General features: G+C 41.0%; 1 protein-coding gene across 1 annotated transcript; it reads left to right on the top strand.

Moving 5' to 3' along the window:
• Positions 1 to 32,878: 32,878 nt before the first annotated feature.
• LOC126474904 (uncharacterized) lies at positions 32,879 to 59,559 on the top strand. Its single transcript, XM_050102401.1, has 3 exons — positions 32,879 to 33,031; positions 55,005 to 55,191; positions 58,851 to 59,559. The coding sequence occupies exons 2-3, from the start codon at positions 55,008 to 55,010 to the stop codon at positions 59,387 to 59,389; spliced, it is 723 nt and encodes a 240-aa protein (XP_049958358.1). The 5' UTR covers positions 32,879 to 33,031; positions 55,005 to 55,007; the 3' UTR covers positions 59,390 to 59,559.
• Positions 59,560 to 72,089: the final 12,530 nt, after the last annotated feature.

Below are 72,089 nucleotides of genomic sequence, written 5' to 3'. Positions count from 1 at the left end.
AGCAATAAACAAGATAAGATCTTATAACCTGTATTGACTAACGATATTCCTGTATAGTTTCTGAGATCTTTCCTGTCTCCTTTTTTATGTATACGGACTATTAATGATTCTCTCCACTCTGTTGGAATGTTCTCTGTTTTCCAGATTATCTGTATAAGATGAAATAAACGTCTGTGCAATGCTTCTCCTCCATATTTTAGTATCTCAGCTGGGATGCTGTCACTGCCAGTTGCTTTATTAGTTTTTAGGCGTTTGATACACTACCACCTCCTCATATGTGGGTTTTGGAATTTCCTCACAGTTGTGACTATTGCTGGAACTAGTAATTGGTGCTACTGGATCAGAAGAATTCAGTAGGTCATCAAAATACTCCTTGCTTGTCGCTAAAATTTTTCTTGGTTCAATCATTATATTGCCATTTAAATCCTTCATCACTTTGGTTTTGTAATTAAAACCTTTTCCAATTTTCAGACTGAGCGACCGTAGTGGTCGCACGGTTCCAGACTGAAGCGCCTAGAACCGCTCGGCCACAACGGCCGGCTGTTTCAAAGTGCTTTGAGGCCTCAAGTAATATGGAAGAAAGCCTTGATATGACCAGTGATGAATACTGGAAGGGTGTAAAAGAAGTCATCCTCACAGCTGCAAATAATAACCTGCAGAGAGCTAAGAAAGGCAGAAAGAAATGGATTCATGAAGAGTGTGAAGAAGCTGAAGACAAGTTTATGAAACTATGGAAAAAATTGTTGCAAACAAATAAGAATCCTGAAATAGAACTTGCTTATCAGCAGGCTCAAAAGTAGGCAAACAAAATTAACCGGAAGAAAAGGAAACAGTTCCTAAAACAACGGAAGTCTCATGAGACAGAACAAATTGGTTTGATGTAGATGCCAGAAGGTATGACCCCAAAAGTATTCCATTGAAATATAACTGGATTATTCTGGGTGTAACAATTAGTAAAAAATACTCGTCTTCATTTTTTTGTGTAGTCCGATGTTGCGGTAATTGTAAAAGAATTCTGAGGATCTGCTCCAGCAAATTTGCTGTAACTTCCTCAGCTCTTCACAGTGTAGCTAATGATTTAGTACACCAAGAGAAATTTAAATAAGCAGGTTGACACAAAGTTTTCACTTCCACAGTTACATGTTTATTGCACTAAATCTTCAACAAAACTGGCTCACTCACATCTGATTCGCCAGTGCTTGTATGTTGTTTCAGTGATAACAGGTAACGTCATCCATGATTGCAAATAGAACATTTGAGAATTACAATCAACCACTTGTTGGTATACAAAATGACAATGTGTTTTACAAAGTCACTTATATCATGAGAGTTATTAACCGTAAAATGTTGCTAACATGTACACGTCCTTTACATAAATATGACAAAAAGCTGGTTTTACTTATTGTGAAAAGTTTTCTGGAATTACAAAACAATAATTGTTTCTTATTTATATTCAAGTATTGATTAGTAACAGTTGAACCAGAACAGATATGTTTTTGCTCTTGATAAAACTGAAATAAAAATTAATGACAGAATATGCAATTGATTTTTAAAATGATCAGATAAATGAAATAATAATGTTATAAGAATTATATAAGCCTGTAAATGTGGCAGCCTGACACATGAGGCAAACACTTCACATCATACTTATCCTAATTATGATGTATTGGTACGTTTCACCCTTCCCTGGCTACACCTTTGGAGGAGAGTAAAATCAAAGAAACATGGCTAGAAACACTCTTCTCAGCAACTAGTTTGTTCCTGTACTGATGGTGAGTGCTTTGTAAGTACAGAACCATTGTTCTTCATTGAATATACTGAAGAAAAATTTGGGAAGTAGTATTCATTAGCAAAATGGGAAGCAGTTATATCGTCTTTAAAAGTGCTTGGTGATGTTGCTGTAACTGTCACACTCCACAAGAGCTTAAGCATGATCCAGGGTGTAATTTTTTCATTGTGGTCTCACATTACAGACAGTTGAAAAACTGTGTGTGAACTTGGAAAGTAGTGTGACCATTTTGTTTGCTGTATCCAGTGGGACTATATACTGGACCCTTTGTTGTGGCCTTTGAAGAGGATATGTTACCTGAAAAGAACAAAGTAGTGATTCACTGATGTGATATAAATCCATAACGTCAACTCCTCGTACAGTGTTTTTCACCTTTGAGCTTTGGGCACATGGCATCGTGACAATGTGCTAAAATCTCCGTAAATGGAGACTGTTAACAGCTCCAGCATGAGGGTACACTGTATTTCCTACTGCCATTATGTATTTTCATGACTGTAGAATATTTTTAATCATCAGTCATACTATCGAGGCAACAAGATGTAGCCAAAACATTCAGGCAGGCTTGTCTGTATACTGTACTTAATGACAATCAGATGCACAGAACATTTGGAGGAAATGTGATGTGTTGTAATAGCAGCAGAGATCTGTGACCTCCCTAGCTCCTCATAGAAAAATTTTGACAAGGAACTCAGCATACCAGGATGAGGCCAACATGCTTATGCAGGGAGAAAATATTATGGTAGTCCCAAAAAATAAGTTAGTAATGTAGGAAAAGCAAAAGTGAATCACCATACCCAAGTGAGAAAGACCTTCGCTAGGCATACAGAAGAGCAGCATTAGCAGTAACAGTCAGTCTTCATCAACAGGCAAAGTGAAATTACACTCAGATGGAAGCAGTTGTTACGTAACCCTAGTAGCAACTGATGGAGCAGTAGAACATCATCCATGACATGACAGTAATAATTAGGAGAAAGAGACACTACCGATAGATACGTAGCAAATGTGTTACATTGAAAATAATAAATTTTTACCAATATAATGTAATTCTACTCTACACCAGGCTCTTTTATAGTTTCAAATACAGCAATGTCTTGCACTTACCTGGCTTATCTGTGATCTATGTGCTTCATCTGCCAATTTCCACGCCACCAGACTTTTTTCCTTCTACAAAATCCTGCAGCTATCTGCCCATCATGTTTCCTTGGATGGTATTATCTGCCAAGCCAACTTCAAACTGCAACATGCCAGACTTTACCTGAAAAAGCTATACTGCCTTCTCCTAAACTACCTCTACACTGGTGTTTTCCTTCCTGCCCCTCTGCAGCTTCCTAAACAGCCACACCATCAGCCATCACTCCTCTCCTACAAACTGAGCTTGGCCAACCTCCTTAACATCCCACAGTCCTCACCACAGCCCCCCAGACCACTAATAGTGCATAATCACAAGAACCAGTCATAACAGTACAGTGTTCTCAGCCTCTCATCTAAAGCGCACACCCCTCCTGAGTTATCTGTATTATCCAAGGATCTAACTTTCAGCCCTAAACCTGCATTTAATCTTGCTGCTCTGCTGAAGGACCCACTTTCCTTCATTCATAATGTCACTTAGAAATATCACTTGGCAACCCAAACCCAAAACCTTTTCAACAGCAAACCTGACATTGTGAACTGTGCAGTGAACAGTTTCGACCATGATCCCAACTTGATCCAGCATTACTACCTCAAATCATCCCTTAAAAGCCTTCCAAGAATTCCTCATATCCAGCATGTCTTCACAACCTTTCCTTAGCTGTCCAACATGACCCTAACCTGTCCTCTGCTGAACTCCAGGCTCCGCTTTCTGTAAAATCTGATGACTCCATCATTATCCTGCCAGCAGAAAGAGGAGTACATTAGTGAAGGTCTGTGCCAGCTCTACATACAGCATGTGCCCTCAAGATCCCATCCCTATGATTCAAACTGACACATGGTCTCTCCTCAAAACCTCAGGCCCCTCACAAGGACTAAACATCAATTCATAGAGCTCCTTACCCCACCCAAACCATGCACCCTGCCTTTTACTTTCTTCCTGAGATCCATAAACCCAATCATCCTGGTCATCCTACAGTTGCTGGCTTCACAGCACCCACTGAACGTATATCTGCCTTGATCAACACCTGCAATCCATAGTACATAGACTTTCCTCCTGTATTGAAGACACCAGCCATTCCCTAGATTGTCTGAAATATTTAGGTATCCCATTCCTGCCACACACTTTGCTTCTCACCATTGATGCCACCTCCCTGTATACCAACATCTCTCACATACATGGTCTGTCTGCTGCTGAACATTTCCTCAGTCAGCAGCCACCTGATTGAAAACCTATGACATTCTTCCTGCTCAACTTTATAGTTACCAACAACTACTTCATCTTTGAGGGGCAGACATACTAACATATCAGGGGTACAGCCATGGGAACCAGAATGGCTTCTTCTATGCCAATCTTTTCATAGGTCACTTGGAAGGGGCTTTCTTGGGATCCATATGCTTTCAGCCCCTGGTTTGGTTTAGATACATTGATGACACCTTTGCCATATGGGTTCATGGTGAGGCTGACATGTTAAAATTCCTGGAATCTCTAAATACCTTCTTCTAATTAAATTTCACATGGTCGTGTTCCAGATCCCATGCCACTTTGATGTTGATCTCATCCCCACCAAAGGCCAGCTACACACTTCTGTCCACATTAGACCTACCGACGAACAATAATACTTACATTCTACCGGTTGTCATCCTTTCCGTTACAAATGTTCCCTCCCATACAGCCTTGGCATTCGAGGCAGATACATTTGTTCGGATGCAGACTCTTTACAGCAGCACACCACCATTCTCACGTCAGCCTTCACTGGACATAATTACCTCACCAGCCTGGTTCAAAAGAAGATTTCCCAGGCCATCATATCCAATCTTGATGCTACTGATCCCTCCAAAAAAACAACTTTAGAGCACACCGCTTGTCACTCAGTATTATCCTGGTCTTGAAAGTATTAATAACTTCTTAAAGTCATGCCCTGAAATGAGATCCAATCTGTCTGTGATTTTGCCCACCACACCTGGAATAGCTTTTCGTTTTTCTCCCAGTCTCCACAATATCCTTGTCAGTCCCTATGCTCCTTCTGCACCCATCTCCCTGCACTATAGCTCCCACCCCTGTGACTGTCCCCACTACAAAACTTGTCGTGTGCACCCTCCTACCACCACCTATAGGAGCTCTGTAACTAGTAAAATGTATACTATCAAAGGGAAAGACACCTGTGAAATGGCATGTCATGTACCAGTTGTTATGTAAACACTGTCCGGTCTTTTACATTGGTCTGGCTACCACCATGTTGTCAGTTAGGATGAATGGGCATAGGGAGAGGGTGTATACTGGCAACACACAATATCCTGTTGCAGAGTCATGATCTCGGTGCCTATTTCACCATATATGCCATCTGGATTCTTCCCCCTGACACCAGTTTCTCAGAACTCTGCAGATGGGAACTAGTGCTACAACATGTCCTTGGTTCTTGCCACCCACCTGGCTTTAATTTATGTTAATTTCTTCTGTCTTAGTATTCCTTCACAACAGCTAATACTTTCTTCACTCCATTTTAGTTTTCTGCATCTTTATTTTTCTGACCTTTCTATTTTTTGCTGTCCTCCTGCCACCTCTGTCACATAAAGTGCACTTAGCTTTTCACTCTTATCAACCTGTGCACATTGTTTTAGCAGTAAACTCTGTGTTGCATATTAGCCTGTCTCCCACCTTTAAGCTCTCAGCTTTTCAAATCTCACCTGATGCAGTCCCCAACAATCAGTCTTTCCCTCTCATTCCGTCCAGTAAGTCTCCCTCCCCTGACCCAGGGTTCTGGGTGACTTGTCCAAACTTTACACCTTTTCCTAAATCTCTTCAGTTCCTTACCTTTCACCCGTCTTCTTTCTCCTTCAACCCTTCTGCTGGAAGAAGGAGCCACTAGCTCCAAAAACATGCATAAGTAAATGATGTAACTTACCAAACGAAAGCGCTGGCATGTTGATAGACATACAAACACACACACAAAATTCAAGCTTTCGCAACCAATGGTTGCTTCATCAGGAAAGAGGGAAGGAGGGGAAAAGACGAAAGGATGTGGGTTTTAAGGGAGAGGGTAAGGAGTCATTCCAATCAATTGCAATGACTCCTTACCCTCTCCCTTAAAACCCACATCCTTTCGTCTTTCCCTCTCCTTCCCTCTTTCCTGATGAAGCAACTGTTGGTTGTGAAAGCTTGAATTTTGTGTGTATGTTTGTGTGTCTATCAACCTGCCAGCGCTTTCGTTTGGTAAGTCACATCATCTTTGTTTTTAGATATATTTTTCTCACGTGGAATGTTTCCCTCCACCATTTGGTGAATTGACTTTTTACGTATCTAATTACATTAAATTTATTACATTGTTAATATACTTTCACATGTAGTGCTGAACGAGGAGAGTAGGTCTTTGTCTCAATTAAATACTGAGTGCCAAGCGAAGTGGCGTAGTGGTTAGCTCAATGGACTTGCACTCGGCAGGAGGATGGTTCAAATCCACATCCGGCCATCCTGCGTTAGGTTTTCCATGATTTCGCCAAACCACTTAAGGCAAATGCCAGCACAGTTCCTCTGAGGAGGCACTGCTGATTTCCTTCCCCATTATTCCTTAATCCAAACAGACCAATCACTTGCTGTTTGGTCCCCTCCCCCAAATCAACCAACCAACCCACTCAATTACATAGTTTCCAGTATTCCATAATTAATAGGAACAATTAGTTGCGTAGTACTCTTCTCCTGTGATGCAAGCCAGGGAACCGTTGATTTATTAGAAGACAGGTAGGGTGGCAGTAATTCCACTTGTCTCCCAGTTGGGCACCATGTTAGCGCATCAAATAGTGGTAAGAACAAGAGACTATTATTTCTGACTCAAATTGCCCCTCTGTGCACAATCCACACACTTCTTGACATATCAGTCCACATCATTCTTCCTTCCTTTTCACCAATACTTCTCTGCCACCCTCCTATTCATCACCCTGCATCCACCATGGCCTGACAAAATGGGGTCATACGTCTCATGTAACACTTCCAATTTTAACTTGGCCAGCACCACCACTAGTGGTCCTAATTTTGTCTGTCTGAACAATAATTTGTCATGCCTGCCAAATTGCTGCTGTTTCTTATACTGCCTACATTCCTCACTGGTGTTCTGTGCTGCTCGCCATTCCACAAGATCAGGACCCACTGCTTGTATTGCAGCTGTCTTTCTGCTTAACCCTTCCATGTTTCCTACACGGCTTGTGGATTACTTCATACTAAACTTCACTGAGTTTCAACTCCCATCTCGTTAATCTACTAGACGGATCCTTCAAGTCCAGTACCCCTCTAAAGCTGCATGATCTGATACCACCTTAAACTACATCTCATACAAATAAAATTGAAAGTATGATATTCTATATACCAGTAGACTAATTTCTTTCTGTGGTGTTCAGTTGCCTTGATGCAAAGAAACAGGATGTCCTTAACCATCAACCTCCTGCTTCAAAATGCAGCCAAGGGCATAGTTTGATGCTTCACATGACAATATAAATTCTTTCTGAAAGTCTGCAAACACAAACACTGGACTGGACGTCAACACCTTGTTTAACCTGTCAAATGCTCCTGATAATCCTCTGACCACACAAACTTAGCCCCGTTCTTCAACAATTGTGTATGCAGTCTTGCAATATCCTCAGATCCCTTCACAAACCACCTGAGGATTGAGGAAGGATGGTAACTTCCTAGTAGTTTGTGGTACCGGAAAATCTTGCACTGTTTGCAGCAACCTCAGATCAGTTGTTAGACAATCCTTACTTATGATATGGTCCAAATAGTTAACTTCCTCCAGTGCAAAGTGGCATTCTTCAGCATAATCTGCTGACTACTTTTTTTATACATTGTCTGTTCCTGCATATCCCTTGAATGGACGATTATGTCATCAAGATACACTAAGAACTGGCATAGTTTCAGTCCTCTCAGTACTCCATCCAGCAACTGGTGGAATGTCGCCAGTGCATTTTATAACACAAAAAGCATCCTCTTATCCTGATAGTTTCCCCCATTTACTGAAACAGCTGTTTTTGGTCTGTCTTCAGGAGTCACTTCTAACTGATGGTATCCACTCTTTAAGCTCAATGTTGGAAATACTTGCCTTTGCCTAGATTGTCTATGGTCTCTGTGATGGAATAGTCTTGCTATTCGAACAGCAAAAATCACAACAAAACTGATACTTCTGTGAACCGTCAATAGATTTCTTAGGTGCGATTACAATTCCTGCCTCCCATGCACTATAACTTTCTTCTATTATTCTGTCAGCTAATTGTTGATCTATGAGCTATTCTAAAACTAGTTGCAATGACCATGCTATTCTATATGGTCTTTGATACACTGATGCTTCATTTCCTGTTGGAATCCTGTGTTGTGTACTGGTGTGGTACGCAACAGCCCACTCAGCAAAAACAGTCCTGGAATTCTAGCATTAGGTCCTCCAACTGTGCTCTTTCTGCTCCTTTCAAATGCTTTAACTTCTAATGAAATGCAGTCCCTCTCATGAAATAGGTGCCAAAGCTCACCTAATCCCGTCATGAAGATTCAAATGGCTCTAAGCACTATGGGACTTAACATCTATGGTCATCAGTCTCATGAAGATTCTCAGGTGCCTCTGTGTGCACTCTGCTAGGCAGAATGTGCCATAATGGGTGTTGTGGATGGAAGAGAATATCAAATATTTTTGGACACAGGAACATATGTGTCAGTAGATGCTTTGTATGTTACAGTTTCATACTCCTGAAAATGAGATTTTAAAATGTCACATCAACAGCAATCCTAAGCATAGCCAAATATGGACAATATAAGTAATACTGTACTTCGGGAACTGTTATGATGAAATGATCCAGTATGATGTATTCCGTATGCCTCACTAGACACTGTAAGCAGTAGGAATATTTGAAATCATACTATTTTCTTAAAGTCACTAAAATACAGTTGTGATCATTGTCCATGACACATTTTAAATCCGACGCTATTTGAATAAAGAACATAATCAAATTAAAATAGGAGCCTTACTATGTAATTGCAAAGTGTTATCCTGTCTGCCAGGTTCATTTTCAAAAGACTGTTATTACTGAAATGAAGTACATTGTTATTAAAGCTAGGAAACATGCTATAAAGAAATTATATTCGATATTTTATGACTAATCCATTAAAATGTAATATTTATTAATTTAGACAGATCTGCTTCAGTTCTACTAGTTATTTATTTCAACCACAATTGGTTTGGGGATTTTAAAATCCCATCTACAGGTGTATGAAACTGTAAAATACAAAGGAGAGGAAGAAAGAAATATAATACAATACATATGCAAAAAGAAGACCAACACATAACACACGGAGTAACACATAACATACAGTCAGGCCAGTCATGCAAGAGTTCCAGTCACTGCATATTGGCAGAACTACAGAGTGTATATATGGCCGAGGAAAAAAAAATTCCGGATTTCCCAGTTAAAAATACAATTTCTCCTGCATGAAAATACACTTTTTCCTCGGAACTGTAAAACTTATCAATCCTTTCAATGGTTGCAGTTTTATACACCGACGTAGAATTTCCCAGCACTTTAGAAAACGAAACTCAGGGAGAAAGGACACGTTTTGGAAAGATATCTTACGTGCAGCAACAAATACACTGCATATTTTCGTATTACAAAAGCATAAATTCATATTCCACCAAATGCCGCATGATGCTTTCCAAAGCATTGAAATCGATATTGCGATGCGCTTCTGTAAGCTAGTCATAGCTAATGTCAAGTGACCTCTTCAGCCGATGACAGCGGATATTCAGAGCATAGGACACGTGATGTAGTCAGCCAATAGCATGAACACACAAATAGGAAAAGGTAATGGTTTAAATCAATATACATAGTGTTGCTACAAGAAAAGAAAAGCTTTAACATATATTATTGGTCTCTAAGATTAATAAGCTGCAAGAGAAGCTAAGCTTCCACACATTATGTTGATCTTTTTTGCATGTGTTACACTTTTAAGACACATCATACAAATGTGCCAGTAAATTTTTAATGATAGATAAATGTCTGATCTACTGGGCTCGAAATTATTCTAAATGGTCGTCCTCAAAGAGTTGATTTTTGGATAAGAGTCAAACGCTCTGTGATTTAAGAAATTCATCATACACTCTCACACAGAGTTCATCTTGCAAAAAAGCAAATTTACTTTGAAAGTAACACTTTTCAAACAACCATTTGTAATATTTTCCCATGACCTGTTAGAAATAGGTTCAGCCAGAGAGTGCCAGATAACAGGCATCAACGCACTTGCGCAGCTATGATGATGCAGGAAGCCCATACATTTGTATGTGTAAATCATTAAAAGATCTTACATTATATCATAAAAGAAACAAGACATTAGAGGATACTCCAAGTAAAATGGCTCTGAGCACTATGGGACTTAACTGCTACGGACATCAGTCCCCTAGAACTTAGAACTACTTAAACCTAACTAACCTAAGGACAGAACACAACACCCAGCCATCACGAGGCAGAGAAAATCCCTGACCCCGCCGGGAATCGAACCCGGGAACCCGGGCGTGGGAAGCGAGAACGCTACCGCACGACCACGAGATGCGGGCGATACTCCAAGTACATGGGACTTTTGTGAACCATGCTAAAATGCGTAATTCAGCTTAAAGTACACATTCGCATGTCCAGATTCAGATGTAAATTTTCCTGGGGTACCAGTAATGTATTATCTCATGTTTGATTATTTATTAAGGCATAATGCCATACATGCTAGAAGATGAAAACGTGCACTTGAAATGCAGCGAACAGTTGAGACTAGCCAACAGTGTGGAATTAAATACTTTGTTTCAAATAAATTAACTGCCTCAGCAGAAAAGATTAATAAAAGCCAAATTTCTTTAACAAACAACAAAAATAACTTCATTATTCTGCAAGGCGATTAATGCTTGACTGTCAGAAAAGTGGAAATAAAATAAAATCTGAAACTAATAACATATTTTAGCCTTCTGTAATTATGTGAATGTATTTTCTACTTGATGGCTCTCAGCCACAGCAATCTGTTTTGTTTTCATTTGATGTGAGAGCAATTAACAAAGAGGAAACAGCAAAATCACTTAACGTAAACATGGGTCATGTGGAGACTACCACCTACCCACTACAACTCGGACTGCTCTGTGCATCAGATCCGAATCTACGATGTTTCTGAAAAAAAGTATCTTCATTTTGTAGTGCACACCTTTCTGAAGAGTCTGATACACAAAACACATATGTTTGAGGGAACTTAAGACATGTTATTTGGTCTTGAGTGTGCCAGTGCAGTGCCACACCCTTTTACATAGCATTCTTCCACTGCACGTCTCTGTGTTTTGCTCTGTGGAATTCAAATGTGTAATATTTTGTAATGGGTGCTATCAAACTACACTCCTGGAAATGGAAAAAAGAACACATTGACACCGGTGTGTCAGACCCACCATACTTGCTCTGGACACTGCGAGAGGGCTGTACAAGCAATGATCACACGCACGGCACAGCGGACACACCAGGAACCGCGGTGTTGGCCGTCGAATGGCGCTAGCTGCGCAGCATTTGTGCACCGCCGCCGTCAGTGTCAGCCAGTTTACCGTGGCATACGGAGCTCCATCGCAGTCTTTAACACTGGTAGCATGCCGCGACAGCGTGGACGTGAACCGTATGTGCAGTTGACGGACTTTGAGCGAGGGCGTATAGTGGGCATGCGGGAGGCCGGGTGGACGTACCGCTGAATTGCTCAACACGTGGGGCGTGAGGTCTCCACAGTACATCGATGTTGTCGCCAGTGGTCGACGGAAGGTGCACGTGCCCGTCGACCTGGGACCGGACCGCAGCGACGCACGGATGCACGCTAAGACCGTAGGATCCTACGCAGTGCCGTAGGGGACCGCACCGCCACTTCCCAGCAAATTAGGGACACTGTTGCTCCTGGGGTATCGGCGAGGACCATTCGCAACCGTCTCCATGAAGCTGGGCTACGGTCCCGCACACCATTAGGCCGTCTTCCGCTCACGCCCCAACATCGTGCAGCCCGCCTCCAGTGGTGTCGCGACAGGGGTGAATGGAGGGACGAATGGAGACGTGTCGTCTTCAGTGATGAGAGTCGCTTCTGCCTTGGTGCCAATGATGGTCGTATGCGTGTTTGGCGCCGTGCAGGTGAGCGCCACAATCAGGACTGCATACGACCGAGGCACACAGGGCCAACACCCGGCATCATGGTGTGGGGAGCGATCTCCTACACTGGCCGTACACCACTGGTGATCGTCGAGGGGACACTGAATAGTGCACGGTACATCCAAACCGTCATCGAACCCATCGTTCTACCATTCCTAGACCGGCAAGGGAACTTGCTGTTCCAACAGGACAATGCACGTCCGCATGTATCCCGTGCCACCCAACGTGCTCTAGAAGGTGTAAGTCAACTACCCTGGCCAGCAAGATCTCCGGATCTGTCCCCCATTGAGCATGTTTGGGACTGGATGAAGCGTCGTCTCACGCGGTCTGCACGTCCAGCACGAACACTGGTCCAACTGAGGCGCCAGGTGGAAATGGCATGGCAAGCCGTTCCACAGGACTACATCCAGCACCTCTACGATCGTCTCCATGGGAGAATAGCAGCCTGCATTGCTGCAAAAGGTGGATATACACTGTACTAGTGCCGACATTGTGCATGCTCTGTTGCCTGTGTCTATGTGCCCGTGGTTCTGTCAGTGTGATCATGTGATGTATCTGACCCCAGGAATGTGTCAATAAAGTTTCCCCTTCCTGGGACAATGAATTCACGGTGTTCTTATTTCAATTTCCAGGAGTGTATATTCAGGACAGTGGAAATTAAAATGTCCTGTGGTGCCTCCCCTGCTCCCAGTCGGCTGGTTTGACATCCTGCCCCTCTTTAAAAAAAAAAATAAAAATAAAAATAAAACACTTGCAATCAATATTTGTAACCAGCAGGACAAGAACTCTTCAGAAAATTGGCAGTCTTTACTGCCTATTAGCTAAAAACTTGCTGTTTTGTGTGACATAAAATTAAATATAGGATACACAAAACCAGTAAAGACAAGAGAAAAGCAGGATGGTACACATTTCTTCAATACTTAAGTCCTAGCATTTTTTTCTCTGTAATCTTGTCACAGCTTTATGTGGTTTACTTTTCTTTCTGGGAAAGAATCTATTACCACATCAAATTTTGTCAAATGCTTTGCTTCATGAAAAAAATGAAATGTCACTGTCTAATACCAAAAAAGCTGTTAATACAAATAGTACCCAAGACTGATGTGGTTTCTCAATCTGATTACGTATATTTTGTCACTGCCTGCAAGATAAAATGAAATAGGCCTGCCTAATATCGCAGCAATTGTTACACACACCAAATAAACGAGACTGTTTTGGCACTAATGATCATTTTTATAACACAACAGAATATAATTCACGAAGTACCAATATCAAATGCCTATTAGGCCAACTACAAGCAAAAAGTTTCATGTTAGGAAATAGTTTCACATTTTATTCATACATTCTAGCTTCTGAAGCATGAGATCGAAAAGTAGTGGTATGAAGTTTTTATATAAATTTGGAATCGTCACATTCTTCCATGATTTGTGAGAGTCCTCATTTCTTCTCCTTCCTCGTTCTAACAATCTTGTCATCACTAATTCTGTAACTATTCCTGCCAGTATCAATACTTATTCTCTGGTTGACTTCACTAACACTGCCACAACCACCAGTTTAGCTATCCCGAGTTTATTCTCCGGTTAGGCATTATTACGTGTTTGTATAACGCATTTTCCGCGTTACCTCCAGAATAGAATTTTAGCAGCTGCTAGCCGGGGCTTTATAACTGGCCCATAGTAGTGTAGCAGTCTGGCCAAAAATTTTCTGTCAAAATTTCATTTTCTTGGATACACGGAGAAGCTCATACATAATCTTTGTTACCTGTTATTCCTGTTAGTCATTTATTTCCACTCTGGTAGTCTAAATCTATGGATTTTGCTAGTAATTATAACAACACTGATCATTTGCAAACCCAGATAACCACATAAACAGCAATTGGGATTCACCCATTCGGCTTTATTCGCCTCAGCTCATATAGCCCCGTCCCCTTTTGTCTGCAGGAAAGTCTATTTCTAGATATGATGGGGAGTCCCCTGGCAGAGACATTATGTACACTATGCACACATTCAAAAATCAACTTATGATTCATTCAGAAATCAACTTAGAATTTGTTCAAAAATGTTCATCGGGGGCAATTTGTTGTTATGAAGTATTGCATAGTCTTTCTAAAGCCTGTGACACATTTTGCTGTTGGCAGACGCTTGTATGAGCACTGTGTTGTATTTGCAACTTAAGTTTTATTCATTTATTTATTTATTTATATATTCCTCTCTCGTTCATGTTTTATTGCTGCAGTATTATTCTGCAGTAGCAAGATACAGTAATATCCATTGTTAAACTATTGGTTCTTACCAGTTAAAGTTACAAAAATTTAACTGAAAACTAAAACAATGAAAAATTCCTGGAATTCTAAAAAATTCCTAGGTTTTTCCCAGTTTTCTCCTAGATGAAAATATTCCCGGGATTTTCCCAGATCTCCCAGTTGTCCCAGGTCATATACACCCTGAACTAGAAAAAAGGGGACAACCCAATAATAAAACAGCCAAAAAATGTAACATCCTTCGTAAATAATCACATGTATGGAACGTGACTTAGCAAGGTCAATATTACCATTAATTTTTATCACTTTTGTCACTGGTTTTATCCCTTGTTCATTCATTTTACCTATATACCCTTGCCTTGTTGCCTAAAAAGTCACATATTGTCACATACTTGAGAGTTATTTAGCCTATCAGCATATCACAGATTGTTCATATTGTATCGTGCCCTTAAATGAAGTATTGTAAGCACTTGGACTAGTCAGTCCAGATTTTCTATATCATCATTGATAACGTCAGTTTACTTGCTTATACACCATTGGCACCTGCACCGCACCACACTTCCAAACCTCTGGCATGACAGTCTATTCAGCGGTGGTTGGCATTCTTACCGTGGGACTGCCGGGTGGTGGACAGTGTTGGTTCTTGGCTTCTGTTTACTGTGTCCCATCTACCTGAATGTTACATGCAATGGCTGGAGCTCATGCACTAAGTGGCCCAACTGCATGTTATGTGTTACCAAATACAATAAGTACAACATGCAGTGATTGGAGCTCTGACAGTGACTTCTCTGAACACATGTTACGTGTTACCAAATACAATAAGTAAGCCGCCTTGTTCCAGCAATTTGCTATTTTGGTTTTTAAACATGTATTGCATTATATTCCTTCTCTTCTCTCCTTTGTGGTTTACAGTTTCATACACATGGAGATGGGCTATTAAAACCCCTAAACTGGTCTTAGTTTTAATGATTAGTACAACTGAATCAGATCTCTTTAAATTAATAATCATGCCTCTAGTTGTGAATGTCCTTTGAACCAAATCTTGTGTAATATGTGTTGTTATATTTACGTATTTAATTATTTTAATTATTAAAGAGACTGCTCCATATTGCGATTCACATATTATGTATTGTCATTTTATTTTACAATTCATACAGTGTCATTTACTGTTCTAATATCTGTCAAAATTATATTTCTTTGATTTTTTGTATTTAATGATCACCAATGCTGTGTGCCCATTTCTGCTCAATGTTTTGAGGTGGCCTCTGTGCCAGTCTGATTTGTAAATAGGGATCGATTCTTAGAGGCACACTCTGTACAGTACCATAGCTTCTCTTATTGCTGGAATGACTTCAACACAGAAATAAACTATGTTGAAAAACACAATCACGTGTGGCATGAATTAATGTGGGCATTACTATTTGGTCAGACTTTCTTATACTAGGACTTGAACTTATTTCTTTTCTACAGCAACGACCAAAAGAGGAAACATTTCAGCATAAATTATATATTTTATTAAAATTTTATTCTCTCTAAGTGAATTTTACATTATGTATAATAACAAATTGAAGAAAAGTTCCAGTGGAAAAATAAATTCATTGGTTTACTCCTTTAAAAGGTATCTTACTAACTATACAACTTCCAGTGCCTTACAAATGGACTTTTTTATATTGTTATTCATCCCATTCATCCAAATCATCTATCCATTCTGGGAGCCAAGGAAAATCTGGATTCTCCCAGAATCCTTCAGGAAGCTGATCATTTGGTATATATTCTCCTCTTGAAGGAAGGCACAGTGTGACAATATCAAAAATAGTCTGAGGTGGTACTTCATAAAAGGGAGGCTTAGGTTTCTCATCTTGTTGTGAAGGCATTATTTTAAATATATTACCTGCTCCCTTTTCAGTTTCTTTTGTTCTAGTACTATCCACTGTGGTTTCATAGCATTTCTTTGTTGCATCTGGTTCTGCTAAGATAGAAATGCTTTCTCCTTGTGACTGTGATTGATATTTCTGTGTTTGTGGTAACTGAGTAAGGGATTTTCCTGTCTCACTTGTCTGAGGCACAGATCTGCTCAGTGAAGAGACATTATTTGGATTTGAAATGTCACAATTTCTCTGCCAAGATGTATGCTGAGTGTCAAATCCTGAATCTCCCAGTTGATTGTGATGGCTATAGGAAGGTAGTAAACAATCACGTTTGTCTGTCACGGGATCATAATTATTACTACAGACTTCTGTTTCATTATTATTTAAATACTTCTGATTTTCTGTTCTTTTTGGTTGTTCCACTAAAGTATTATTTTCTTTTCTTGAAGTTTTGGTGCCTTGACTAAATTTCTCGGAAGATAGTTCTTGATTGTCTGTAGGCTCCTTGTGTTGTCCAGTGTCACACAGTACGGCTGGAGATATCAAAATCTGTGCAGATTTCTGCTGTAAATTTTGCAACTGATGTGAACTGGAAAATGGAACAGAACTGCTGTGTAATGCTGGAATACTGTCTTCTGCAGGTTCCACAGGGTGAGTAGTTTTTGCAGATTCAACTAAAAATACTGAGGGTGCCTCAACAGAATTCTTGTTACAGTCATCTTCTGGCAATACAGATGCTGAAATTTTTTGTTTAGTATTATTAATCAGAATTGTTTCATTTTCTCTAGTTATGGCTTTATTGTTACTCAATGAGTCCCCATATTTTTGTAATATTATTAATTCTTGTGCTTTAGATGAAGGTAGATGATGATGCCCAGTATCACCAGTTCTTCCTGTACCATCTTCACAGAAATTCTCCACTATAACTGGCTGCCAAGAAGCAGAATTTTCTTGAGAAGTGTTGAGAATTATTTTAGTTAAGGATACCTTCCTCTCAGGAAAGGCTGTTTGTAAAATTTCATAAACAGTCTGTGACTGTTTCGTATCAAACACAGTACTTGTGTCACTGGTTCCAGTTCCTACACATTTACTTGTAGGTATGTTACTTGATTTGTTCCTTTCAAATGTGACATGTTGTTGTTTCCCATTAACTGCTACAGATGTGGAGATTACTGAGAAATTATCTGATTTGGAAACTTCTATATCTTCCATTGGATGATCACTGTTCTCACTTTCACTGGTTTGAGTAGAGGTGTTCTTGAAGAGATGTCTGCTTGTTGATGCCATAGATAATCTAGTGGTGCCCTGACTACCTCTTATTCTTTGCAGTTTTCTTGAACCAGTCTCACGAGAAAATGATGATTCAGTACCATGTGGTTTTGGATGTGAGAACTTCACTATTTCTTCATCATCAGATGATGACACATGCACTGCTTTACCAGCTATGGGTCTGGCACATAGCATCTCAGAGAATTTCCCAGATCTCCTCTGTTGATAATGGGCATTGTTTGATATTTTATTACCTAAGGCATGACTCTTCTTATTGGTGGTAACATCAAGTCCTTCTACTTCGTCACTAGTGGGAGAGTAAAATTCAGAAGAAGATGGATCAACAGTTGAAAAACTTGTTTGGCTGTTGCTGGTGGATGAATACTGCAGTAGGGAGCTGGAAAAAAAAAGATCAAGAAAGGAAAGAAATTTTAATTAGTACAGACAGACAAATAACATATTCTTGTCAGTAGATGAAACTCTGTTGCGATTAAAAGTTATATGAAGACTAGTGAGACAAGTAAAGTGGAACCAGTAAGAAAATAAAATAACTAAAAGATGTTTGATGCGTAGGTAGATCATAAATAACTGAAAATGTTAATCCAAGGAAGTTTCATAAATAGAAGCTGGCCAATGGACATCAAGAGACAGTTGCAGTCCATCATTACTTACCATTTTGTTATTTTACAAATGTTTTATAATAATCATAATGAAAATAATTTTGTCATGCAAGTTCATAACCACCATCTTTCTGGCACTACTCTTTAACAAATTTTATATCTATTATCTAACACCTCAAAATATTAGATCCACCCAAACACCAGTCACCAGAATCCATCTCTGTTCTGACACCACCAACACTCCCTGCAGTCATCTTTTCCTTGCTCCAAAGTTCCATAAACCCAACTACACCTGTGTTCTTACTGGTTGCTCACTGTGGAGCTCATTACCATGCTGCCACAGAAAGTCTGCTGCCTTGGCTGTCTAGCATCTCCAACCAGTTATCAGTAACCTCCATTCCCACATCTAATATGATAATCACTTCCACCACCACCACCACCACCATGGTTTTTTCCCATTACCACTCGACTTTTTGACTGTCACTGTGGATGGCACATCTGTATACTTATTTCCCATTTGTATTTTCTTACTGTCATGGAACACGGTTTTCCCAGCATCCTCTTAACTTAGACCTACCACCATCCTCTTATTCTACTTGCCCAGTCACATTATGTTTGTAATTATTCTCCTTTGAAAATCAACTGTCATCAGTACATGCTTACATACAAGACACATTCTTGTGCCAACTTGTTCGTGGACTACTTAGAGCAGGATTTTCCACTCTGAACCAAGCAAGACAGTGCAGTGGTCAGTGCACTGGACTCCATTTCAGGAGGATGATGGTTTAAATTCCTGTTCAGCCATCCAAATTTAGATTTTCCTTAATTTCTCTAAATCACTCCATGCAAATGAAAAAAGGGCACAGCTGATTTCCTTCCGCATCCTTTCGTCCTTTCCCTTGTGTGCTCTGCCTCTGATAAGCACACTGTCGACAGGACATTAAACTCTAATTCCCCTTCCCTTCCCAGCTTGAGTGCTTCCCCTCCCCTTCCCAATTTATTTAATTGGATAGATAAAAAATCTACTAGCCAAGTGGTGGCAGGACACACACATAAAAGACTGTTGCAACCTGCAAGCTTTCAAAGCCAGTGGCTGCTTCTTCAGGCAGAAGTGTTGAAGGGAAAGGAAGAAGGGTGAAGGAAAAGGGCTGGAGAGGTCTAGGAAAAGGAGCGGATTTTTGGGGAAAGTCACCCTGAACTGCTGGTCAGTGGAGACTTACCATACGGGATGGGAAGGAAAGACTGATTGTTGGGGACTGCAGTCAGAGCCTTTCATCTGGTAAACGGTGTCCATCTGCTTGCTTAGTCTTTGAGGTGTTAACAAGCTACTCATATGATGTTCAACAATTTTTGTTATTATTGGCACTGTCAAAAGTAGCCAAAATAATAAGAATCAACAAGGTAATTGTGTATCTGTTACCCTAATGCTTGAGTTTGCTGTATTTGTAAGATATTATATTAGGTCTACAACTTTCCTTCGGCCATTTTGCAATAGACGACAGTAGCGACAAGTGGGGTTCAGGTGGTTGGTCATAGGTGTAGTACAATAAGCTTAGGCATCTGTAAACGTAATGCCATAAAAATATTAGTCAATTTGTGATTGCATCATAAGGTTATTTTTGATGAAGTATGTCAGCATACGTTCCCATTTCTCGCCATTTGCAGGAAGTTTTAATTTTCTGCTTTAACATGAAGAAATCTGCAGCTGTCGCTCTTAAAATGCTGGGTAAGACGAATGGTGAGGGAACTATTAGTGGAAGAACATGCAGATAATGTTTTCAATGCCTTAAGAATGGTGATTTTGATGTCGAAGACCAGCATGTCGGTGGAAGACATAACGTTTTCGTTGCTACTGAAACAAAGACAGTCACAGGACATCATTATCAAAAGCAATTGATGCATTCGAGTCCAGCACTGAAACACAAACGGCCACAGTACAGCGATAGACACATAAAGGTAATTTTGCAACAGTTCAGTGTTCGACTCCATGTCGCAAAACCCGTCAAAATATACATGGAAACATTGAAACGAGAAGTCCTATCCCTCCTGCCTTATTCTGCACATGTTGCTCTCTCTGACTACCACCTTTTTTGATCAGAGGCATACAGTCTGGCTGACCAGCACTTCGGATCATATGAACAAGTGCAAAATTGAAACGATTCATGGATCCCCACAAAAGATGCCCAGTTCTTCCACAATGGGATTCGTATGCTGTCCAAAAGATGGGAGAATGTAGTTGCCAGTGATGGGCAATACTATGAATCATAATTTTTTTGTAAATTTTTCACAATAAGGCCACAAACTTCAAGAAAAAAACGGCAGAAGTAAAGTTTTAGACCTAGTATGTTTACTGTGCTTATAAGTAAGTGGTTGCCTTTCACTTATTTTACATACTTATAAGGTTCATTTTACCGCTAGAGTTTGCATCAATTTTAAGTCACCATATATTGAAAGATCATTAGAACCAGTCCGATCAGCTGCAGTACACAGATTGTCTGTTAAATATATTATATTAGCATGGGTGATATATTCCAGTCACTTTATATCTTTCTCACATATTTAGTCATTACTCTGCAGTGCAACACTAGCCAATTCTCTTGTCCCTTATTTGGTGTGATCCTCAAGAAGTGAGATTTTTTGGAAACTGGGATAAGTTCACTAACAAAGATTGCTGCCACACCAATGAATTTGCAGTTGACTGCTGTCTTTTACACTGTATGAGTGCAAGTAATTGCATGTGCATCAGGGTGAAACAAGAAGTAACAGTTGCACTGTACATGCGGTTGCTAAATGAGCTCCCATTTTTTCAGCAATGTAGATATGGTATACTGTAATGGAACATGTTGTTATGGCTTAAATTCAGTATAACAGTAAGCAAAACGGCAGATGATAGGAAGTAAAGATAATTGGAAGTGTTCTATCTATAGATATATACATACAAATTATAAAATGTACGTGTGTATATTGCACATCTCCTCCTACATCACTGAACCAACTTCAACCAAATTTTGTACACATATTCCTTACTATCAGATAACAGTTGCCATGAGGATAAGAAACACCTATCTATCATAGTTCAGGAGACATGACATCACAAACACTGAGATGTGTGAAAAACTGCCACATCATGCATGAAGTTTTAATACATTTATTCTTAACTACTAATACACTGCTGCAGTCGAGTCAACTTAAGGAAATCCTTAACACCTGGCAGCACTGTTGACAGCTTTAAACTGCGAATTACAAATAGCTGTAGACAAATACAACAAACATCTATAGAGCTATGAAGAGGCATTGCCATAGAGACATTTATGAAATCCTACTGCAGACATGTGAAGCAGTTGCGCCCAGCATACAGAAACTGTCCAGAATACTGTACTTGTTCGTTTATGCACATTTCTTCATATAAGTGTTTCATAATTGCAAATGTGTTTTCACAAACACATGGAAATGAGAGTTTTTCAATATTATACTACAAACACAATTCGCTTTTTGTTTTTGTTTCTGATAGAAAATTGGCAAAATGAATACCTGGGCAATGCCAGGTTTGCCACCTAGTACACTATAAACATGGGTCCTCTGAAACCACTGGATCAATTTCAACCAAACTTGGTACTCATAACATTTATTATCTGGAAAAAAGAACGTTGGGGTGAGAACCATCTTCCTCCCATTGGAATGGAATGACGTAGGAGTTGGACAGAGAGAGGGCAGAGGAGGAGACGAGCAGAGAGAGGAGGCAGGAGGAGATAGACACAGAAAAAGGGGAGGGGGAGATGGACAGATAGAGGGGCAGAGGAGATGGATGGACAGAGGTGAGGTGAAAAGGAGATGGTCCGAGAGAGGGGGCCAGGAGGAGATGGACAGGGAGAGGGGGAGGAAGAGAAAACTATTATTTTGAGTCTCATGTATATGGCAGTAAGAGCTAGTAAAGTTGGACTGTACCAGTCCAGAGAGTTTGTTGAAAACAACTATGAGAGTCTAAAGTAAACAATTTTTTCTCTGGCGAATACATCTTCACAAGAAATATTTATTATTAACATAGCCAACCAGTTTATTATTATTATGTTGTTAATGTGAGATGCCACTTTAGTTCATCAGGCAAAATATGAAATGATTGTCAATGCTGAGCCACATATATAACAGAAAATACATAATACTATCAAGTGAAATAATGTACATTACTTACACAATATATTTATAAATGCAACACAAATCTTTTAATTATTGGAAATACATAAATAAAATTCAAAGGCATATTTTATCAACTAAATGACATAAATCTACGTGAGCATACTTTATCTTGGCATCTAAACTCTTTGGTTGTAAATTGATAGAATGTTGAAGACTTTGGGGCAATAGCATTGTTTATTTGGTCATTGCAAACTTCAGTTATCAAACAATACTGTGTGCTGTAGAGCACTGTAATAGCCATGGTTGAATTCTGTTTTGTAAATTTATGTATAAGTTGTAGTATTACTGAATATGCCACTGTATAAGACAATTTCCATTTCAGTGTCATGCACACAAAAATATTTAAATATTTGTTAGCCTAGTATGTCATCTGTCCTTTCATACACACTTGCAATGATTCAAGGAAGATACTGTACCTGCAGTGCCTGAGGGCGATCAAGCTCTCTCTCTTTCCACCATTACTCTGTCAGTGACACATTTGCCAGATTGGACAATGGTAGAAACATAGTTACAACAAGTTTTAGCATGACAGAATTATAAAGTTATGCTACAGCTATATTATGAACATATATGCCACAATCAGATGGACGGACAATGGTAAAGGGAAACAAATCACTGTTTCAAAAAAGAAACTATATATTAAATTTTTGGAGCTGTAGGACTCTTAGGAGGCAATGTCTAACAGTTTCAGAGCAATATGTCTATAGCTTCTGTGAATGGTGTGCTCTGCTGCTTGTGATGAATACCATAACCACTTTCTGACATGCTAAATTCCAGTTCATTGCTTTTGATCCAGAGTTTTTAAGATATTGAATTAAAGCAAGAGTGTGCCTATTTCTTATGAATGAGGAAATGAAAAAATCCATGAGGATGGCAACACACTATTAACATCATTTAGCAGAGTTCTATGATTAGAACATGAATACTTTTGGCACACCTTCTATAAATATGTGTATAATGATATATCTAAAAACAAAGCAGACATTTGTAAAGGCAAAGAGTCTGGGCAGAGATCTCTGCTTGTGTCTGTGTATGTGCGGATGGATATGTGTGTGTATGCGAGTGTATACCTGTCCTTTTTTCCCCCTAAGGTAAGTCTTTCCACTCCCGGGATTGGAATGACTCCTTACCCTCTCCTTAAAAACCCACATCCTTTCGTCTTTCCCTCTCCTTCCCTCTTTCCTGATGAAGCAACCGTTGGTTGCGAAAGCTTGAATTTTGTGTGTATGTTTGTGTTTGTTTGTGTGTCTATCAACCTGCCAGCGCTTTCGTTTGGTAAGTCACATCTTCTTTGTTTTTAGATATATTTTTCCCACGTGAAATGTTTCCCTCTATTATATTCATATGTGTATAATGAAATTGACATCTTTCATTAATGCTATTTACTAATGAAACCACATTTTCATGGGATGCAATCACTAGCAATTAATTATACTATTTACTCATGAAGGTACAACTGCTTGTGATGAAATAAAGAATAATTAGCCTTGCTGTCTACAGAAGAATTCTGGGACACAATGTAAACAAATTCCCAAGTTTGTGTGGAAGCACAAGAATATTTTAAATCTATGGTGCAGAATGATCAGTGATACATTAATTGGTCCTTTTATTTGTGGGAATCAAATGATGTGCTACAGCTACCTGCATTTCTTTTTAAAAATGCTTTCCTCAGAAACCCCAGGACACTACACTAACCATACAGCACCCAAAGTTCTTCCAGTATAATCAATTTCTTCTGCATAATGAAACCATTCTGCATCCTACCATACATGTAAGCCAGTACGTAAAACTAATTTTTCATTTTTGGTGGGTTGATTGTAGTAATACCATTATCTGATCACAAGACCTTTGGATATAACACCACTATATTATTGTTTATATGGTTCGGAGGGAACAGAAGTATACAAAAGAAAAGTATACAAAAGAAATGTAGTGATGCATTAAAACAAGCAATACAACATGTTCCCCTGCCTCCTGAGAGTACAAAAGTATACTGAAATTGATGGTGCAACTACTCTAAATGTTTTGTGAACTGCTCTAAATTTATATTATCGGTTGCAAACATCCAACAAAATAGTGTAATTTTGTAAACTCACAAATAAATAATAATAACTGAAATGTAATAAAGAATTAAATAAAACCATTTTGTTGCGACAATAAAAATTAAAAGAATGAATACTGGTAGCTACTGTAGAGCATATCTCTAAATACACTTTTTTTTGTTCTAATGGCCTTTTCTTTTACCTTCAAAAATACTGACATCACTCCCAAGACACCCTATGAACCAGACACTTGTGAGGAGAATCAAAGATGCTTTTCATTCAGATTCTTCATATATCACACAGTATTGAAATATATTTCACAGGCTTTCAATGGTAAACTGTAGTCTCCATTCTCAAGCAGTCCAGAAAAACAGCAGCTCAAACTGGTTTTGAATTTTAATGTGAAATGATTCGCATTGTTCTGCTTTGTATTAGTAACATTAATTTAATTGACTCACATTTTGTTCTTACAATATTTTAATTTAACCCTGGTGACGCCTTCCTCATAATCATTTTCAAAATATTATTATTCAATAGTTTATCTACATTGTTTGTAAACTAAATCCAGTTATTGCAGAAGTTCAGCACAATATCTTTCAGACTTCACCCTGAAGGAATGTGCCACCTCGTTTCAGTGGTAGATATGCAGACATTAATTACAGATAAAATATTTGTCCTAGATAACTTGTAATGTTTAGTGAAAAACAAATATTGAATTTCACGACACAGAACTCAAATGTATAAAATCACAGGGTATTATTATAAAGCAACAGCAACCCTTTGAGCTCATTTTATTAGCTGAACATTTTAGAATTCTTTATTGAGTACTTAACACAAACCAACTTACTTATTAATTGTGGACTCTTGCATAGCCTTTGAGACCTGTGAAACCAGCCAGTCGCACATTCGCTGAATTTCTTGCAGTTCTTTTTGCTGTAACAATTATTGTTTTGTCAGTTTATCCTTAGCTGATAAGTATGAGCAAAATGGAAAACCATACCAATCACAAGAACATGAAATGTCATTCTGGTATTTCTTTCCATAAAAATTGTCCATAAATTTCATACATTTGACTTCAGCATGTGACCAAATGCTTCATTATCACAGAAATTGAGCTTCTGCTTAGAAATGAAAGACCACATGACTACCTCATTATTGGAATTGGTTTTAGTGTAAAATTAAAGTCATAATACCCTGTGAACTTGGAAATATCACAGAGCATTTGTAATTTTTATGTCAGCTATTTTATGCCTGCCTTATCAAGAGCTCAGATGGAAACCCAGTTCTAAGCAAAGAAGGGAAAGCAGAAAGGTGGAAGGAGTATATAGAGGGTCTATACAAGGGTGATGTTCTTGAGGATAATATTACAGAAATGGAAGAGAATGTGGATGAAGATGAAGTAGGAGATACGATAGTGTGTGAAGAGTTTGACAGAGCACTGAAAGACCTGAGTCGAAACAAGGCCCTGGGAGTAGACAACATTCCATTGGAACTACTGACGGCCTTGGGAGAGCCAGTCCTGACTAAACTCTACCATATGGTGAGCAAGATGTATGAGACAGGCGAAATACCCTCAGACTTCAAGAAGAATATAATAATTCCAATCCCAAAGAAAGCAGGTGTTGACAGATGTGAAAATTACCGAACTATCTGTTTAATAAGTCACAGCTGCAAAATACTAACGCGAATTCTTTACAGATGAATGGAAAAACTGGTAGAAGCCGACCTTGAGGAAGATCAGTTTGGATTCCGTAGAAATGTTGGAACATGTGGGGCAATACTGACCCTACTACTTATCTTAGAAAATAGATTAAGGAAAGGCAAACCTATGTTTCTAGCATTTGTAGACTTAGAGAAAGCTTTTGACAACGTTGACTGGAATACTCTCTTTCAAATTCTAAGAGTGGCAGGGGTAAAATACAGGGAGCGAAAGGCTATTTATAATTTGTACAGAAACCAGATGGCAGTTATAAGAGTCGAGGGGCATGAAAGGGAAGTAGCGGTTGGGAAGTGAGTGAGACAGGATTGTAGCCTCTCCCCGATGTTATTCAATCTGTAAATTGAGCAGGCAGTAAAGGAAACAAAAGAAAAATACGGAGTAGGTATTAAAATCCATGGAGAAGAAATAAAAACTTTGAGGTTCACCGATGACATTGTAATTCTGTCAGAGACAGCAAAGGACTTGGAAGAGCAGTTGAATGGAATGGACAGTGTCTTGAAAGGAGGATATAAGATGAACATCAGCAAAAGCAAAACGAGGATAATGGAATGTAGTCGAATTAAGTCAGGTGATGCTGAGGGAATTAGATTAGGAAATGAGACACTTAAAGTAGTAAAGGAGTTTTGCTATTTGGGGAGCAAAATAACTGCTGATGGTTGAAGTAGAGAGGATATAAAATGTAGACTGGCAATGGCAAGGAAAGCATTTCTGAAGAAGAGAAATTTGTTAACATTGAGTATAGATTTAAGTGTCAGGAAGTCGTTTCTGGAATTATTTGTATGGAGTGTAGCCATGTATAAAAGTGAAACATGGATGATAAATAGTTTGGATAAGAAGAGAATAGAAGCTTTCGGAATGTGGTGCTACAGAAAAATGCTGAAGATTAGATGGGTAGATCACATAACTAATGAGGAGGTATTGAATAGAATTGGGGAGAAGAGGAGTTTGTGGCACAACTTGACAAAAAGAAGGGATCGGTTAGTAGGACATGTTCTGAGGCATCAAGGGATCACAAATTTAGCATTGGAGGGCAGCCTGGAGGGTAAAAATTGAGGGAGACCAAGAGATGAATACACCAAGCAGATTCAGAAGGATGTGGGTTGCAGTAAGTACTGGGAGATGAAGAAGCTTGCACAGGATATAGTAGCTTGGAGAGCTGCATCAAACCAGTCTCAGACCACAACAACAACATTGTAACAGTCTGGTGGATATTTAGTTATGTACTCCTTCTGTCAGAAAATTTCCAGGATAGGTTTTTTTTTTTATTTCTGAGAGCAATACTAAAAAGGAACAAATTTTGTTTCTTATGTCACCTGGTATGTGTGCATACTTGAAATGACCTCACCCATGCACAAACTCACTAGGCGAATTTCAAGAAGTCATGTTTTTGAGTGACATAAAAGGTTTCGTGAAGGAAAAGATTCAGTGCAAGACAATCTCAGAGCTGGTCATCTGTCTACAGCACGTACTGATGCAGATGTGGAGCATGTAAGGCAGTTACTGCAAGAAGACCACCATGTAACTGTGTGTGCAATATCAGAAGAACTTAATTTGAATCATGAAATGTCATAAGATTTTACATGATGATTTAGCAAAACAAAAACTTAATGCAAAACTTGTCCTTCTCACATTAACAGACAAACAGAATGAAGAAAGACAAAGAATTTCTGCTGAACTAATGGACTGAGACATGCATTATCTTATATTTCTGTTTAAGATTATTGCTGCAGATGAAAGTTGGTATTACCAGTATGACCCTCACATGAAGTGTCAAAGTGCTGTTTGGCAGAGTCCTAGATCACCAGCCTCAAAAAATGTCAAACAACAAACTTCAAGAACAAATACAATGTTGAGCTCATACTTTGATTGTAAGGGATTAGTTCACCTTGAGAATGTTCCTCCAGGTCAAACAGTGAATCAAACTCTTTACATCCAACTCTTGAAAAGTTTGCGACAAGCAGTTCAATGTCACCATCCTGATTTGTGGCATTCTCAGGACTGATTCTTACTGCATGACAATGAAAGACCCCACACTGCTTTATCTGTTACTGAGTATCTGCCCAGCTATTCTGTTATTACCATCCCACATTCATCATATTTGTCCGACCTCCCACCTTGTGCTTTTCTTCTTCTTCTTCTTCTTCTTCTTCTTCTTCGTCTTCTGCGAGTGAAAAGATGACTGAAAGAAAAGTTTCAACATCCAACAAGCTGTGACAAATGAGCTTGCAAGCATTGCAGTTGAAAATTTCCCTGCTTATTTCCAAGACCTCCAGAAATATTGGCAATTGTGTATAAATACCTGAGAAGACTACTACATTAGGAGCTAGGATTGTTAATTGGTATGTGTAATTTTTTATTTTTTAAAAAACCCTGTCCTGGGACTTTTCTGACAAAGGGAGTATTTACATGTTCTGTTAGATCATTATTGCAATCTCTTGCTATAATGTGGGAAAGTCATTTTACAACTTCTGATTTTCTTAGTGGATAATAAGTCAACATATTGACAATTTACATGATTGACTTTTACATTAACATTCACGGATTAGGCCTTAAGGCCATTCCATCTGGCCAACTACTGCCTACAAAGCAGTACAGAGAACAGTCTTGGTTGTGGGACGTGTGGTCTGTATGTTGCTAATCTCTCTACCTGTTACTGCCAGAAGATGAATCCTGATGATGCTGCTGCTTCTTTATTCAAGCAGCTTCTTACTTGCCTTTACAAGGCTGAGTGGAATCTGGGGCTTCTCATACCAAAAGCAGTGACACAAACCATTCAGCTATTGAGGCAGTCTTTTTTTCTTTTTTTCCCCTAACTTTTGAGTGCATAATAGTGTGTGTGTGTGTGTGTGTGTGTGTGTGTGTGTGTGTGTGTGTGTGTGTGTGTGTCTGTCTCTGTGTGTTCACTGCTTTGTAATACCAATACACTGCACCAGCCAAAATTCAGCCCCACTGTGAATGCTGTTCTCAAACATGGGATCAGTTGGTTGACATTCATAGGTAGCTGGAAATCACCATGACACCATGACTGCTGTCAAACGATTGGCAGCGCTGCAAATTGGTGTGTTGGAAGAGCTCCTGAGAGTCATGTATTCGTGATACCTGCACCCTCACGTACTATCCTCTCGTGTGGGTCCTGTCTCCTCTGCAGAAAGTACAGGATCTGTCATTACCCCTCCACTTGACTGCGAGTGGCATGTCAATGGTAGATCTAGGTGTCCTGCACAGGGTGGACAGGGGCCAGGTAGGACTCAGAGTGTTGTACCTATCCGCCTAACCAACAAGTTTGAGGTGCTGTCTTTCACTAAAACTGAAACTGAGCCAGTGCGACTCACTTCATCTGTTTTGAGGAAACCTAGTTTGTCCGGTGTCAGGAGTAGGCAAATGCAAATATGTAGGAGTCTATTAATCGTTGGCAGTTCAAATATATGGTGAATGATGGTACCCCTTAGGGAAATGGCAGCAAAGGACAGGAAAGGACACCAGGTGCACTCAGTGTACACGCCTGGGGGCCTCATTCAACATGCTGAAGAGGCCATTCTGACAGCTGTTGAGGGAACAGGATGCATCCAACTGCAGATTTTGGCACAAATGATGCCTGTTGTCTGGGCTCTGAGGATGTTCTTGGGTCATTCCAGCAAGTGACAGAGAAGGTTGAGAAGACTAGCCTTGCATGTGGAGGTTCAACAAAGCTCACAATTTGCAGCAGTGTTCCCAGAACTGATCATGGCCCTTTGCTTCTAAATCAGGTGGAAAGACTGAACCAGAGACTTTGTAGTTTCTGTCACAAGCTAGGTTGCAACTTCCTGGACTTGCGCCATAGGGTTGAGAGCTGTAGGGTCCCCCTAAACAGGTCAGGTGTGCACTACACATCAGAGGCTGCAAGTAGCTGACTGTGTGGGGGATGCACAAAAGAGCTTTTTAGATTAGGTGACTCTCCATCCAATGCAGATGATGATAGCTGTAGGAAGCCCAGGGGTATCAGTGTAAGTTCCAAAGAAATGCCTCCAACAGATGAGAGTATTAAAATCCTAATGGTAAACTGCCAAAGCATTTGCAACCAAGTGCCAGAGTTTGAAGCGTTCATGAAAAGCAGTGAAGCTCACATAATATTAGGTACAGAAAACTGGTTGAAACCTGAAATTGATAGCAGTGGGATTTTTGGGGAAAATTTAAGTGTGTATCAGAAGGATAGGCAAATGGGAAATGGAGGTGGTGTATTTGTCGCAGTAGTTGAGAAACTCAAAGCTGTATGTGAAATTGTTTGGGCAAGTTTCAGTATCAGGGGTGGGTATAGCATGATAACTGGATCCTTCTATCACTCACTAGACTCATCTCCTGATGTAACCAAAAACTTCGGAGAAAATCTCAGTTCACTTGTACATAAGTTCCCCAATCATATTGTAATCATTGACGGAAACTTTAATCATCCAACAATTAATTGGGAAAATACAGTTTTGTTTGTGGTGGGCGTGATAAGACATCCTGTGAAACTTTATTACTAAATGCCTTTTCTGAAATATACCTGGAACAGACAGTAATGGCAACAAACAAACCTAATGTCTTTGAGGATGTCCACATCGAAACTGATATCAAGTACCATGATGTGGTTGTGGCAACAGTGATTACCAAAGTACAAAGGACAACCAAAACAACTTCCAAAGAAACAGAGATGACTGTATAATAAGTGTAATTGCTGAATGAAACACATTTGGCTGTCAAGAAAGCAATGTGTGATGCCTTCAATGACTACCATAGCAGAATATTGCCAAATGACATTTCACGTGTAAAGGCTGTTAGTGGCACCAAAGTTGGTGTCCAGTCCCTAGCGAATGAGACAGGAAGTTAAATTGAGGGCAACACAACAAAATCTGAAATGATTAACTCCATTTTTACGTGTTCATTTCTAAAAGAAAATCTAGAAGAATTGGCCCAATTTAATTTTCTTACCAGTGAAAATATGAGTACAATAAGTGTTAGTGCCAATGGTGTTAAAAAGCAGCTAAAATTGAAAGCTCCAAGGTCCGGTGGAATTCCTGTCAGATTCTATACTGAATTTGCAGCTGAGTTAGACCCTCTTCTAACTGTAATCTGTCATAGAACCCTCAAACAAAACGACTGTGCCCAGAAGTTGGAAAGAAAGTACAAGTTACACCTGCTTACAAGAAGGGTAGTAGAAGTGATCCACAAAACTACTGTCCAATATCCTTGATGCTAATTTGTTGTAGAATCTTAGAACATATTCTGAGATCAGACATAATGGGGGATCTTGAACAGAACAATCTCCTCCATGCCAACCAGCAAGGATTCCAAAAAACATTGATCATGTGAAACCCACATCACACTTTTCTTTCATGCCATACTGAAAGCTGTGGATGAAGCAGTCAGGTAGATACAGTGTTTCTTGATTTCTAAAAAGCAATTGACTCAGTACCTCACCTATGCTTATGTCAAAAGTACAATTATATGTTGTATCAAGTGAAATTTGTGACTTGATTGAGAACTTTTTGGTGGGAAGGACGCAGAATGTTATCTTGGATGGAGAGTTATCAAGGGTGTGGTCCAGGGAAGTGTGATGAGACCCTCACTGTTTGAGTTATATATTAATGATCTTGCAGAGAATATTAATAGTACAATTTTTTGCAGATGATGCAGTTACCTACAATGAAGTACTATCTGAAAGAAACTGCACAGATATTCAGTCAGATCTTATAAGATTTCAACGTGGCACAGAGATTGGCAGCTTGTTCTAAATGTTCAGAAATGTTAAATTATGCACTTCACAAATAAAAAAAAAGTAATATCCTATGACTATAACATCAATGAGTCACTGTTGGAATCAGCCAACTCACACAAATACCTGGGGTAACACTTTGTAGGGATATAAAATGGCTCTGAGCACTATGGGACTCAACTGCTGAGGTTATTAGTGATATAAAATGGAATAATCACATAGGTTCAGTTGTGGGTGAAGCAGGTTTGTTGGTAGAATGCTGGGGAAATGCAATCTGTTACAGTGTAAAGTCAAGCACCGGCACACCAGTCGGGAACGAGAGAGCAGAGAGGGCTGTGAAGAAAACGTCAGCCAATTGCACGCTGACCAACTCCTGTCGAGGATGACAACATGACAGCAGCGGCCTCTATGCAAAGAGAACATAAGCACCGCATCCAACTGGTCACGGCCCAGTTCTACGAGAAGCTTCAAGACCAGCAACCTTGCTCATACATTCTATGTAGCTCAATCTTAGAATTGTTATACTGAAGAACATTGATTATTTTGCATGTCGCCCACTGCTTACAACACATCTATGTATTTCTCAAAGTTAAGAATTATCATTTACTTTTCATAATAAAACTCATTAATATGATTTGTTTGAACTGTTTCTCTAGTGATCTGAAAGCAAGTTTCCTAGACACCCCAAATTTGATGAGTAGGCAGGATTCAACATTTGACGACGAGTTACAAGAAGAACCCAGTGCCTGTTGGCCATAGATTTTCCTTTGTTTATTGCTGGCACCTTAATTCTACCTTGTCTTTTTCTTTGCAGCAGTGTGTGTACTTGCTTTAACAGTGTCTCTTATAGTGGATTTTGCTAATCGGTGTTTTCAGGTGGGCATTGCAGAAATTTTCTTTGCTTGTGTGCTTATTTTTATTGCTTGCCTTGTCTGTTTATTGCATTTCTCTCTCCTTCCAACCCACCTCTTCCACCCCCTGCTCAGAAGCCACAGCTGGAAGTGATAGATGCAACTCAGCTAACACAGATGCTTCAATTTCAGATGTAACAAATAACCATGCTGCTAAACACGGTACAGCATCTCCTGGTGAACCTATCTACCAAAACTGTGCAACAAGTGATGATGGTAGCTCCAAGTGCTATACTGCCTTATCACCAGTTTAATGACAAAGGCGAAGATTGGCTTGAGTGGTTGCAACAGTTTGACACCCACGTAATTGCTCACTGCATACCAGGTACTGTGAAACTACATTACTTTCTGTCAACAGTAGGAAGCGCAGTGTTTCGCCTCATTCAGAAATTGTTTTCTAATGCCATACCAGATTAACTTTCCTATGATCAGATAGTAGATTCGCTAACTAACTATTATGACCAAAAAGTGAATGTGGTGGCAGCTAGGTAACAAGTCTTTAATTGCAGGAAAAAATCAGAACAAACTTATTGCCAGTGGATAACATACTTGCAGAGCATGACACAGAATTGCAAATTCAAATGTGCTTGTGGTGCTTTATATTCAGATGTTATGTTGTGTGATACAACTGTGTACAATGTAACTGATGTCAGACTTAGAGAACAGGTTTTGAAACACTCCAATCCATCGTTCCAACGTGAAGTGCAAATACTAGATCAGTATGATTCAGGTGCCATGTCGGCCGATAAATTTGAGCAGCCATCAATTTGTCGGGTCGAGTGGACCCTTACTTACAACCAGCTCAGTTGGCAGCAGCAGCTTGCGGTCACCACACCACATAAACAGTTCTTCACACTGCATCAGCAGCTCTCTAAACAGGCGAATGGAATTAAGTCATGCCCTCGGTGCTACTCATGGCACAAATGCCAAGACTTACTGTCCAGACAGACACAGTGTTACGCTTGTGGCAAGAAAGGTCACGTACAATCCATATGTTTGCAATGGAACAAACACAAGAATTGTGCCCACTCACAAAATTCTAGTCCCAAGGTACATCATCAATGTAGTGTATTCAAAGCCTACTGCAGGCATTAGCAAAACTAGCAAGCTAAGTTTCTTCGGCCCTACACCAGTCCAACAAACTTTTTGTACATTTGCATATTAGTGGAAAACATGTGAAATTTCAGTTGGACACAGGTGCCTCTGATACATTGCTGAATTGTAACACATGTGAACTGTCACGCTCCCCACTTCTGTCTAAAACTAGCACGCACCTGACAGCTTATAATGGACAAGACAATCCCATTCTCAGAAAATATCCTTTGCCTGCCATGTATGTCTTACATACGCGAACTGTGACTTTCACTGAACTAAATCACGCGACTGTGAGAACATATTTGGACTTGATTCATTTTATTTGTTTGGCTTTAAAATTTAGGATAATGTTTTGTCAGTGACTGCATTCAGTGCAAGAGACAGAGTAGCTAGCTTGTTGAAAGAATTCCCTGAACCCTTTTCTGAAGGCGTAGGCAAGGCTAAAAATTTTGTTGCGCATGAAAGACAACACTCAGTTGAAATTTTGCCAGGCCGGAACTGTTCCCATCGCCTTACGGGATGAAGTGGCGGCTGAACTTAAAGAATTGCAAGACAGTGGAGCTATTGTGCCCATACAAGCTGATCAATGGGTGGGCAAGTCCAATAGTTTTGCTCCCCAAACCTTCAGGTCACTATCACCTCTGTGTTGACTTTAAGTCAACAGTCAACCCACAAACTGCGATTGATACATATCCATTGTTACACACAGAGAATCTCATGGACAAATTAGGCGCTGTTAGCTACTTTTCAAAAATTGATTTGTACGCCACATATCTTCAAATACCACTCGATGGAGAATCTCAAAAAGTGTGTGCTGTGAACACTCATTTGGGCTTGTTTAAATATTTGCACTTGGCTTTTGGCAGTGGTTCCACAAGTGCCATTTCCAACGGTATTTGGAACAGCTGACTGTTCAAACGCCAAACTGTTCAAACTATTTGGACGATATTGTTGTAGCAGGTTGTACACCTGAAGAAGACATTGCAAATTTGTGTGCTTTGCTTCATGTGTTATCTGGTGCAGGACTAAAGTGTAGACTGGACAAGTGTGATTTTTTTATATGTGTGTTGCAGTATCTTGGTCATGTCATAAACAGTCAAGGTGTACACCCTCTTCAGTCACATTTGTTAGCCATACGCAACCTGCCAGCTCCTGGCACTATCACAGAATTGCAGTCAGTCTTAGGGAAAATGAACTATCATGTTCGGTTCATACCGAATGCTGCTCAAATCGCAGCTCCATTGCATCGCTTACATTACAAGAATGTTCCCTTTGTTTGGACAGATGAGTGCCAAGAAGCTTTTCAAAAACTCAAAGGGGCATTGCCCAGTGATTGATGCTTGGTTCACTTTGATCTGGACAAACTGGTTGTGTTGCAAGTTGACTTTTTCTTACGGAATCAGTGCAGTGATTTCGCACAGTTTTCATGATCTATTGCTTTCACATCAAAAGTGTTGTCCAAAGCTCAGTGTGACTGTTCACAAACAGAAAAAGAGGCGTTGCCTGTTGTGTATGATGTCACCAAATTCCACCACTATTTGTATGGCAGAAAATTGTACTTAGTAACAGATCACAAGCCTTTGCAGTCCTTGTTTTACCTGACGAAGCCGGTTCCTGAATGAACTGCCCAAAAATTGCAAATATGGGCTCCGTTGGCGAAGAGTTCTCGGGCTTCCAGCCGGGTGGCGGTGTCTTCAAACAGCGACGTTTCGACGAGTGACATACTCATCATCTTCTGGCGAAGTGCCGAGACTTTGCGGATGCCGGTCCCTTTATACCTGCGGTGTGCCCCCCACCACCTGGCCGCGGGAGGCTGGGTCCAGAGGAGCCGGCGGGCGAGGTGGAGGGGGAAGCGGGTGCGCCGTTCGTGTCTCCGTCAGAGCATTCTGATTGCGTCTCGTGAGCTGGACGGTTCTTGTTGCGTTCCTGGCGTATTGCGGCTAATGCTGGATTCCAGGCCGCGCTCAGTTGATAGCCTTCGTCCCTGTTCACAAGGTTCTCGTGGACCCGTATTTCTATTGATTCTTTAATGACGCTATCCCAATAGCTCCCGGCTCGGCATAGCACCCTGGTGTTTTCGAAGTCAAAGGTGTGGTTTTCTTTGATGCTATGTTCAGCTATAGCAGATTTCTCTATCTGTCCAAGTCGAACATGCCTGATGTGTTCCTCGCACCTTTTTGAGATGCAGCGCTGCGTTTGACCAATGTACTGCACACCACATTCGCAGGCAATGTTGTATATGGGCTCCGTTATTGTCTCAATATCAATATGAGATTGTGTATCATCCAACAGCTCAACATGGTAATGGGGACACACGTTCACGTCTTCTGATTGGCCCTGATACAGACTTTGACACTTCTGCTGCATCTTGTTATCACATCGATGCTCAGGTTTCTGAATTGCTTCAACCCTTTCATTTGAACTATAGGAAAAATGCGCAGGCCACATACGCTGATTCAGATTTGAACATTTTGCTAAAATACATTTGCACATCTTGGCCTCACTCATTGCATCGCATAAAGAACCCTGTAGTGCGCTGATACTTTGCCCATCGCCATAGCCTCGTTATACAGTAAGGTGTGATTCTTATTCAAAATGTCAGCAGACAGTCACGTGTGTTGATCCCCAAACCTTTGCAAAAAGAAGTGTAGCAGTTGCATCACAACAGACACTGAGAAAATTGTTCATATGAAACAGTTAGGCAGGGATAGAACGGACGACGTCACAGTGTCACACATGTGCAGAAAATCAGTCTGTTCCAGCACAAAAATTCACTGCTTGGCCTAAGTCACAATCACCATGGCAACGCATGCACATAGACTTTGTGGGACCTTTTTGGAACACTCATTGGTTGATTGTGGTAGACTCTTATAGAAAGTTTCCTTTTGCTGTGCCTATGAACTCAACAAAGTCACATAGCACAGTTCAGGTGTTGTCCTCTACTCCTTGCCTTGAAGGTTTACCTGAAGTCATAGTATCAGACAATGGCCCTCAATTCATGACAAATGAATTTGAAACATTCTGTGAATGCAACGGCATACAGCACCTAACTAGTGCACCGTTTAGTCCACAGTCAAACAGTGAAGCTCAAGCAACAGGGTCAAACTACGCAGCGCACACACCAGGGCTCAAGCATTGCAACTATTTTTCACCTCTTATTGTTCACATCCATGATATGAACCATCGCCGGTGGAATTGCTTCACGGTCACTGCCTTTGGACATTGCTCCACCTGATATACCCCCTCACCTCCACTGAAGGAAAGCCGCAAGTATTGCTTCACGCCACATGATATTGTGTTTTCAGGGTTTTTAGTGGCTGCAAACGCTGGATTTGAGGGAAATCTTTCATTGACTTGGTACAAGCATGTATCTCACTTCAGGCCCAGTTGGATTGCAGTGCCGACATCACAATCAAATTCACCACTGTCATGTGCACAGTGATCCTTCTGTAACCCTTCCCCCAGATTCACAGATCCCGAGAACAACACAGCAACAGCAGCTGCCAAAGGGTGCCATCACGACACCGCAGGAGGACCCTATGGAGACAGAGCCTTTGCCTACTCCCCCTCCTCTCGTCCTACCGATGGAGATGTACCTGCCCACGACGCAGCAGCCGACGTCTTCTACATCCGGTTATGGGCCTCAGGAGATGGACAAGTACCCTTCTTGTCATTTTCTGGGGGCCGTTTCCACCAGAGTGAAGGCCAGATGGCAGGGTACAACTGGAAGCCTATGTCCCCTGCAGCCACAGCTTCCATTCCATCACAGTGTCCCCACTCCTGTCTCCCCTGCCGTTGTTGAGCTCACTATATGATGACAGTCCATTGCTTTGGGGAGGGGAGGACTGTTGCAGCATAAAGTCAAGCGCTGGCACGCCAGTCGGGAGTGAGAGAGCAGAGAGGGCAATGAAGAATAAGTCAGCTAGTTGCACGCTGACCAAACTCTTTCCAGGATAAAAACACGACAGCAGCAGCCTCTATGCGAGGAGAACATAAGCATCGCACCCGACTGGTCACAGCCCAGTTCTATGAGAAGCTTCAAGACCAGCAACCTGAATAGAAGTGTCAAAGCTCATTACCATGCTTGTGCATTCCATGTTGTTCAATCTTGGAATTGTTATACTGAAGAACATTGATTGTTTTGCATGTCACCCAGTGATTGTGACACATTTTTGTATTTCTCAAAGTTAAGTATTATCATATAATTTTCATAATAAAACTCATTAATACAATTTGTTTGAATTGTTTGTCTAGCAATCTGAAAGCAGGTTTCCTAGACGCCCAATATTTGACGAGTAGGCAGGCTTGAGCACTATCAAACTACAAAAGATATTGCTTACAAATCACTCACACGACTAGTTCTAGAATGTTGGTCAAGTGTGTGAAACACGAACCAGATAGGCTGATAGGGGATATTGAATGTATGCAGAGAACGGCAGCAAGAATGGCCACAGGTTTGTTTAATCCATAGGAGAGTGTCACAGAGATACTGAAGGAACTGAACTGGCAGACTCTTGAAGACACACATAAACTGTCCTGAGAAAGTCTATTAACAAAGTTTCAAGAACTGGCTTTAAATGATTACTCTAAGGATATACTACAACCCCCTATGTATGACTCACTTAGGGATTGTGAGGAGAAGATTTGAATAATTACTGCATACACAGAGGCATTCAAACAATCATTCTTCCCTTGCTCCATACATCAACGGAACAGCAAGAAACCCTACTAACTGGTTCAATAGGACGTACCCTCTGCCCTGCACATCACGGTGGTTTGCAGAGTATAGATGTATACGTAGAAATATATATGGTGTACTACAGCCTATTCCTACTGATACAGCTTCAGCCTATTCATTGGTCATTTCAAGTTCACTAACCTACCTACATAGTTACGGGGTCTAACATCCATGTTATGACCTGTCATGATGATGATGATGATGATGATGATGACAGGTCATAACATGGATGATAGATCCTGTAACTGTGCAGATAGGTTAATGAACTTGAAATGACAAATGAATAGGCTGAAGTTGTATACAGTAGGAATATGTGAAATGCAGTAGCAGAAAGAACAAGATTTCTGGTTAGGTGACTACAGAGTCATGAACACAAAATCAAACAGTGGTAATGCTGGTCCTTACAATGAAAGCATTTACTTGTCACTTGGCCTGTAAATCCAACCTTGTCTCTCTTACCTTCCTTCCTTAGGTTCCTCTATGATGACACCAATCTCATGAGAAATGGAAGAGCACCAAGCCACTGTCTAAAAACCAGTTCATGACATCATCACCCTTACTTCAGACAAAGGTTGCATCACTGCTGAGAAGAGCACAGTCTGATTCACTGACCCACAATCCTTGCCTCAAGGATTCCATTCCCCAAATCAATGCCTGCTTGCTCTGATTTCCAGACCCAAGTTTCTCACCTGAGTTCACTTCGTCCTGCAGCCTTACATATCTACATTTCATATTTTTCCACAAACTCACAAATCTAATCACTTTGGACATCCTATTGTGATTGATTACTCTGCTTTCACTAAAAGGAATTATACTGTGATTACAAAACATCTCCATCACAGCAGCACACCTTCTTTCATTAAAAAGACAAGCAATTCTTTCAGTACCAACCCACAATTTGCAACAACTTACCGCCAAGCTCCTCCTGCTCACTGCTGATAATGCCTGATTATATGTTAAAATCCCCTGGCCCTAGCCTTAGTGCCGCTGAACACCCACATTCCCCATCATACTTTTAACTAAAAACTGCTGCAGTTGTAGACTTGAATCATAAGACTGATTTGATGCAGATCTCCATATATTTTGTCTATCACTTATCACTCCTTTCACCTATGTCAATGATTTGTTAATGTGGAATATACCAATTTGTGCCAGCATTTTAAGTCCATGTTAAATAGCAGGTTCCCCTGTAATGGACTGGCTACGTCAGTTCAGAGACCAGAGGAAGGCAAAGTGAAAACTTGCTCTTGTTAATTTGTTAATAGCACTGTTATAGATGGCACTGTTATAGATGGCAAACTGTGGCTTTATTACTTTTGTCTTCCAACCTACTTCCAAAAAAAAAAAAAAAAAAAAAATAGAATATTTGAAGATGAAGTTGCTTATTTCAAGGTGTGAAAATCCCAGCCTGTCAAGAAGAGTACTGGAGTCGATCTGGAGGTGACAGGCCACTTCTGTACAGGATTGGGTGGCAACGGTGGGTTGCGGTGATGAGATTATAATGGCAGCTTAGTAAAACAATATCAAAAGTCAGTCACTTTATTGTAAATCATGCGACTACACTAACAGACAGCAGTGTGGCAGCCATGGTTCTCTCAATGTAGTAGCACGTGGGCATGTGCCGCACCGTGTCGTCTGGTGTCCATTTGGTAGCCTGACATATGCATCCCAGAATGCTGATTCCTGTTACCAAACTAGCAGCTTGTGACCCTGCTTGGCGTCCCGCAGCTGCTTGTGGGCAGTGTCAGTAGCATGGAGGACAGTTGGAACACTTGGTGGGAAATCCAGCCTATACGAGTGGTGGCGTGTAACACCATTGTTCTCACATGAACATAGAAGGGGAGAGTGGCTGTACTGCCCCAGTCATGACATGATGCGCTTGAGCTGCAGCTGGAATGAGCCTGGAAAGTAGTCCACCAGGTGGTGAGCAGACGTCCTGGAAAGAGGGCTTGTTGCTAGAAGATGGAATGGTGGTGGCAGCTGACCAGGCTTGTGGTGGCTGTCTGCTGACCCACAGTGTGACACTGCGTGGAATGGATCCCTCATCATTGTAGGTCTGCTGAGCTGTGAATATCTCTGCTAAAACGCCACAGCTATTCATATGAGATAGTAGTTCATATTTTTGTACCAATGCACATCTTCCAGCCATGTTTCTGACAACATTATCATGGCCAATTGGTGGAGAAAGACCCCTGTCTTACCACTGCACTGGTAGGTTTGTTGGTGCTGAATCTGGTCTGTCTTGCAATGTGCAAACAGCCTCGTTGCTGTAATTGGCATGTTGACATCCTGCAGTTGTTGGTTGCCTGTGGCTTCTGTAATGCTGCATGTGATGCTGCCACAAATGGTAACACAGCTACAATATTCTGGCTGTCTTTTTCACTAGAAGAGTAGTACTGAAATATATGTGTACACCTTTCAAAAAAATATGCTATAGCTGTATGGTGTCATATCAGGACTTACAACCATCTATCCAAGATGAGACCATCAAATGGCTATTTCAACAGGATAATGTTGCAGCATATCAATCTAAACTTTATACTAGCATTCGGAGTTCCTGACCTTACTCCATGTGACTTTGCCTCATTTCCATAAGCAAAGATTAAGTAGGAATTACATTCTTGTTTCTGTGGATGAATATTTTCTATAACTATTTAAAAGTGAATGTGCTCAGTTGGCAGAAGATATTGCAACTGTGATAATTTCATCACAACAGGTGTCTAAATGAGAGTGGCAGAAATGCTAAAATAGAATAGCAACAGCTCTATTTAAGCATCACATTGGTGTATCCTTGAGACACATATTTATACTCACTGTCTTATTACATTTCTTTTCTGGGGTCAGTCCATATTGCTGGCAAACATCACTGCTGCCAGTCTTTTTTTTTATTTATTTATTTTTTACATAGAATGAGAAAACTTTAATTGGTGCTGTTGCAATGTCAAATGGTATTGAACAGTACAGGTGTACACTATATGAAACACAATGAGGACTTACTGTAAAAGTATCCCTGTGCTTGTAGTGTAACCTAGATGTCATAGTGCTGGTTTATTTCACAGATTTTATTAACAGAAAGAATACAGTACTGTTTTTGGTACTAACATTAACACAGAGGCTGTGCACTTTCAATTTTGTAGCATATTCATCAAACTGTGTAAGTGCCTGAATATACCAAAACTGGAACAAAATCTTAATATTACTATAGAATTATTCTTACCTTAATAGCTGACTTGGTCTCAGAAAGCAAAGTTGTGCATAATTCCTTTGCTGCTTTTGCTTCCACAAGAATTCTTCTCATTCGTGCTACGGTCATCTGACAGTTACCAGAGACCCACAGGACTAATTCTTCTTTCAGGTCAGTTACTCTATTTTTGACTCTCTGCTGCAAAGACTTGAAAACCATATCTAGTCAGAAATATTCCTTTCCAAAAATTATGTAAGTAAACCAAAAACATGAGGAAGAATTTTGTAATACCACTTGATATTTTCTGTACATATTTTTCAAACTTAAAATATTGGAATTATAGGAACAAGCTCACAAGAGGTACCCAAACAGATGAAGGAATATAACTTCTTATAATGAATACTGTGGCACTGGTTGGTGCAGAGGTTCTGTGTCTGATACTCAGTGAGCATCATAAATGTTTCTGAAATGTTGTGGTTTACTAAGCTTCAGAAGTTCAAATACCCAGTGGTATAAAATCTGAAATCTTGCACCAATCTCTCACCTATATGTGTTACTATACATTCTGTGTTAAATATTTATGAGCAAATAATACTTGCTTAACTGAGCTTTGACAATGGCATCTTCAAAAGTGGACTGAATGAATCCACTATTTATAGACAATACTAGTTTGTCAAATCTTCAATACAGGATGTTCAAAACAAAGTGTCAAATACTTTTAAAGGTGGTAGTACTCATCGAAACAAGAAAAGTAAGTCCAATAAAGCATGGGTCCAGAAACACATAGTTTGAGAGACAAACAAGTTTATAGGATGGGCTGCACAACGCTTAATTGTAGATATAGCACAGTCGTTGCACTGGTGCTTCATCAGATGTGTCGACTGCATATTATGATGTCTTACTCATAGTATTTTACCTAACATTAGGTGGTCTGCGGTCAGTTGTGTGGTTCAAGTTGTGTTATAAGCTATGTTAGTTTTCGGATGTTTGTCTGCCTTATTGTTCATTACTGTCAACCCTAGGTACATATCATGGTGTTTTGCCTTCTTCCAAGCATGGATTGACTTATGTGTTTACTGTTATTGTGCTACTTGTATGTACAAATAGAGTACTACATTTACATTTTCTCTCTTCCACCACTTCTTAGCAATGAAAACTTTCTATTCAACAAGTGAAACGGTGGATATGATATTCTGCTATGGTTCAGCAAATGGACATAGTCTGCGAGACTGTGCCATCTATGCTGAAAAATGTTGATAGCACAGAGTGCCCTCTGATAAGCTGTTCGACAGACATTTCCAGCATCCGAGGGACGTAAGTACCCTTGCACCTAGGAAGACTGACAGTGGAAGCCCTGTAACACTTATATCGATTATAAGTAGGTAGTATTATGTAACTGTATATCTGCAATTATGGAGCGTGCATTCTTTGTTATTTAAAGTCCTTGATGTGTGACAGGAAAATTAGAGTTTTGTAATGAATATATGAAAAAAGCAAAATGATTTGTTAAAATCATAAATTATTATAATATGTGTATGTTCAAAAACAGAAAATGTTTATTGAAAGCTGGTTCATGCTTAGGGCACTTGTATTCGTAATATATAAAAGACGTAGGGAAGTCCCTCCGTAATGGAAGCGACATAGCACGATGTAAAAGGTGGTTTTGGTGGTAGAACTGAGCGGCTCCTTGGTGTGAACAGTACGCAGTATGTGGCTAGCCGTAGCACGTTACACTTTGGCGCTGCTATGAGAGGCAATTGGAAGCTGATTTACAAAGGATTTGCCTCAGATGTGGATCTGGCTAGTATTTGGTATTCTCGGATCATGAAAATCTGATGCCAAGAAGAGATTTTATAGAGCATTCGAACATCAAGAGCCCTGGGTACAGTTAGCTGCCATGTCGCTTTCCACCAATCTTTCTCAGTGCTTCACTAACTTTGTACATTCAGTAATGTATATTGGCACGGACTACTTAATTTGTGTGTGGTTTGAATAATAATCACAAAAATAAATTTGTGTCCAGAACCATATTTTCTACCCTGATCATGAACCTATGCAGGGTCCTCACCTAAGTGGTGGTGGTGGTGGTGGTGGTGGTGGTCGTGCGGGGGAGGGGGGGGGGAGGGGGGGTGCTTGGTTATGGGGACACTTGTCCCCAGTCAAAGATGTGCCAATGCTACAGGGTTGCATCTTCAATGTGTGCCAGCAGGTATAACAACAAATGGTATACTTCAAACAGTGCATCATTCCTTATGCTGGAGGGCAGAAGGGTGCACTGTCATGAGTGGACAAAACAATGAACACCCCATGTCAACATGTGTTTATTGCAGAAAATATGTATTTCCACTTCCCACGTTTACTGCACTTATTTTTCTTGTTTCGATGAGTACTGCCATCTCTCAAAGTGTTCAACACTTTCTTTAACACCCTGTATATGGAACTGAATCCCACATCATCAATAATACTACCAATATTGTCAGTCGGCTACACAATTTTAGAAAGTTAAAATATCAGACACCCAAAAGGAAGTGTGTGCGACAATTATATTAGATGTAGCTGGTAGAAAAAAGAGAGAAAATTATATCTATACTGCAATGGCATATTTAGGTAATTAATTTAACAAATATTTTTTGTGATAATGCTGATGAGGGTGACATGTAATTCACAGGCCTCTTAGTAGTCACTACATATAAATGGCATACTTTTCTACGTACAAGCCCTTGTCTACACTGTCGTGTAATTTATTGTTGTTGTTGTTGTTGTTGTTGTTGTTGTTGTTGTTCTTGCGGTATCGACTATCAATAAAAATAAGTGGTACACACAGGAACTACGAACACTTAAAGATCAATGCAACAATTTCTACTACCTAGCAAAGAATTTATCTTGTCTGCATGCGAAAGTAAGATATAAAGAATGCAAACATCAGTACAGAATGGGTATTAAGAAAGCTAAATTAGAATATAATTGCAAATTGGTTGCACAAACTATTAATAAACCAAAAGAAATGTGGAAAATCATTAATGAGAATCTAGCATCGGGTAGCAAAGAATTTGTATCTAGATCCAAAATTAGTGCTGATAGTGTTAATAATTATTTTGTAAACAGTGTAGATAGTGTAGTTACTAAGATACCTGATAGTAAACATGAACCTAGCTACTATTTGGATGTTGCCTATAAAAACCAAAATGTTATGGAAAATGTGTTTTCTTTTGAACACATTTGTGTAGAAGATGAACACTCTGTCATTCTTTCTCTTAGCAAAAGTGATTCACTGGATATTTACAATATCTGCTCTAAAATACTGAAACTTAGTAGTCATAATATAGCAGAGGTTCTCTGTCACATCATAAACTACTGCTTTGATGAACGTTGTTTCCCTGAAAAATTAAAAGCAGCTAAAGTAATCCTAGTCCACAAAAAAGTCACAATAATTTGCCTAGCAATTATAGGTCAGTTTCTCTTGTACCACTTTTACCCAAGGTCATTGAGAAACTAATGAGTATTCAAATAATCAATTTTCTAGATTCTCATCAATTACTTTCAAATAGCCAGTTTGGGTTTAGGAAACATCTATCAACATGTGATGCTGTCATGAGCTACATATGTAACTGTCTTGAAGCAAAAGAAGAAAAATTTATTGTAAGTACAAAGTTTTTTGATTTATCAAAAGCATTTGACACTGTGTGCCACAACACTCTGCTGCTGAAATTAAAAACTGTAGGTTTCTCAGTCTCTGCTGTTTAAATTATTCAGTCATACTTATCTAATAGATCTCAAACTGTTTACTTCAATAACCAATATTCCAGTTTCTTACCCGTTAACCATGGTGTTCCTAAAGGGTCAATCTTGGGCCCTCTCTTGTTCATATTATATATGAATGACCTACCTTTTTTTTTTGGTCATCAGTCTACTGACTGGTTTGATGCGGCCCGCCACGAATTCCTTTCCTGTGCTAACCTCTTCATCTCAGAGTAGCACTTGCAACCTACGTCCTCAATTATTTGCTTGACGTATTCCAATCTCTGTCTCCTTCTACAGTTTTTGCCCTCTACAGCTCCCTCTAGTACCATGGAAGTCATTCCCTCATGTCTTAGCAGATGTCCTATCATCCTGTCCCTTCTCCTTATCAGTGTTTTCCACATATTCCTTTCCTCTCCGATTCTGCATAGAACCTCCTCATTCCTTACCTTACCAGTCCACCTAATTTTCAACATTCGTCTATAGCACCACATCTCAAATGCTTCGATTCTCTTTTGTTCCAGTTTTCCCACAGTCCATGTTTCACTACCATACAATGCTGTACTCCAGACGTACATCCTCAGAAATTTCTTCCTCAAATTAAGGCCGGTATTTGATGTTAGTAGACTTCTCTTGGCCAGAAATGCCTTTTTTGCCATAGCAAGTCTGCTTTTGATGTCCTCCTTGCTCCGTCCGTCATTGGTTATTTTACTGCCTAGGTAGCAGAATTCCTTAACTTCATTGACTTCGTGACCATCAATCCTGATGTTAAGTTTCTCGCTGTTCTCATTTCTTCTACTTCTCATTACCTTCGTCTTTCTCCGATTTACTCTCAAACCATACTGTGTACTCATTAAACTGTTCATTCTGTTCAGCAGATCATTTAATTCTTATTCACTTTCACTCAGGATAGCAATGTCATCAGCAAATCGTATCATTGATATCCTTTCACCTTGTATTTTAATTCCACTCCTGAACCTTTCTTTTATTTCCATCATTGCTTCCTCGATGTACAGATTGAAGAGTAGGGGCGAAAGGCTACAGCTTTGTCTTACACCCTTCTTAATACGAGCACTTCGTTCTTGATCGTCCACTCTTATTATTCCCTCTTGGTTGTTGTACATATTGTATATGACCCGTCTCTCCCTATAGCTTACCCCTACTTTTTTTCAGAATCTCAAACAGCTTGCACCATTTTATATTGTCGAACGCTTTTTCCAGGTCAACAAATCCTATGAAAGTGTCTTGATTTTTCTTTAGCCTTGCTTCCATTATTAGCCGTAACGTCAGAATTGCCTCTCTCGTCCCTTTACTTTTCCTAAAGCCAAACTGATCGTCACCTAGCGCATTCTCAATTTTCTTTTCCATTCTTCTGTATATTATTCTTGTAAGCAGCTTTGATGCATGAGCTGTTAAGCTGATTGTGCGATAATTCTCACACTTGTCAGCTCTTGCCGTCTTCGGAATTGTGTGGATGATGCTTTTCCGAAAGTCGGATGGTATATCGCCAGACTCATATATTCTACACACCAACGTGAATAGTCATTTTGTTGCCACTTCCTCCAATGATTTTAGAAATTCAGATGGAATGTTATCTATCCCTTCTGCCTTATTTGACTGTAAGTCCTCCAAAGCTCTTTTAAATTCCGATTCTAATACTGGATCCTCTATCTCTTCTGAATCGACTCCTGTTGTATTTCTATATTCCTGATTTTCCCGGAACATGTTTGTACTTCCTCCTTTCATCAATCAACTGAAGTATTTCTTCTGTTACCCATGGTTTCTTCGCAGCTACCTTCTTTGTACCTATGTTTTCCTTCCCAACTTCTGCGATGGCCCTTTTTAGAGATGTCCATTCCTCTTCAACTGTACTGCCTACCGCACTATTCCTTATTGCTGTATCTATAGCATTAGAGAACTTCAAACGTATCTCGTCATTCCTTAGTACTTCCGTATCCCACTTCTTTGTGTATTGATTCTTCCTGACTAATGTCTTGAACTTCAGCCTACTCTTCATCACTACTATATTGTGATCTGAGTCTATATCTGCTCCTGGGTACGCCTTACAATCCAGTATCTGATTTGGGAATCTCTGTCTGACCATGATGTAATCTAATTGAAATCTTCCCGTATCTCCCAGCCTTTTCCAAGTATACCTCCTCCTCTTGTGATTCTTGGACAGGGTATTCGCTATTACTAGCTGAAACTTGTTACAGAACTCAATTAGTCTTTCTCCTCTTTCATTCCTTGTCCCAAGCCCATATTCTCCTGTAACCTTTTCTTCTACTCCTTCCCCTACAACTGTATTCCAGTCGCCCATGACTATTAGATTTTCATCCCCCTTTACATACTGCATTACCCTTTCAATATCCTCATACACTTTCTCTATCTGTTCATCTTCAGCTTGCGACGTCGGCATGTATACCTGAACTATCGTTGTTGGTGTTGGTCTGCTGTCGATTCTGATTAGGACAAACCAGTCACTGAACTGTTCACAGTAACACACCCTCTGCCGTACCTTCCTATTCATAACGAATCCTACACCTGTTACACCATTTTCTGCTGCTGTTGATATTAGCCGATACTCATCTGACCAGAAATCCTTGTCTTCCTTCCACTTCACTTCACTGACTCCTACTATATCTAGATTGAGCCTTTGCATTTCCATTTTCAGATTTTCTAGTTTCCCTACCACGTTCAAGCTTCTGACATTCCACGCCCCGACTCGTAGAACGTTATCCTTTCGTAGATTATTCAATCTTTTTCTCATGGTAACCTCCCCCTTGGCAGTCCCCTCCCGGAGATCCGAATGGGGGACTATTCCGGAATCTTTTGCCAATGGAGAGATCATCATGACACTTCTTCAATTAAAGGCCACATGTCCTGTGGATACACGTTACGTGTCTTTAATGCAGTGGTTTCCATTGCCTTCTGCATCCTCATGTCGTTGATCATTGCTGATTCTTCCGCCTTTAGGGGCAATTTCCCACCCCTAGGACAAGAGAGTGCCATGAACTGCTATCCGCTCCTCCGCCCTCTTTGACAAGGCCGTTGGCAGAATGAGGCTGACTTCTTATGCCGGAAGTCTTCGGCCGCCAATGCTGATTATTTATCAAAATTTAGGCAGTGGCGGGGATTGAACCCGGGACCGAAGACGTTTTGATTATGAATCAAAGACACTACCCCTAGACCACCTACCTAGCAATGTAATAGATGATACTACAAACTGTTACTTGTATGCAGATGATATCAGTTTAAGTGTTACAGTGCCTATGAACAATAACATAAGTAACTCTAACCTCACTCAAGGTAGATATACTTTCTGACTGGTGCAATGCCAATAGCCTGCCTATGAACATAAATAAAACACAGGAATTAAACACATCTGATAACAATAGAATCATCTTAGAGACAGTTCCTGTAAAGTTTCTTGGCATTGTTTTGCAAAATAATTTAGGCTGGCAGGCACATGTGAATTATTTAACACCAAAAATTTCTAAAGGAATATTTATGCTCAGAAAATTACAAGCAACAGTAGATAAGAAAATTTTGCTTTCTGTCTATTATAGTTATATTCACTCTCATTTGACGCATGGGACAATCTTGTGGGGAAATAATTGCTACTCAAAATGCTTATTTACAGCCCAGAAAAAAGCTGTCAGACTGATATGTAAATTACCACCTAGGACTCACTGTAGAGAATTATTTATTAAACTCAGTATTATGACCTTGCCATGTATATACATATTTCAATGTCTCTTGTACATTAAAAAGAACTTGTCTAGTTTTGATCTGAATTCTGATGTACATAGTTATAACACACAACACTGTAATGATGTAAGAAAAGACTACTGCTCATATACCAAAACACTAAACAGCTTCAAACACACATCTGTAAAGCTATTTAATAAACTACCAGAGTCAGTTAAGAGTCTGGAGCTGAAAAAATTTAAGATATTTGTAAGAACGTTATTAATTCAGAATTGTTTTTATACAATGGAAGATTTCTGTGAGCATAATTTCTAACATAGATTAATTATTTGTGTATTTATTGTCATTGTTGTTTGTACATTTATTGACGTTGCTTATACAAGCTTTACATCCCTGTAAATGTTTTGTTTTTGGGCAATAAAAATCAGTCAATCAATCTTCAGTCCAAAGACTGGTTTGATGCAGCTCTACATTTTACTCTGTCCTGTGGAAGCTTCTTCACCTTTGAATAACTACTGCAACCCACATCCTTCTGAATGTGCTTACTGTATTCATCACTTGGTCTCCCTCTACAATTTTTATCCCCACACTTCCTTCCAATACCAAATTAGTGATCCCTTGATGTGTCAGAATGTGTCCTATCAACCAATTCCATCTTTCAGTCAGGTTGCACCCCAAAGTTCTCCCCAATTCTATTCATTCTCATCATTAGTTATATGATCTACACATCTAATCTTAAGCATTCTTTTTTAGCACCTCATTTCAAAAACTTCTATTCTCTTCTTGCCTAAACTGTTTATTGTCCATGTTTCACTTCCATACATGGCTACCTCCAGACAAACACCTTTAGAAAAGACTTTGTAACACTTAAATCTATATTTAATGATACCAAATTTCTCCTCTTCAGAAATGCTTTCCTTGCCACTGCCGTTCTACATTTTGTACCCTCTCTACTCTGGCCTTCGCCAGTTATCTTGCTGCCCAAATAGCAAAATTCATCTACTACTTTAAGTGTCTCATTTCCTAATCTAATTCCCTCAGACCGCCTGATTTAAAGTGACTGCATTCAATTACCCCTGCTTTGCTTTTCTTGATGTTCATCTTCTTATATCCCCCTCTCAAGATGTTGTCCATGCTATGTCTTCAAATTAATAAGGAAATAATGCTGCAGTTAGTTCCCCCATCAATGACCCTAAAAAGGTACATTCAATGACTAGCCCTGCATAGTCCTATTAAAAATGTTTTGTGTTGAAAGACTACTTGGAAACTTTAATCCCAGCAATGATATGCAGTTTATGCATAAAGATGAACTGAAAACATAAACAGTGCACAGTAACATTGTGTTGCTGGTTCATGAAGCTATGTTGATGTCAGAATGGCGAATATTGTCACACAATATGGTCTCGAACTTACATGCTCTGTACATACTGACAATACTAAGAATTCTTTTGGGGCCATAAGTATTGTTTGTCAATATTTTTAGTATTAACAACACATCAATACACACCCTCTGACTGTCAATGTATTGACAGTCTGACAATATTATTGAATGTGTGAGGGCTCCTTAATGAGAAGACATGCTAGTGCATATTCCAACTTAACCTGAAGACAATATGATAGAGACCTAATCATTCAAGATGTAGCAGCAAGCAAAAATTTGATGAAAGATGTAGAATAGAAATGAAACAATGGTCTATACAGTGTGTGGAAACTAAGACAAATGCTTGAAGAAGCCAAGAAAAGTAACAGAAAAACAGAGAATGAGTAAGAAAAGAAAAAAGTTTCAGTCAGCATCAGGTGATAGTGGTAGAGGCAGAGACAGAAGGAACATGGAAAAAGAAAAAAAAGAGTGATATGCTAATGATAGGAGAGTGTCATCATAGGGGGTTTGTAAGAGTACGGGTAGGTGTATCAAAGAGTCAATTTCCACACCCAGAATTTTAAGAAGTTATCATATGAAATGAGGAACTCAAAGGTTTTGTATATATACCAACTGTTGAAGTTTGGATTTACAGACATACAAGGTGTACTTGTATGGATCAATGTCATTACCTCCACACAGTTTATAAAGTCACTGATGTGAGCTGCACTATCAGTGGCCTTGTTGCAAGAATCAATTGCATGAATCCTCTGCCATATAAAGTTACTTTCTATCTCATATCTGTTCTGTCTATGTTTGCCACAAATGGAAACTTCATACTCTGTCACTCATTCCTAAAGTCAATGAATGCTTCAATAAACATAGGAGTAAATGTATTCCTTTTGGCATGCACTGATGAGCCAAAACATTATGACTGTTGCCCATCACGAGATTGAAAGTCTCTGGTGATGTTTTGAACATGTGGCAAAAAAGTATACAAGTAGAGTAGAGATGATATGTGTTACAAATGAGATAATTCATTGATGTAAGCGACACTGAAAAAGGGCAGATGTTTATGGGCCAGCACCTGAGAACAAGCATCTCAGAAATGGTGAAGTTAGGTGGCTATTTCCATGCTAAAGTCATGAATATGTATGGAAAGTGGTTGACAGGCAATGAAATCATGAGCAGCTGACAAGATGTTGGATGTTCTCACCTCATCACAGAATGTGGAGATCAGAAGCTTGCCCATTTCGTAAGACAGGACATGCAGTGCTCTGTGGCACACAGATCTAATGACGGTGTAGAATGCTGGTGCGGGCACAAGTGTTTCAGAGCACATCGTACAATGCACATTGTTGAATGTTGTGCTCCACAGCAGAAGACTCCTATTTGTTCCCATGTTGACCCAAAACATCCTCAGTTACAATTGCAGTGGGCACAGGACCATCAAAATTGGACAGTAGTTCAATAGAAGTATGTCACTTGGTCAGATGAATGATGTTTCTTGTTACACTAGGTCATCGTCATGCCCTGATACACCACCATTCATGCAAATGGCTGCTCAAAATATGCACCATGGTACAGACCACCTGTGGAAAACATTCCAGCCACATAAAGGCACCACACCTGCTGCCAACAATGAATCCAATATGTTCTGAGAATCCACAACGACTGAAAGAAACAGCATTTCCCTCATCTATATACTCACACAGACAATGAAAACACACTTCAATTTTATGAAGTTTGAAGTTGTCAAAGTTGCAAGAGTTTGTCACTATTGTACAATGTCTGTATCCAGACACCCACATACAATGCCACTAGATGTCACAAGAGGCAGGCCTGGCATAATGAAAGAAAGTAGGGAGGAGTGTGTGGGCAGTAGAGAAGCTGTAACATGAGAATGGGTCAGTCAGGAGAGCTCAGTGATTTCGAACTTTGACTAGTCACCTAAATAACAAGTCCAGCAAGGATATATCAACCCTTCTAAAGCTGCTCCATTCAACTGCTGGCCACATGGTAGTGAAGGAACAATCACAACTATATGAAGACCAGACAGATCTCATGTCCTGATGGAAAGGGACCGTCAAGCACTGTAGAGACTGGTTGTAAAAAATTACATGAAATCAGTGGAAGGAATCACTCATGAGTCCCAAAGTACTATCAGCAGTCCATCTAGCATAATGACTGTGTGTATGGAGTTAAAAGGAATGGGCCATGATGGTCGAGCAGCTCCTCATGAGACAAACATTTCTTTAGTCAATGCTAAGCAACACTCAACACGGTGTAAAGGGTGACGTCACCGACCCTAGGATGTCTGGAAATGAGTGATTTGGAGTGATAGATCACACTGTACCCTGTGGCAAACTGATGGAAGGATTTGGGTTTGCCCTATCCCTGGAGAACATTACATGCCTTCAGGTGTAGTGCCAACAGTGAAATACGGAGAAGATAGTGTTACAGTATGGGAGTGTTTTTCGTGTTTAGTCTGGTTCCCTTATGACGCTATTATACAATGTTTGTAACCAGACATGCCTATACAATACCACTATACAATGGTGCTTAAGAAAATTTTAAATTGGGAAGGATATGAATACATTTTACGGCATTGTATACAGGGTTCAGTAGGGATATGAATACATTTTACAGCATTGTACGTATACAGGGTTCAGTTGGGGAACTGTTTGGGGACAGTGATTGTCCATATCAGTACTGACAATCCACCCTATCCATTTGCGTACAGTAACATTCCTAATATGGACTGGCCTGCCCAGAGTTCCAACTTGGACCCAATGCAGCACCTTTAGAATGAGAGCGAATATTAACTTTGCTCCAGATCCCAGCATCTAACATCAATATCTTCTTTGCTTTTGGCTCCTGTGGGAGACTGGACTGCCATTCCTCCACAGATATTCAGACACTTCATTGAAAGTATTCTAAGGTTCTTTTTCTGTTCATGACAACACATGCCCTGACAGAGCCATCCAAACTCAAAGGATCTTAGGTGGTTTTGGACTCGGGCATTTTGGTTATAGTTTGGACCTTAGTCCAAGTGATTTTCACTTGTTTCTACACTAAAAGACCTAGCTAGCAACACAGCATTTCTATGATGATGAGATAATACATGCAGACATCTATGTGTGGTTGGAGTCTCAGGCAACAACATTCTATGACAATGGAATTAACAAACTGGTGTACCCTTATGATTACTTTATGCAGAGATTACAGTGAAAAATAGCTGAACAATGAGCCTTTCAAATGTAAATGTTTCCTTTCATTTGATATTTCTCTTTTTTTTTAATTCTGAAATGTATTTTATGAGTAGCCATCTTATTATTGTTGCAGATGTAATACAATAGGGACACTTACAAGAATTGGCTTAAGTTTTAAACATTACAAGTTTACAGCTTGCCATGCAAAATGCAAAAGTGCTAGTTGTTTTTCCAGAGAAGCATTAGTGTCAGCAGAAAAGGCATTGCCTTGTAGCAGTTTAACACTCTCCAACACTTCAACCATAAATAGTTGTAATTATTCCTGTAAAAGTAAACTATTATACAAAATTCATCCCAAGCGCAGCAACAGTCATGCAGCCACTTAAATCAGTGGGCTCCAGTACAAGCTTATGATGCTCTCAGAAGCAGTTGTGTTCAGTTGCCCATTTAGGTTGGTACATGCTGTCATGTGAAGGTTATTTGTTCCTGGCACATGGGGCTTTACAATGTTGCACTAACAACACATTTGTACAATGTAACATCAAAGACTTGAAAGACCTAGTGTACTTCACATTAAACACTCCTTAGAGGGCGGCAACAACCAAACCACGGCACTAATAATTGTATATATGCACCTGGTGATTAAAATTGCAACTCCAGAAAGGACAGAAAATAATGAAATTTTACTTATTTTGCACATATAGTGTGGTATCAATAGCAATGATGCCACGGCATATTAAAGTTCTTAGGTTGGCACTAGGACAGACACCGACGACAGCACCCTCTAGCCGGTGCTGTGGAGCTCTATGAGCTCCGCTCCAGATTTGACCCATTTCATCAAGAGCAGACGGCCTGGAACACTGCTTAAACTACAGTGTGTGTTGACTTTTGAGACTTTTGAGACCTTGTACTACTCACAACAGGATGTATGCAAAGTTACGTAACCATTTATTGTTTTTGCCTATAGTAAACATCTAATATTTTAATCGCAGTTCTGAAGTGCTTGTCCCCTCCCACTCCTACTCCCTTCCTTCATTTGGCCAACCTTTCAGTTTACCGGAGCAAACCCACGCACCGCCTTCCAGGCGGGATACAAAAGTCGGCGATGAGGACTCCCCTTTCCTCTCCTATCATTTCCTTTTTTGCTCGGTACCGCTTTCTTTTCATGCTAGCCTCAGTATGAGACTTTCAATTGTGTAAACCATGGCTTCACCACAGGAAAAGGCTTCACTGTCCGATCTTGTATGTTTTTGGGTTCAGCAAATGACGCAGCTGCTTGCTGCCATAAATGAACTGGTCACTCTACAAACGGCAGCTACTTCTGCACCTCCGACGCCACTGCCTGTACTGACGCCATTGCCATTTCGTGCCTTCAATCCTGATGTTGAATGCTGGCCAGAATACATCGCACAGCTCGAGGCACACTTCGCAGCATACAACATACCAGGTAGAGAGCGCCTTGCCTTTTTCATTGCCAACGCCATTGTTGTGTTGTACCATGTGCTCGTCAAGTTGTTTCCCACCACCTGCCCAGAAACTACAATGTACGACAAAGTGATTAATGCTTTGAGCTCCCACTTCTGTGACAGTGTAATGTGGTAGCTGCACACTACAAATTCTTTTGCCTCCGGCGTGGCCCTACTTAGTCCAATAAATCTTGGTTAGCGGACCTTTATGGCCTAACTTCTGACTGTGACTTTAATTGCTCATGTGGACGCTCATATGTGGATATAATGATTAGAGATACTATTGCACAGAATGTGGCAGATCTTCGCATCCATGAGCAAATTCTCAGATTTAAAAACCCGTCTTTGCAGGAAGTAGTGAACTTGCTAGACAGACAAGATACATTAGACATGGCTACTTCTGCATTCGACGTGACCCCGTGTGTATGTACTGTTAGCACAGCACAACACATGCCCTTCCGCTCGGCCCCAGCACAGCCAGCCAAGCCACACTGCTCGCGCGCAAGTAAACACGTTCCAAACCAGGCACCCACAAAGAAACTGAAATCATGTCCGAACTGCTTTCGTGCCCACTCATGGGACAATTGCCCATCCCGTCAAGCAAAGTGTTACTTTTGTAATAAGAAAGGACATGTGCAAGCTGTGTGTACTAAGAGAAACACTAATTCACAACTTGTCTCCCGTTCGCGTGACTCGCATGGGCATCACCGCAACGGCAACCGCCATGGTCCTGATTCACATCAGCCTATGGATGTTAATGCCATTTATTCAAGGCCTTCTGCTTCCCGTGATTCAACAGCTCGTTGTGTGAGTCAAGTTTTGCCAGACACTTCCTCTCGCATTCAGGAAACCTTTGTTACTTTGAACATTTGTGGACATTGTGTTCGCCTGACGCTGGACACTGGTGCGTCTGTTTCTTTACTGAACAGATCAGCGTATGACTTGCTTGGTTTGCCCCCGCTTCGTCGTTCACATTCCACACTGACTGCATTTACTGGACAGGAAATCTCAGTGCTCGGTGTGTGTAGTTTGCAAGCCACGTATGGTGCAACGACCCATATAGTGTCTTTCCATGTGCTCCGCTCTAGTGATGCTATGAACATTTTTGGCATGGACGCATTTAAACTTTTTGGCCTCGCAATTCAGGACAATGTACCTTGCATGAGCGCTAGTGACCAGGCAGATAGTGTTGCTGCATTATGCGATGATTTTGATGAACTCTTTACTGATGGCCTTGGTTGCGCCGAGACTTTGCAGCGCATGTTGTAGTTAAAGACAATACCATGCCTATTTTCCGGTGCGCACACCCGGTACTGTGAGTGTGGAGAAACCAAACGGTCGTCTCCGTATTTGTGCTGACTTTAAGTCTACCATAAATCCCCAGACAGTGGTAGCTACGTTTCCCTTACCGCATCCTGAAGACATTTTTGATAAGCTTGGTACGGGAAAATTCTTTTCCATGATTGACTTGTGTGACGCATACAATCAGATTCCACTCGACGAACAGTTGCAGTACTATTTTGTGATCAAACCCACATTGGATTGTTCAAGTTGTGCCGCCTTCCATTCGGTTGTGCTTCGGCTCCTGCTATTTTTCAGTCTTACTTGCAGCAGTTGGGTGCCACTATCCCTAGTTGTTCCAATTATCTGGACGATATAGTTGTATCAGGTTGCACCCCTGACGAACATTTGCAGAATTTGCATGCCTTATTTACTGTACTTTTGCAGGCAGGGCTGAAGTGTAACAGAGACAAGTGCAAATTTTTTCAGACTGAGATTCAGTATTTAGGACATATGATTAACGGACAGAGTCCCCGCCCCTTGCCGTCACATCTCATTGCGATTAGAGACTTGCCAGCACCCAGGAACTTGAAAGAACTTCAGTTTGTGTAGGGCAAAATTACATATTATATTCGGTTTATACCAAATGCATGGCAGATTGCAGTGCCTTTGTTCGGCGTAAGAATGTTCCTTTTGTTTGGTCTTCCGAATGTGACGCTGCTTTCCACAAGCTCAAATCTGCTTTGTTGAGTGATTGCTGTTTGACTCCTTTCGATCCCTCCAAACCAGTTGTTTTGGCTGTCAGTGCATCTTCACACGGCACTGGAACAGATCTCTCGCACACCATTAATTCTGTCGATCACTCGATTGCTTTTGCATCTAAGTTGCTCAATTCTGCCCAACAAAACTATTCTCAAATCGAGAAAGACACTTTAGCTATTGTATATGGAGTGACAAAGTTTCATGGTTTTTTGTACGGTCGCAAATTCTATTTGGTCACTGACCATGAGCCTTTGACATCGTTGTTCCACCTGTCAAAGCCAGTTGCGGCCTGTACTGCACAAAAGTTGCAATGCTGGTCTTTGTTTTTGTCTAACTACAATTACGAAATTTTAGTTGGCCTATGGCCCAGCATGGCAATGCCGATGCTTTGTCTCGTCTACCTATTGGTCCTGATGCAGTGTTTGATTCTTCCAAATTGTCATGCATGTTTATTGATTCGCAAGATAAGGAATTAGCTGATGGTTTTCCAGTGGATTTTCATCGCATTGCTTCCGCGACAGCCGCTGACACTTTCTTGCACATTCTTTTGCAGTATATTCATACTCAATGGCCTCCATCTGCTACGCAGATACGTGATTCACTTGTTCGATGTTACTTTGCACAACGTCACAACTTGTCTGTACACCATGGTATTATCTTGTTACGAACTGACAATGATCAGTCTCATGTGGTTTTATCTCATTCGTTGTAGTTGGAAATCCTCCAATTGCTGCTTCCTGGTCATTGGGTTATCATGTGGGTGAAGCAATTAGTGCATCCTCACTGCACCTGGGTCGGCATTGATAAACATATTGAGAATTTGCTTGCTGACTGTCGCTCTTGCGTGGAGCATCAATCTGTTCCCTGCCAGCGCTTCTTTGCATGGCTGACTTCTACTGCACCTTGGCAGCGTGTTCACATTGATTTTTCAGGTCCTTTCTGGGACACCCACTGGTTGATAGTTATTGATGCGTACAGCTACTTTCCTTTTGTTGAACCTATGTCTTTTACTACATCTGCCAGTACTATTCGGGCTTTGACGTCTATTTTTTGCATTGAGGGCCTTCCTAAAGTTATTGTCTCCGACAATGGCCCCCAATTCGTGTCCTCAGAGTTTGAAGCGTTCTGTGCTACTAATGGCATACGCCATCTGACCTCAACCCTGTTCCACCCCCCAGTCGAACGGCGAGGCTGAACGTTTTGTGCGTACGTTTTAAGTCGCAGATGAACAAGTTGCGCACCACACACTCTCACAAGCGCGCACTCTAGACTTTCCTTGCTTCCTACCGCTCTCAGCTGTGTGGCACCCATTCCCCAGCGGAATTGCTACATGGCCATGCCCATCGCTCACTCCTGCAGCTATTGCACCTGCCACCACGCACTCCCACTGCTTCGCCTCGTTCTGGCTTGGCACCGCATGATTTGGTGTTCTATTGCATTTTCTCTGGCAGGCTGCACTGGGAGCAGGGGCGCATTCTTGGCCAGCTTGGCCGTGCCTTATTTGTCATTTCTGGTCCCTCCCACACTGTCAAGTGACACTAGAACCAGATCTGTTTGTGCCATCCTCGGTTTTCTGCCGCTGGTTGTTTTCCGGCAGAATTGGAGGCTTCACGGCTTCCACCGCCTCAGCCCACAACTCCACCGATGGCGCCTCTGCCACGGGCACACCTGCCGTCGTCGCCCTTGCCGGTCCTGTCACCTGCACCGGACGGGAGCCTCTTGCCGCCACCACGGCCCCAACTCTGGTCGCCGCAGCCGCTGCCACTGCCACTGCCGCTGCCGCCATGTTCCTCCACAGTGCCGGAACCGATGGATGCTGAGGCTGCCGTCACACTGCCGCTGCCGCCGCCACCACTGATGTCGCCCGTGGAGGACGTTGCTTCACCTCCTCATCCAGGATTACCCAGTGGCGGTGCGCGACCTGGGCATGTTTTCCACGGAGCATTTTCCTCGCCCCCTCGCGAGCAATTCAGGGTCACAGGTGGACAGCGTGCCCCGGCAATTCCGCTGTCCGTCCTCTCAGCTGTGCTGCCCCTGGGTCCCTCCACCTGCCGTTGCAAGCCATACTCAACGACGGTGTGCCGTTTCAGGGGGGAGGGATGTGGTATCGATAGCAATGATGCATTGGTGTATTAAAGTTCTCAGGTTGGCACTAGGACAGACACCGATGACAGTTCCCTCTAGCTGGTGCTGTGGAGCTCTATGAGCTCCGCTCCAGATTCGACCTATTTCATCGAGAGCAGACGGCCTGGAACATCGCTTAAACTACAGTGTGTGTTGACTTGCTATCGAGACCTTGTACTACTCACGACAGGATGTACGCAAAGTTATGTAACCATTTAATAACTTGTTTTTGCCTATAGTAAACATCTAATATTTTAATCATATTAGTGAAGTGCTTGTCCCCTCCCACTCCTACTCCCTTCCTTCATTCGGCCAACCTTTCAGTTTACCGGAGCAAACCCATACGCCGCCTTCCAGGTGGGATTCAAAACATATAATGGCAGGAAGTAGACATGATTAAATTTCCAGATTGTTAGGGGATATGCAGTGTAGAGCATTTAATATACAAAGGTTTAATCTCAAGCAGCAGCAATGTCTCTAACCTGGCTGGGCATTGGGTCGAACTGAGATTAAATGATAGATACATATACATCTACAATGATACTCCACAGTCCACCTTACAGCAAATGGCAGTGGGTACCAAGTACCACTATTAGTCATTTCCCTTCCTGTTCTACTCACAAATAAAATGAAGGAAAAACAACTGTCTATATGCCTCCTTATGCATCCTAATTTCTTGTATCTTATCTTCATGGTCTTTACATGCAGTGTATGATGGAGGCTACAGAGTCATTTGCCAGTCAGCTTCAAATGCCAGTGTTCTAAATAGTGTTTCTCGGAAAGAACACCACCTTGCCTTCAGGGATTTCCATTTGAGTTGCCAAAGCATCTCTATAATACTTGCATGTTGTTTGAAGCTCTCAGTAACAAATGTTCCAGCCTGCCTCTGAATTGCTTCAATGTCTACCTTTAACCTGACCTGGTATGGATCTCAAACACTTGAGCAGAACTAAAGAATAGGTCATACCAGTGTCCTACATGCGGTCTACTTTACAGATGAACCACACTTTCTTAGAATTCTCCCAATAAATCAAAGTCGACCATTTGTCTTTCTTACCACAACTTTCACATGCTCATTCCATTTCATATCGCTTTGCAAGGTAATGCCCAGATATTTAAATTACACGACTGTGTCAAGCGGTACACTACAGATACTGTACCTGAACATTACAGGTTTGTTTTTCATACTCATCTGCATTAACTCACTTTTTTCTACATTTAAAGCTAGCTGCCATTCACCACACCAACTATAAATTTTGTCTAAGTCATCTTGTATCCTCCTACAGCCACTCAACTTTGACACCTTACCATACACCACAGCATCATTGGCAAACAACTGCAGATTGGTACCACCTTGTCTGCCAAATCATTTACGGATAGAGAGAATAACGGCGCCCTTATCACACTTCCCAGGGGCACTCGTGATGATACCCTTGCCTCTGATGACCATTTTCTTTTGAGGGCAACATACTGGGTTCTATTACTTAAGAAGTCTTTGAGCGACTCACATATCTGTGAACCTATTCCATATGCTCATACCTTCTTTAACAGCCTGCAATGAGGCACCGTGACAAATGTTTTCTGGTAATCTGGGAATATAGAATCTGCCTGCTACCTTTCATCCATGGTTTGCGGTATATCACGTGAGAAAAGACCAAGCTGAGTTTCACACGAACAATGCCTTCTAAAGCCATGCTGATTCACACACATAAGCTTCTCAGCCTGAAGAAAATTTATTATTTCTGAACTGGGAATATGTTAGACAATTCTACAGCAAACCAATGTCAGGGTTATTGGTCTGCAATTTTGTGGGTCCATTCTTTTACCCTTATTATACAAATGAGTCACCTGCATTTTTTTCCAGTCACCTGAGACTTTGTGCTGGGTGAAAAATTCATGATATATGCTATATTGGCCAATGCCAGTATGGGTCTATCATTCCATGCTGCTGCAACTCTTTGCAACAGTTCATCAATTTTAGTGGCTGGTGGGTGGTGGCATGCCAGTTTTTTAGCATCCTGTGACTAGGTGCTTGTAACGGATAAGAGATCTCAAGAACATGCTGGCCAAGATAACAGTTGAATGACTCTCTGTATTTTGTTAGCTCAGAATAGCATGGGCAATATGTAGTCTTGCATTATTTGTTGAAAGATGCCACAAATATCTCAAAAAAGAAACAGCCACTGGCCTTAACATGTCAGAAATGTAACAGCCACTGTTCAAATTAACAGCTGTGCAAACCAGAGGTGATTGTGTTGTATATCCAACTGCACCCTGTAACACCACGCCAAGTGCTGGATCAGTATGACAATGGCAAATGCAATCTGACAACATTCTATCTCTTAGAAACACCCACAAAACTATACATACATTGTCATTCTTTATGCAGAACTAGGATGTATCTGAAAAGAAGGTATGGTGCCACTACCGTGTCCTGTGTTGTTGTTTGGTGTGCCATTGTCACTTCTTGCCAATTTGATGTTTGTTGTACTTTGCAATTTTAACAGTCAGCAGTGTACATTAAAACTTTTTGTACATACAGGTATTTTATCATTATATGTTAACCTGCTGTGAGCAGATTCCTTCAGACAAATAAATAGATATACATGTCTACTATGCAAGTTCAAAAGTGATTTTTGAGTGAACTTGGTGCCCTGAAAAGAGGTTGCAAAGTAGCAACCTGATTTTCATAGTCTCTACCCTGTGGTAGCTTGTCTGTCTGTTGACTTGGAGCTGAAAAGGTGACCTGAAATGTGTTGCTTAATAAAGCTGTGGAAACTGCTTTGATGAAGCAATGAAATTGCATACTGGAAAAACTTCATAAAACATCACGTTACAGAGAGTACATTTCTTCATACATCAAATGAAAGTTTCCTCAAATTACTTACATCTGGTCTTGAAACAAGTATATACAACATTTTAAGAGGCAACAAGCAATAATTAGTAAAACAGGTTATTTTTACAGTACCAGAAGCTGGTGCTGTGCAGCATCAATGTTAGAGATAATTTTTTTCTGGGTGGTTACTTGGATGTTAGGCATCCCACACTGCTGTTGTTCATGTCGTATGAACAGATATCCTGGCAAATATCTACACACACGTTCCTCATTTCATTGGCTCTTGTCATCACATCAAGTGGTGACAAGTTTCCCTGTTTTTAGTATCTGTAGAAGGCATGACAGTGCTGCTATTTTGAACCCCATGAATGGAACTAAATCGCTGTGCAAATTGAACTATGGAAAGCAGAGCAACCATACGCACGAAGATAAGCACATGACAGTAACTCAGCATGCAGTTGGTGTGGGCGGCTAATAACTGAGCACACAACAACTCATGGCATGAGTATTAGGCTATGTCCACAGTGGTCTAACTCTGCAGGAGCACTGGCCTGTTCTGCTTACTCTCACTTGCAAGTAAACACTGACGTCAGCAGGTCTGCCCATATGATACTCCATGGCAAGTTCCCTAACTGTTATGCTGTTCTACTTGTGGTAGTTCATTTGCTTACATCAAGATGTCTGCTACCGGGGTATCAAACTGTTCATAAGCATTTTTGTGATACTTTAATAGCACAGGCAGTCCTTCAGTATGTGTGTCATGAAGAAGTGCTATGAGAAACTGATGGACATGTATGTAATGTATGGCAGGGTGATATGTGATTGTTTACATCCCAAAAATGACATTTATGAATACATGTGTATTTGATGACATCCATAGACATTTGCATGTATTGTCTGCCAATTGACTGTGAGGTTGGCCACCTCTGGTTAAAAATTTAGAACAATGTATTTGACTGTGTTTTGACTCATGCCATCACTTGGCTAACTGCATGCCACAATTTTGTGCATTTTATCATCACACAGTTTGCATGAATATCAGAATCCATCACTGAAAGTACTTATTTCCATTGACCAGCCTGCCTGTTTAAAAGTATTATAAACGGTTCTAAGTTTAATTTAGGCAAGCTTCTGACTTATAAAATGCCCTACTGTTGAGTAATGAAACATTCTTCATGAGACAAGCTGCCTTCAACACCCACAGTTACCACAGATGGGCACATATCAACGCACAGCTGTTGTTTTCTGAAAATTTGTGCAAGCATTATCAGAAGGATGATAACTGGTCCACACACCAATCCCAAAAGGCTTCCAGGACCTTCCTAACAATGATTATTTAAGAATAACTGGCCACAGATAGTGAAAAATAAGCCACTGGATCTATGCAGTGACATGTGATTTGCGCACATGATCCACTTTAACACTGTAATCACACGGCAAGGCAATACATGAATGCACAGGATTAGTCAAGGTCAAGAAGCAGGTTAGTAACCCACATCACTTCACTTTAACCCAGTTGATTTCTACTTGTGGGATCACTTAAAGGTGCTAGAGGTTGACACTGAAAATAGAAATATAAGGAGCAGTCAAATGAAAATGAGGCAAATAGGAAAAGTAAGTAAACTGATTATTATTTCAAAAGTAATCACCGTAACTGTTAACACTTTTATCCCACTGTGAGACAGTATGGTCAATGTCTACATGGAAAAATGTTTGCAGTGGCCTAAGTAACCATGATTGCACACAGGCATGCGCTTCTTTCTCCATAGGCACTGAGTGGACCCACAAATTGTCAAGGTTGTTTTGACCATGCAGTGGCCTAAGTAACCATGATTGCACACAGGCATGCGCTTCTTTCTCCATAGGCACTGAGTGGACCCACAAATTGTCAAGGTTGTTTTGACCATGCTGCAGAAGTTTCATTGGAAAGCCCTTACACATCTTCCATACAGTCACCCACCATGCAGTTTCTGTATTTTTGGAGTGCTGAAGAAAGGCATTCAAGACCATCGATTTACTTGAGATGAAGATGTGCAAGTGTTCAGATGAATCTTGCAAAACCTCAGTACCTTATTTCATGCCCTGCAGGCTGCAGGCTTATGCTATCGGCTGGAAAAGTGTAGTTTCTTTCAACTGGAAGTCGAATACCTAGGGCACTGGCTCAGTAAAGATGGCATTCATCCATCGGATTGCAATGTGGTGGCCATCAACTCCCTTTCCCGCCCCAAGGATTTATCTGGCCTCTAGGTTTTTTGGGCACAGTTAACTACTTAAAGCTTTTACCCCAGGCTGCTGATGTTATGTTGCACAGCCCCCCAATCGCTTGCATTGCAAAGGGGTGCCTTTCAACTGGTCTCCTGCCTGTGATCAAGCTTTTCTCCGCTTACAAACTATGCTCATGTCCGCCCCTTGTCTGACTCCCTTCTCTCCGGGCTGCCTCTTGGTTGTGGCAGCTGATGCTTCGGCCTGTGGTATTGGGGCAGTCCTGGCTCACAGGAATGAGGATTGCTCAGAACAGCCCATTGTGTGTGTGTGTCCAAGATGCTATACCCAGTGCAGAGGAACTAGTCTCACACAGAGAAAGAGGTTCTAGCAATTGTGTTTGCCGTTCAAAAGTTTCACATCTCACATCTACCTGTTTGGAACAAAGTTCTCCGGAGCTCAACGTCTCCAGTGCTGGGCGCTGTTCTTATGCAATTACACTTAAGTTACCCAATATAAGCCTACATCTCAATACTCCAATGCAGATGCCTTGTCATGTTGTTGTAACTCCAGGAAAAAAGCCAAGTCTAAGTAAAGCCTTTCTCAGGCAGCATGACAGAAATAGTACGTAAACAGTATGTGAGTTAAAATGTAAAGCTGGCACAAAGAAACAGGATGCACCTGGATAGCTGAAGCAGAAGCCCAAACTGTAGGTCAGCTGCACGTGATAAAAAAGGAAACAGCCATAAGCTATAAACAAACAAAAGAAGCCCTGTGTAGAGGACCCTCGATAGGCAGTCGATTAAAAATATCAACAGAAGACTCTTCTGGTTGGAGAGAGAAGTCTGGGAGCAGAGAGAGAAAGAAAGAGGGCCCTTGGTGGGGACAGCATTATGCCACAAGGAGGAGCCAATGGAGAGGTCAGGACACAGTACATGACCATATAGGGAGAGGCACCTGTATCCCTCCACCCAGCTATCGAAAGAAAAGAATGAAGTTAATACATAAACAGAACCAAATAAGGACAAGTTGCCTTCGATGTTACGTCATGCCAAGTGCTGGCGGGGTCAAAGGGGGAAAGCTAACAAAACTCAGAGTGCACCACTCTGGCTCTTTCGAGGCTAGGCTTCCAGTAACAGCAGTGGTCAGTGTACATAACAGTAGCTGACGTGGGCTGTGCAACGGGCTGTAGGCCAGCAGCAGGAGATAGTCATTGATGGGCATTTAGGTGGTAGTCACGGGACTCTGTCGTGTTAGTGTGGGCAGCAGTTTTACTGGCAGGCTTCTATAAGGCAGTCAGAACAGTGGTAGTTAGTCACCATCTCTGTGGATAACTTGGCCATTCTCTGGGTGCATTCACCAATGCAGTTAGGTTGAATTGTACTTTCAATGAATAAACTAGAACTTCTATAACGTTCAGAAGAGTTTATTTCAACCCACCTCCTAGTCTTGTACCTTCACACCAGGGATTATAACATCTTAGCCAGATCAAAAGTCTCCCTCTCGCTAAGGTCAACCAGCTAAATCTCTTTCATGAACCATGTCGCTCAATCCTAGGTAAAACCCATGCTTGGGACACAACAACGTCTCTCCTCAGGCGCTGATCCGGAGTTCAGCCAGCACGAAATCCTCTGCTTTCACATTGATACGGGCTGCCAAGATACACTGGATGGATTTCCCATCATGACTGCACATGTTGCCTCTGCCACACGCCGGGACCCCATTCTGTAGCAAGTTCTCCGCTACATGACCCATGGTTGGCCCACCTATCTGACTTGCTGGTTGAAAACGGAATTCAGCCCCTGGTGGCACTTCTCACACAGGCTCTCGGTTGTGGTGGGTGTCCTTCTGTTGGCCATGGAGGCTGATGCCCATCGAGTGATCATCTCACCCAATTTGCACCACCACATCCTATGCTTGCTACACCGTGGGCACTGTGAGATGTCCCGTATGAAGGCATTGTCTCGCCAGAATTTTATTGGTCTGGCATCTGTGGTGGGGTATTGAACGCTTGGTCTGTGGGTGCGTGGTGTGTGCACATCATCAGGCCAGTCCTTCACAATCGTTTGCACTCTGGCCCATGCCTTGGCAGGCCTGGGACTGCATCCATCTCGATTTTGTAGACCCGTTCTTGGGATCGATGTGGTTACTCATTATGGATGCATACTCCAGATACCCATATGTGGTACACATGGCATCCACCATGACTGATGCCACACTCATGAACTTAGCTCAGGTTCTCGACATCAACGGCCTACCTCGTACCTTGGTCTCCAATAACGACCTGAGGCCAATGGTATCAAACACATCTGCATCCCTCTGCTCCATCTGTCCTCCAATGCCACAGCAGAATGACTAGTCAGAACATTTAAATGGTACCTGACAAAAGCAGTTGAATCCTCTGCCACCATGTTGTCCCTCACATTATTCCTGAGTACTTATCGCACCATGCTGATTGTTGGTCATAGTCCAGCCACAAAATCCTCCATGGCCAACAACAACGTACCGTGCTCCACCTGCTGGTGCCATTGCCTTCTTAGCCCCACTTCTGACCCTCTCAGTGCTACACCCTGGGTAGGGCCGTGTGGGCCAACTAGTATCGGGGCAAGGCTGCTTGGCCTCCCACCGCATTAGTTGCAACTCATGGCCTACAGACACAGAGAGACCTCAAGCACCGCCACCATAACCAATTCCGGCCTTGTACCCCTTCGTGGCACCTCACATTCCACAAGGATTGAAGGTGCTGTGTGATGCCCTGCGCTCCGGTGACGTTTTGGTGGATTCCACAGTCTGCCCTCCCAACCCACCTCATAGCCTCTCCCTCTGTTTCCTCCTTCTGCCCACCATGGCAATGTCTGGGGCATTTCTGCCCCTACACACAGGTTTGGTTAGGGGGGGGGGGGGGGGAGGGTGGATCTGGTATCAGAAGGTGCAGAAGTTGAATATGCGCCAGAGGGTATGGTCCTGGATACCCACTAGGGGTCTCTGTGCTCCAGCACGTTCCTGCGCCACGACCCTCGCTATGTAAATGCACCACTCTCTGCACCATGTGAAGTCTGCAGCCAATTGAATTTCCAAGCTCATTTATTTAGGTGGCCGCATGACGCTACCCCGGCAGTCTGGTACTCACTGTAGTTCGCATGTGCGACTCGGCTGTACTGCGTTCCAGTTCCGTGTGTCGAGATACATACTGTTGTCATTTGGAGTGTTCCTACATTGTTGTTGTCTCGCCGTGTTTATCACCTCAGCTCTTGTTTGCTTGCCTTGTGTTGTGTCCTGGTCAGTCATAGTGTCTTTCATCCCCTATTTGTTCATCTGTCCTGTCTGTTCATTGTTAGTGATGCTCCAGTGTAGGACTGGAATAGGAAGTGCTAGGTGGATGGATTGGGCAGGTCTTGCACCTGAGTCTGCCACAGGGATATGATGCCTGTGGAAGGGGGTTGAGATTTCGAGTGGCATGGGCTGGACTAGGATGTTGTGGAGGTTGGGTGGATGGTGGAACACCATTTAAGGAGGGGTGCTAAGGATCTTGGGTACATTGTCTCTCATTTCAGGGCATGATGATAGATAATCAAAGCCTTGACAAAGGATGTGATTCGGTTGTTCTAGACTGGGATGGTACTGGATGAAAAATTGGGCATGCCTTTGTATTTGACTCTTGGAACTGAAAGATTGAGCATGTGTGGGGATATGGCATGGAAAATGTTTTTGCAGACTAGGTCTGGAGAAGAGTGCCTGTCTGTGAAAGCCTTTACGAGACCTTTAGTGTACCGTGCAAGGGAGTTCTTGTCACTGCAGATATGCCATCTCTGGATGGCCAAGATGTATGGGAGGAGTTTCTTGGTGTGGAAGGAATGGCAGCTATTAAAATAATCCCACCACTCCTAAAACCAGGCAAAACGAAGTATCCCCTTCGTCACCCAATACCATCTTGGTCTGCAACAACTGAACCACATCCTTTATCAGGGCTCTAGTTATCTATCATCATGCCCTGAAATGAGAGACATTCCACCCAAGAATCTTCCCACCCTCCCTCCCCTAGATCGTTGTTCTGTTGCCCACCCAAACTTCACAACAGCCCAGTCCATCCATATGTCACTTCCAATCCCAACCCCTTTTCACAGGGATCATATTGCTGGTGTGACCTATTCTTGAGTATTGCTAGGGTGTTTGGGATCTGTACCAGATTGGACTGAGGAATGACATCAAAGCAGTTCAGAGGCAGGCTTCTGGATTTGTTACCGGCAGATTCGAATGACAAGTGTTACAGAGATGCTTCGGGAGCTCAAATGCGAATCCCTGGAGGGAAAATGACGTTCTTTTCAAGAAACACTATTGAGAAAATTTAGAGGACTGTCGTTTGAAGCTGACTGCTGAACAAGGGAAACAGAAAAGGAAATGGCAAGTAGTGGTACCTGGCACCCTCCAACATGCACTGTACAGTGGCTTGTGGAGTATCGATGTAGATGTAGATATCCCTGTGGAAGACCCAGGTGCCAGACCTGCCCAGTCCACCCACCCAGCACTTCCTATTCCAGTCCTGTCACAGGCTTATCCTACCACCACTGGCTTTTCTGATCTGCATAAATGGGAGTTATCCTTACGACATATTCTCAGCACCAGAAATCATCCTGTCCTTAACCTAAGGCAACCTACTATCCTCCACACCCTTTTCCCCAACAGTTTCCACCCCTCTGTCCTTAAGACCTCCTCTCACATCCCCTCACCCTCATTGTGTACTGCTTTCTGCTATTGTACCCAACTGTCTGTTCCCCTTTTCTGCTTCCCATTCCCCACCCCCACCCTCCCTCTCCCACAGACTCCCAACGCTGCACCTGGCAGCCTTGCCCTTCCTCCATCAAGTCCCTGTGCACTCCACCAGGCAGTTCTGACCCCTCTCCCTCCACCTGTACCCTTCTATCCTTTCCCCTTAACTGCCCACTCCAGACTGCTAGCCATTCAATGCAACACAATTTAATTCTGGTTGGAGATAGCGCTCATGTGTGCATGAGGTATGCTTGTGTGAATATGTGTGTGCTTTTCTTTCTGAAGAAGGCTTGGCCAAAAGCTCAGTGAGTAACAGTCTTTTTGATGTGTCTGTAAGTAAATCAAAGTGTCAGATGTACGGTGAGCAACAATCTATCCTTTTCATAAGATTGTCGATATTCCAATCTGGACTTTCCATTGTATCATTGATAAACTATATTTCTGCATATAATTGCATTTGATCTTTGGTAGTCTCACACATGCTCACATTTTCCATAGCCCCGAAGCCCTCAGTTTAAGTAACCTAGCCCTCAGTTTAAGGAATATGTAAGAAAAGTTGTAATTTAAAGTCCCATTGCAATGTCATTAAAGATAGTGAATTAGCTCAGTTGAACATGAACAGGAAAGGAAATTGGGCATGGTGCTGCTGAAGGAATCACCCTAGCATGTACCTGAAGGAATGCAGGAAAATTATGAAACAGACAAATCAAGTTGGTTTAATTAAAAAGCAGTACCTTATTTGGAAGTGGTAAAACGCTTTATAAGACGTGGACACAGGAAATGTGTTTTTTCAGCCAGTTTCATGACATCATAGATTACAACATGCATACAATCATTCTTTTATTGATCTACATCCACACAAAAACTCTACACTCCACCGTACAGTGCATGGTAGAGGTTATACATATTAATTTAATTTGTATTTCATTTGCATATAGAGTGAAACAAAAATGTTTGCATGTATACCTCCGTATGCATCCTAATGTCTCTCATCTTTTTTTTCCATGATCCTAATGCAAAACAAACATTGTTGGCAGCATAATGATTATACAATCTACTTTGAATACTGGTTCTCTAAACTTACCCAACAGGGTTTCATGAGAACTACATCCTGTTTCTTCTAAGGATTCCCTTTAAGTTCCTTGTACGGGGTATATTGATTTGTTATGGTCCTGTCAGGTGGTGTCTGAATTTGTTCGATGTGTGTTGTCATTAATACTTGATGAGGACTCCAAGCACTGAAACAACAAAATTAGTTGCACTGTCATCATGTATGCGATTTTCTTCCCAGAACCTTTCCAACAAACCTAAGCCTTCTATTCACCTTCCCTAATACTGATTTTAGCTGATTGTCCCATTTTATATCACATTTCAGTATTACCCCGAAATACTTACACTACGTGATGTTCTCAATTTTTTGACCACTACTTTTGTAATCAGATGCTATTTATTTCTTTTTCTTTGTTATTGCAATTATCTTACATTTATCCATATTTGAAAAGATCTGTCATTCATTACACCAAGTGGAAATTTTGTCAAAGTCCACCTGCAGTTTCTTACAATTATACTTTCCTGTACACAAGCACACTGATAGTGAACACTCTCTTAGTGCTGTGAATCCTATACGATTAATTGTTTATGTACATTGAAAACATTAGAGGTACTATTATGTTTCCTTGGGGCACACCCTCCATTACTTTTGTTTCTGTGGAACATTTGCTACCCAGTACAACTTTCTGGGTTGTGTTAGTCCAATTCCTTGAGCCGAAAAATTATTTGCAAAGTTATTCCATATGATTGTATCTTTTGTTAGTAGTCAATAATATGGTACAGTGGCAAACACCTTAAGGAAATGTAGGAAGACAGAATCTGCCTGTTTTCTTACAGAAACATTACAGTTTCTGAGCTTTAGAATGTGCTCTAGGATCCTGTAACAGACAGATGACAGCAGTACTTATCTGTAATTTTGTGCATCTGTGCCACAAAAGGGAGGTAGTATCTTGCAAAGGCACAGCACAAAAGATCTCAATGTGTCACAAGTGCACATCTACTTCTAACCATATAAATACTGATACATTATATCATCTCCGACAGACACTGTTTATATTATCAATTGACATTAGTTCCAAAAATACTGGTATTGTTGCTAATAATAAAATAGTTCATAGTTCCAAATGAACTGTGATTTACATAACCGTGATACAAACAAAATACAATATTTTTTCTGTATACTTTACATCCTTGTCTACTTCCCCAGTGGGGTTCTGTAGTCCATTGCAGAAGTCTTCAACAGGCCCTGACTGGACAGAGTATGACACAAATTCACAATGAAATTAAAAACATAACTGCTAGCCACTCCTACAAATTATCTGTATTCAAGAGTTGAAGAATTCTGTGGACTGTAACAAACGTCAATATTCATTGTAATCTGACCACAGGTGTTATTAATGTTGATAATTGTTGTTTTATGATAGTAGCATTTTGATCTTGTTGGTACGAAGTTGTTCAGTATAAATCTACCTTTACATCATACCACACAGGCCACTGTGAAGTTTGTTACAGAGGATACTTCCACTGAATCACATATTGGGGATTGTTTCCATTTCATTTATACGGATGATTTCTCCCACCCTGTACAAACTCTAGGGATTGACTGATGAGAGGATAGGACAAAAAAAGATCTAATGAACTTATGTCTGGAAATGCATGGTTTCCATGCTAGGGACCATTTATTCAATCATACATTGTTACAGAGACTGCAGTCTCATACATGCTGTACCATGCGGCCACAGCTGTATGTGTTGAAAACGGTTTCCATATGACTCAACGCATGCGTGTATGCATCGTGGCATGTCCTGTCTGATGCCTTCACATTGGCCGGGCTGCATCCGAACAGTGTCAAAGGCA

This window comes from Schistocerca serialis, chromosome 4 (assembly GCF_023864345.2).
Source record: "Schistocerca serialis cubense isolate TAMUIC-IGC-003099 chromosome 4, iqSchSeri2.2, whole genome shotgun sequence".
Taxonomy (NCBI): Eukaryota; Metazoa; Arthropoda; class Insecta; order Orthoptera; family Acrididae; genus Schistocerca; species Schistocerca serialis.
This window is presented reverse-complemented; position numbering and strand designations above follow the sequence as displayed.

Excerpts from the sequence above, each read along its gene's own strand:
- LOC126474904 (XM_050102401.1), top strand. The coding sequence starts at position 55,008 with ATGACGCAGCTGCTTGCTGCCATAAATGAACTGGTCACTCTACAAACG. Across the intron at positions 55,192-58,850 it reads CGCAGCATACAACATACCAG|AATTGGAGGCTTCACGGCTT; the intron begins GTAGAGAGCGCC and ends GTTTTCCGGCAG.